The following is a 72,089-nucleotide window of genomic DNA, read 5'->3' on the forward strand; positions in this document are numbered from 1 at the left end:
TAAGACACCACAAACTTTTTGTTTGTATGACAATTTAGCTAGTTTTTTTTTTTTTTTTTGGAATAAATGCACCTTGGGTTGCTACAAATCATTGGTTAATTTCTAGAGTTTTGAAAAAGTTTTCTGATAATTTTTGTCAGGTTTTTTCTTTGTTTTATGGGGGGTAGTTAAATCTGTGGAGGTTCTAATTCTGACGTTTTCACTGCCGCCACCTCAACCATGTCTTATATTGCAGTGGGGTGACAATCTTGGGTGTATGCTTTGCCTTTCTTTTTTTCATATAGGCTGTGTCATCATGTGGATGCCATAGAAAGATGGACTCAAGCCTCTTTTAAGTTCCTCATCACAAACTGAGTTTTTTGTTGGGTATCATCCCCTCTACTTTTATAATTTATAAGTCTAGGGAGCTTATAGCAACTTAGAGATTGGTCAATGAATTTTCGCCTTTGTTTTACACAAGAGAAAACTGGCACCCCTTTTGCAAAGTGAAGTGAATTGCTCAGTTCCTTCCTATAGTTGGTAGTGGAAGTGGGAGGAGAATTGAGCTCTAGTAGAAACACTCAGTCCAAATACTTCTCTGCAAATTTCCAGATTCTCATCACTCAGCTTTCTGTACACATTTTCCCTTTTTGTTTGGGTATGTATGCCAGTCCCTGTGACTTCAGAAATGATGAGGTATTATAAGGCCCATGCACAGCCCCACAATTATTCTCACAAACTCAGTTTTAATGTTGGTATGATTTGGGTATTATAAAAATTCATAGTCCTCAAGAAGCAGCCAGCAGTTTACCTATGGTAACAGACACATTTTTGTCTAGCTTTCCCCATTTATTATTTGCATCAAGCTTGGTCTGATGGCCTCAAGAACAGCTTCTGCATAGTCAAAGAGAAAACAATGGTTTGAAAATGAAAGTTTAGTGTTAAAATGTAGCCATATGAATGTTCTTTGGAAGCACTTGTTTTTAAGGACCTCAGGGACATTCTCTGGTTAGTGTTCGTATTAGTTTGCCAAAGCTGCATGGAAAAGTACTACAGATTGGGTGGCTTAAACAACAGAAATTTATTTTATTATAATTTTGGAGGGTAAAATCCAAGATCAAAGTGTCAGCAGGTTTTTTTTTTTTTTTTTTTTTTGAGGGCTTCCTCTTTGGCTTGTAGATGCTGTCTTCTCAATGTATCTTTATATGGTCTTCCCTCTGTAACTGTCTGTCTCCTAATAGGCTCTTCTTATGAGGACACCAGTCACATGGGATTAGGGCCCACCTCAATGACTGCGTTTTACTTAACTACCCTGTTAAAGACTCTCTCTTTCCAAATATACTTACATTCTGCAGTACTGGGGGTTAGGACTTCAACATATACATTTTGGGGGCACACACTTCAGCTCATAACAGCGTTAGAATGGGAAATGTTTATGAATCAATATTTACAAAATGGATAGGAGGCTAGCAAAGCAAACACATAATCTCCCTGCTCAGACTCATCACACATCCTACCTGTGAGAGCCAATTGTTAAATGGTCAAGAAGTTTCCAAGATTTATACCATGAAAACCAGCAATAGCTACATTGCTAATTTCAATCACCACCCTCACACTGAAAGCTGGGTTTCTTCTCTCTCTCTCTCTTTTTTTTTTTGAGACAAGAGTCTTGCTCTGTCACCCAGGCTGGAGTGCAGCGAAGCGATCTTGGTGGCTCACTGCAACCTCCGCCTCCTGGGTTCAAGTGATTCTTCTGCCTCAGTCTCAAGAGCAGCTGGGATTACAGGCCCCCACCACCACGCCTGGCTAATTTTTGTATTTTTAGTAGAGATGGAGTTTCACCATGTTGGCCAGGCTGGTCTTGAACTCCTGACCTCAAGTAATCTGCCTGTCTTGGCTTCCCAAAGTGCTGGGATTACAGGCATGAACCACCGTGCCCAGCCAGAAAGCTAGTTTTCAAGGACATACTGCTCTATGCCATATCCATTTTTTACAGTGAAGGTCACCTTGAGAAATAAATCAGCTTTTTCTAAAGGGATGCTTTTCCTAGGATTGCTGTAAGTTGGGGATATGGTTTGGATATTTGCCCCCTCCAAATTTCGTGTTGAAATGTCATTAGGGAATTGCAAATTAAAACAATAATGAGATATCACTATGCACTTAATAGAATGGCCAAAATCTAAAAAAACCTCACAATACTAAAAGCTGGTGAGGAAGGAGAACAGCAGGACCTCTCGTTCATTGCTGGTGGAAATACAAAAGAGCACAGTCACTTTGGAAAACAGTTTAGCAGGTTCTTACAAAACTAAACATAGTATTACCATATGGTACAGGAATCAAGCTCCTCAGTGTATATCCAAATGAATTAAACTTATGTTTCCCCCCACCCAAAACCCTGCACAAATGCTTATAGCAGCAGTATTCATAATTGTCAAAAACCAGAAGCAGCCCTGCGTGATGGCGAGCACCTGTAATCCCAGCACTTCTGGAGGCTGAGGCAGGTGGATCACCTGAGGTCAGGAGTTTGAGACGAACCTGGCCAATGTGGTGAAACCCCATCTCTACTAAAAATACAAAAATTAGCTGGACGAGGTAGCGGGCGCCTGTAACCCCAGCTACCCGGGAGGCTGAGGCAGGAGAATCACTTGAACCTGCGAGGCGGAGGCTGCAGTGAGCTGAGATCACACCACTGCACTCCAGCCTGGGCGACAACAGCGAAACTCTGTCTCAAACAAACAAACAACGACAACAACAACAACAACAACAAAAACCCCAGAAGCAATCAAGATGTTCCGCAGTAAGGAATGGCTCAACAAACATTGGTACATCCATACAATGGATTATTATTCAGTGACAAAAATAAACGAGCTGTCAAATCACAAAAAGGTATGAAGGGCTCTAAAACGCATATTGCTAAGTGAAAGAAGCCAGTCTGAGAAGGACATATATTTTATTATTTCATGATGTGTTATTCTGGAAAAGGCAAAACTATAGAGACAGTAAAAAATATCATTGATTACCAGGGGTTAGGGAAGAAAGAAAGAAGGATGAAGAGGTGAAGCACAGGGAAGGTTTAGTCAGTGAAATTATTCTCTATAACACTATAATGGTGGATACCTGTAATTTGTCGAAACCTATGGAAATATACAGCCTTATGGTACACTACGGACTTTAGTTAATTGTAAAGTGTTAATATTGCTTCATTAACTTTAACAAATGTACCGCACTAATGCAAGGTGTTAACAATAGGGGAACCCTGTGGGGGAGGGGAGTATATGAGAACTTCGTACTAACTGCTTGAATGTTCTGCAAATCCGAAGATGTTCTAAAAATAAAGCCTATTAATTAAAAAAACCCCAAAATGTAAAATAACAATAATGCGTATCTGACTTCAATTTGCCTATAACATGCTTAGAAATTCAATTCGTTAATTTCAGTTTTGAAATAATCAGATTGTCCAAAAGAGGGTGCCAAAGATTTACAAAGGTATTTTCTTCGGTTCTGTAAAAAGAAGCTAAATAATAAAATAGAATTAATGTAATTAAAAGCCAAGAGAACCTAATATAAGTCAATGTGTCTGACTCTTATCTACGTCTTGCCAATGACTCCTATCCTCCTTCCCTGGGACTCAGGTTAGATGCCTTTTGCTTCTTGGTGCTGCTGCTTTGCTGTGTTTGAGAGTGTAATTCACCCTCATGATGCACAGCAGGTGACCCTGACTCCAAAGAGACCTGCAGGGAGCTGAACTAACTGAAATACACCTGCACCTTATTTTAAGTAACGATAGACAGAGGCTTGTATAAGTTGGATTTGAATGGGAGTTTGCAAATTGATGTATATATTTTGCAAATTTATACTATTTTCAGTGATATACACTTAGAGACACTTGAGTTATTACTATTGGGTCTTCTATTGAAAGTAGCTTTTAGCACTGTAGTCTTCAACTGCCCTGTCCCTAGGACCCTAAATCAAAGAGTTTATAATCTGTGACTAAGTATAAATGCATTGACACAATTCATTTTTTAAGATATCTTTTGGTGGGCAGGGCCTGGTGGCTTATGCCTGTAATCCCAGCAGTTTGGGAGGCTGAGGCGGGAGGATTGCTTGAGCCTAGGAGTTAGAGACCAGCACAGGCAACATAGCAACACTCTGCCTCTACAAAAAATAAAGAATTAGCCTGACATGGCAGCGTGCACCTGTAGTCCTGACTACTCGGGAGGCTGAGGCGGGAGGATTGCTTGAGCCCAAGAGGTCCAGGCTACAGTGAGCCAAGATCATGCCACTGCAGTCCAGCCTGGGTGACAGAGCCAGACCCTATCTGAAATATTATAGATGAATAATTTCATCAAGGAATCTCCTTAAGATAATTATATCACAACAAAACTAAGTTCTTTTTTTGTTATATTGCCTTTTTACATTTTCAGAACATCTTTATTTTCTGTGGATTGTAAAAGAAATATACACTAATAAAATAATCAGATTAAAAAATTATTTTAGGTTTGAGGTACATACGCAGGTTTGTTATATAGGTAAACTCATGTCACAGGGGTTTGCTGTACAGATTATTTTGTCACCCAGGCACTAAGCCTAGTACCCAATAGTTATTTTTGCTTCTCTTCTCCCTCCTCCCACCCTCTACCCTCAGGTAGGCCCCAGTGTCTGTTGTTCCTTTCTTTGTGTCCATGAATTCTCATCATTCAGCTCCCACTTATAAGTAAAAACATGCAGTACTTGGTTTTCTGTACTTGCATTAATTTGCCAAGGATAATGGCCTTCAGCTCCATCTATTTTCCCACAAAAACGTGATCTCATTCTTTTTTATGGCTGCATAGTATTCCGTGGTGTATATGTACCACATAAAATAATCAAATTAAAAAACTCCAAAGTGAAAGCTTACTTAATCTTACTTGAAGATTACTTACTTACTGTCAATGATTTGTTATGTAACTTTCTCTTTGGTGTGTATATTAAAAAACAATTTTATTTTATTGTGGTAAGAACACTTAACATGGTATCTACCCTCTTAACAAATTTTGAAATATGCAATACAGTATTGTTTACTAAAGGTACCATTTTGTACAGCAAATCTCTAGAACTTATTCATATTGCTCAACAGGGAGGGGCTTGTGTAACCTTCTGAATGTTTACATATGTGTTTAGAATGTAAATGGCTTTACATTAACCATATTCTCCAGTGATATACTTTCCACATCTAATGATGAATGTCTGTCTTATATAACATCATTCTTTCTTGGCAATGGATGCCTATGATTCCCTTTTATGGATGTATTACACTTTGTTTAGTCAATACTCTATTACACAATTTATTTAGTTCTTTGTTTTTGTTTTCGCTATTAACAGTATTGATTTAACAAAAAGCCTTACAAACCCATATTTATGGATTTGTGCTATTATCTCTGTTTAACTAATTCCTGAATTGAAATTCTAAGTTTAAATATAAACATATTTATGTATATATTTTAATTTTTAATTTTTTGTGGATATATAGTGGGTATATATATTTATGGGATACGTGAGATGTTTTGATACAGGCATGCAATACATAATAATCACATCATAGAGAATGGGGTATCCATCCCTTCAAATATTTATGCTTTGTGTTACAAGCAATCCAATTATACTCTTTTAGTTATTAAAAAATGTACAATTAAGTTATTATAGACTATGGTCACCCTATTGTTCTATCAAGTAGTAGGTCTTATTCATTCAATTTTTTTTGTACTCATTAACCATTCCCACCTCTTCCCCATTCTTTCCTCTTCCCTTCCCAGCCTCTGGTAACCATCCTTCTACTCTCTATGTTCATGAGTTCAATTGTTTTGATTTTTAGATCCCACAAATAAGTAAGAACATGTGCTGTTTGTTTTTCTGTGCCTGGTTTATTTCACTTAACATAATGATCTTCATATATTTTGATAGGCATTACCATCCACTATCTGATAAGTTTTACAGATTCAGTCCTGTAATTTAATGATGGGGATATGTTCTGGGAAATGTGTCCTTAGATGATTTTGTTGTTGTGTGAACATCAAAGAGTGTATATAGTATTTATACAAACCTAGATGGTGTAGCCTATTACACACCTAGGTTATGTGGTATAGCCTATTGCTCCTAGGCTACAAACCTATACAGCATGCTACTTACTGAATAATGTCGGAAGTTATAACGCAAATCACTAGGCCACAGGAATTTTTCAGCTCCATTTTAATCTTATGGGACCACTGCGGTATATGCGGTCTGTTTTTGACTGAAATGCTGTTATGTGGCACATGACTGTATAAAAACCCACTCACATGAGTGTTCCTCTGGGGTTTTCTTAAAGTGGAGAACAACTGCATCTAAGAATGAATCATTTTAGATCAGGGCTGTCTAAGATTGAAATGTCCCAGGATCAGGCAGCATCCAGAATAGCATTTACCTTTTCTGGTATATGCTGCAAAATAATTGCCACAAGTATCATTGACAATTTGCATTCTTGGTATATCTATGTAAAGGAGATGTCCTTCGACTGACAGCTGGCAATACTTCTTGCAGATCTCAGAGCTAACTGCATGTTGAGGTTCAGCATCCACTCTGGTGATTTGGTGATTTGAGTTTTCAGATCTTGAGCTGTGTAATTTCAGGAGGCTTTCTTCTCTGTCGGAAGGAAGACTGGAGTGATGCAATTATCCTATTGGAGTACATTTCCTTTCAATTCTGTTCTCAAAATATATTTTTTTCCAGAAGAAAAAATTAGCATCATTTTTATTGGGCAGGGGAGGGATAGGAAGGGGATTTGGATAAAAAGAGTAGAACCATTCATCTGCTTGTATTCCTTTTCAGAAGACGTGGTTAAAGTAGTTTTTCCTAGTCATTTTTACATCTTTTTTATGGGAAGGAATTGTATTACAGTACACATTTTATTTTGCCAAGTGAGCTGTTATAGCGCATACAAACATACACACACACTACCCACATTCCTTCAAGAAGCAGCTATCAACATCATTTAAATAACAAAATAGTAATAATATTATTATTAAGTCCATCGTTTATTAGCTGTTTGACCTTGGTCAGGTTTATCATATCACTCTGTTCATCTATAAAATAGAGTAACTGTGAATATCAAGTGAGATATGTATAGTGCATAGTACATGGTAAATAGTATCTGTTAGTATATTCTTATTTTTTGTCATTAAATTTTCCTTTAAGGAAAGATATGGGACTTGTGATATCATAAGCAATATTTATTTGGTCATCTCTGCTCCAGTTCCTGGAACAGAGCTTCTAAAACTTTTGTAATTTCCTGAGTAGATGGGGTGCCAGGATGATCTTTTTTTCAATACTTGGTCTCCAACCGTTGTTCCTAACAGAAATCCTAAATCTCTTGGTATTTCCTGGGCAATAGCAGCATCTTTTGTTCTAATGAACCAACTTTTGGTGGGCTCCTGAATGGAGAGAGAGAGCTCTCTCCCTCTCTCTTTGTGCTTGTGTGTGTGTTTGTGTGTGTGTGTGTGTTTGTGTGTCTACATTTGGGATAATAAGTACCTAAACTGCCCACATATTGTCCTTGGTTGATATGTTTTCTAAGTCTCTTTGAATCTATAGATTTTACCTTTTTCATTTTTTATTTTAATCGTCATCAGAAACACAAGATACAGAAGTTTGAAACTTTCAGCCTCATCCCAACTTCTCTTGGGGAAAGAAGATTGGGTTAACAATGGATCATGATTACATGATTAAGCCTCCATAATAATCTCTAAAGTACTGAGCTCTTGGTGCTTCTGGGTTGCTGAACACATCCAGGTATTGGGAGGATGGTGCACCCCAACTCCATGGGGACAGAAGCTCCTGCACTTGAGACCCTTCCAGACCTTTCCCTATAACCCTCTTCATCTGTATCCTTGATCGTATCCTGTATAATAAACCAGTAAACCTAAGTGTTTCCCTGAATTCTGTGAGCCATCAGCAAACTATGAAACCTGAGGAAGGAGCCATGTGAACCCCCAATTTGTAGCCAAGCTGAACAGGAGTGTGGGTAATCGGGGACCCACTACTTGCAAGTGGCATTCGAAGTGGAAGGCAGTCTTGTGGGACCGAGCCCTTGTCCTGTGGGGGGTGCACTAACCCCAGGTAGTTAGCGTCATGATTGAATTGTAGGACACCCACTTTGGTGTCCAAAGAGCTGGAGAATTGGTTGGTGTGGGGAGAAATCCCTTCATGCTGAATATAGTAGAGAAAACGGTCTGCTTTTCTCATACACTTCTGCTTGTATTCATCTTTCTATCTTCGCTTGGGTTCTCCCAGAAGCAAACTCTGAGCCAAAGAGTTGGGAAGCACAAGGGACACGGGTGAAATAACACAGGGAAGGGCTGATACAAGGAATACAGGAATGATGCAAGGCAGCCAGATAGAGGGGGAGCTTTTAGGCCAGTGCCCGCAGTTGGCTGCTGGGGCGTTACCCCATGGGGAAGCTCTGCAAAGCAGTGCAAAGCACAGATCTCGGAATTTACTAGTGGATGGGTTATGAAGCTGTGGGATGTGGGCAACAACTCCTGGCAGTCATTTGTAAGGATTATTCCTTGGGCGGTGATTTCCTCAGCTCTCCCAGCCTGTCATGCACTTGTGCAGACAGAGAGGCCCACGGGTACCGTGTTGTAGGTTCAGGCCGCGGGAAGCCAGCAGGAACATCTCGAAAGGTGAGGCGCTAATAATACTGCTACAGCCGTGGACTCTTGAACACCTAGCCTGTAAGACCACTTAGGAACTACCAGGGAAAGCCAGAAGTCTCTTATCTTTTTCCCTTTTTTCACAGGTGGAGCAAGTGAATTAATTAGGTTGTTCAAAAGGCTGCATTTTCTATATATCATGTTCAGTTCTAAACAGAATCTACTCAGCCTTTTGGAATAAAAAATAGTCTGTGGTTCTGGATCACAAGCATGTATTTTAGTTTTTGTTTATTTAAATTTTTTTTATTATGGAAAATTTCAAACATATGTAAAGATAGAGTGAATAGCTTAATGATTAATCACATATTCACCACTTGGATTCATGTTGTTTCATAAATAAACCCATCTATGTCCCACACCACTCCCTACTGGATGAATTTTATGTAAAATATATCATTTCATCCATGAATATTTCAGTGTACATCTACATAATACAAAAATAATTTCACTATTCTGATTAAATTATTAACAATAATCAATATAATTAAATACCTAGTTCGTGTATAAATTTTCATGTCTTTTTTTTCCTCCTCCTTCTTTCTGTCTCCCTCTGTGCCTGTCGGGGGAGTGTGTGTGTGTGTGTGTGTGTGTGTGTGTGTGTGCGCATCTACATTTGGGATAATAAGTACCTAAACTTATTGTCCTTGGTGGATATGTTTTCTAAGTCTCTTTGAATCTATAGATTTTACCTTTTTCATTTTTTTGTTTTAATTTATTTATTGAAAAACCAGACTAGTTGCCCTGTAGAATTTACACTACTTTGAGTTTTACTAATTGCATTTTTTTACTAATTGCATTACAGGAGTGAGCCACTGCCACTGGCCGATCATCTAGTTTTGTGTATTTCCTGCTCTAGACCTGTAATCAGCCATTTTTTCCAAAATGCTTTAATTTTTAAATAAAAAGTTGATGTTTGCTTACATTTAGAGAGCAAAATCTGCGTGCTTAAGGTGTTCAGTACTGCTTGGTTGATCTTTGTTTCTATGCTTTTTTTAAGTGGCCAACTCTTTAATTGATTCGACAACAAACATTAACAACCATTTCACTGATGACCTTGCTGTAGTGACATATCATGAGTCATATATTATCTTCATTGATAGTGCTTTATGTTTATTTAGCAAGAAATTAATAAGAGCTTACATAAATGTGATTCAGTAAGATCATTTTAGCCAGAGGAAAGAGCATGAACAAAACCATAACCTGGAAAATGCAAGAAGTCCAATTTGGGGCCGGGCGCGGTGGCTCAAGCCTGTAATCCCAGCACTTTGGGAGGCCGAGGCAGGCGGATCACGAGGTCAGGAGATCGAGACCATCCTGGCTAACATAGTGAAACCCCGTCTCTACTAAAAATACAAAAAAATTAGCCGGACATGGTGGCAGGCGCCTGTAGTCCCAGCTACTCGGGAGGCTGAGGCAGGAGAATGGCATGAACCCGGGAGGCGGAGCTTGCAGTGAGCCGAGATCGCACCACTGCACTCCAGCCTGGGCGACAGAGAGAGACTCCGTCTCAAAAAAAAAAAAAAAAAGAAGTCCAATTTGGACAGAATTGTTTGTACAGGTAGGAAAGTGGTGGGTACTGAAGTCTAGAAAAAGTATGTTGGGACCAGGTTCAGAGCTGGGGAGAAGTGCCAATGGCTGCCAAGTAGCTGAGCATAGAGCATTTTATCTTTTTTTCTTTTTCTTTTCTTTTCTTTCTTTTTTTTTTTTGAGGCAGGGTCTCACTTTGTCACCCATGCTGGAGTGCAGTGGTGTGAACACAGCTCACTGCAGCCTCAACCTACCAGGCTCAAGCAATCCTCCCACTTCAGTCCCCCAGGTAGCTGGGACTACAGATGCACACCACCATGCCTGGCTAATTTTTGTATTTTTTTTGTAGAGAAAGAGTTTTTATAAAGACCAGCCCAGGCTGGTCTTGAACTCCTGAGCTCAAGCGATCTGTCCACCTTGGCCTCCCAAAGTGCTGGGATTACAGGCATGAGCCACCGTGCCTAGCCCTGAGCATCGTATCAGGGCAAGGCACGGTGGCTCATGCCTGTAATCACAGACCTGTTGACGGATCACGAAGAATATGATGGGCAGCAGATGATATGATATGCCAGCATTGGAATCACACAGACCTGGGCTTTAATCCTAGCTTTGCCAATTATTGGACAAGCAATAGCTTAATTTTATTTAGGTGATGATAAACCACACAAATATTCCACTAAAGCAAAGGCAGGATGTATGATCATCTATTACCACCTTATATCATTTAACCCAGACTTCAAATTGTCCATGGTCACTCTGCTACCACTTTAGCGATGGGAAGTACAAGGAGGAAAAATCAGAGTGAAAAGAGAGAGCAGTCTCTTCAATTATAAATAAAATATGTCTGCAAATTGTAAAACATTGGACCATGTGGACATATTGCTAGAGCTGTCTCAAATAAGAGACCTTGAAAGTTAAGTCTTATTGGTTTCACGGTCACTCAGCTTTGAGGATGAGGAAAGGAGAAGAACAAGGACTTCTGCCTTGAGTCAGTTTTCTTTAGTGAGGGCAGCAGAAACTCTGGAAGCATTTGAAAAGATAGTACCTCTCAGGCTTTCTGGCCCCCTCACTGACTCTCAGTTTTACACCCACACACACACCCACACTCACTCACTCCTATGGATTTTCTTAGCTCTAAACCAGTAAGGAGAAAATCTTAATGAATGGTATTCTGTACACCAATGCACACAGAGAAGGTCCACTTTAAACCTAATCTTGATAAAATTGTGGTTTATCACTTCTCTTAACTCTTTATGGAGTTACTGAGCTAAGATGTACTCATCTTTGTGCTGAGTGATTTGGGGTTCACAGACACAGTGACCAGACAGATCATCAGGACTTTAAAGTAAGAACCTAGAGACCTGTAAGACAACTCTCTCCTTTCACAGATGAAGATACTAATACCCCCAAGAAATTTATAATCTTATATGAGAGGATTAAAAAAACTTGAAATAACTAAATAGTCATCTACAATGTCACAGGGTGAAGTTCTCCATTTTATATGGGTTATATGTGCTCTAGGAGTCCAACGAGGCATCCATTGCAGTAGCCATCAATGGAGAGAGATAAGAGCCTTGACGTTTACTGAGGGTATAAAGTGTGTAAGGGGTTTTATCCGTGTGATCTTGGGTCTAATATTTGCCCAGGGATTAAAGAATAAGAGAGAAGTATCTGACAGAACTTGGGAAGTTCAAGAAAATGCTCAAATGTGAAAAACTATGGCTCGTCTGGAAGATGGTGGTGGAGAATTGGGATGCACATTTGGATAGAAAAGAAACGAATGTATGAGAATGAGACAGTCATGAGTATGAACCAGGATCTCCAGCAAAGGTTAGCAATCACTGGCTTGGCAGTTGAAATTTGTATTTTAGAAAGAATAGCTCAGCAATTACTGCAGTCACTGATAATTTCATAGCCGCCCTTGTCCTCAAGAGAGCTTAAACCTTCAAGATCACAAAAACAGATCAATTTAACTATTAATATACATTAAACTAATGCATTAATTGCACAAAATGACTTTACATACAAATTTTAAATGGTTTTACTATAATTAGTGGGCAGAAAGGTCCACTGAGCACCTATTGTCACTCTAATTTAAATCTTCACATAAAATTCTGTTAAGATGGTTCAAAAACGTAACCGTGGCTTGCCGTCAGTTACGTGCATTAATACTGTCATGCGCCTTTTAAGAACAAATATTGCCATGTCTTAAGAATTATTAGTGATCCCTTTAGACTGTCAGCACTCTGGTAGCAGACACTAGCATGCTGACTTATTATGCCATTTCTCTCTCAAAAGACAAAAAACAAAAAACAAAACAAAAAAACCCCGAACCTTCAAAACCAAACTCTCTCTCTGCTTCTCTCTCTCGCTCGCACACACACACACACACACACACATGTTTTCATTGTATATAATGATCTGTTGTAGCACACTGTTCATATATGTTTTCCTCATACTCTAAGGGCTATCCCTGTGCTCGCAGCCAATGTGAGCTAGCCCATATTTTTCTCTGTTCTATGTTCTGGGACCGTGAGTGGTGCAATGCTCTTGGCTTATGAGTGCTCTACTGCTCTGTACAGAGGATGTGATTTTCTAGCTGATGTTGTTAAGAGCTATTTACTACACAGTGACCTTTCTTTCTGCAATTTATTTTGTGTTCTAGTGAATATTTTTGACCCATAAAAGCTGGCAAAACTGTGCAAATGATAGACGTAAACTTGCCCCAAAGGAACAAAGGATTCTATCATGCACATTTGGTAGAGTGTCATGACCGACAGAAATTAGGGACTAATGGAAATCCTTATGGAGGTCATAAACATCACTGCAGCCTAGAGGAATCAGGCCACAATTTGGACAGGGACCTGGAGAAATCGATGGCAAGAGGCATGACATGATTCCTGGGAACGTGGAGGGTCTTTGCTAATGGCCCACCCCAGGAATGCATCTTGGGGCGGGGGGACATACATAGCGTGGTGAAACTGGGGCTAGGGCTGGAGCTGGGGCTGACTTTGGAAGAAGTACCGAGGCTATGGGGACAGGCTTGGCACAGCCCAGTGCACATTCTAACCTCTCCTACTCAATCTTTACAAAGAAGGAAATATTTCCCTCCAGGAGTCCTGTAATGAGAGTGTTTATAGACTAGAATTGAGTGACAACAGTCCCCCCCAACCCCAATAAGAAGAGCTGAGAGAGATGATTTTACAGTATTTCCTCTCATCAAAGTAACGCAGGCTTGTCTCTCGCTTCCTGACACAGAAAATTGCATTTTGTCACCCATTTGTCAGTTCTTACAGATTTTAAGATAATTAAAGAACATTATAGCAGGTGACAGCTGTTGCCGAATGCCGTGTTGCTAGTTCTTCTGCTTGTTGGATGCCCATGAATCTCGAATGATGATAGCTTGGTGCTCCAGGTTTAATTAGCTGGTTGTTTGGAATCTGTCTAGGCTCTCAGGTGTGGGGTGAGCAGGCTTGCAGTTTGTCGAATCTGAGCTGTGCTCATCACTGGCTGTTGGAACTGGGTTTGATCAGCTCATGGAAGAGCCAGCTGGGGGTGCCCTGAGTGTTATCAGACAAGGGCACCAAAGGAATGAGGAATGCAGGGTTTTGGTGATGGCTACTAAGAGAATCCCACGCTGATTGGTTTCCTGATGTTCTTGCATCAAATCAGGCTTTTGCTTTTAAATTTATTTTCTGATTACATCTCCTTCGAGGCAATCTCTTTTATTATACAGCACAGCAATCATACTCCATCGGGATTTATTTCCAAGTTTGTTTGTCAAAAACTCCCTCACATGCAGAGGGAGATCTAAGTGGTCTCAACTCTGGCTTTTAAGTTTGCCCTTACCCCCAAATCATACATGTTTTCAAGCTAATCTGAAAACACAAAAGTGGTTTCAGGAATAATTTTAAAAATTGTCCTTAACTTACACAAAAAGTTCATTTCTAACAATATACCGTGAATCATTACAAGTGATACAGTAGAGGTACATCCGTTTCTATTTTAGAACTGCAGGGAAAGTCTTGTGCTTATAGAAACCACTTACAGTCCCTCAGATCACATGCATTCTTTCAGCCTTTGCTTTCACACCATTCTGCCTTGAAATTTTTCTTACTTTTGTACACCAGGCAAATTCACGCTCATTTCAGATTTTTAAAAAAATTTATTTATTTTTGTGGGTATATAGTAGGTGTGCATATTTATGGGGTACATGAGATGTTTTGATACAAGCAAGCAGTGTGAAATAAGGTATTGGCACACAGGCCACCTTTTTGAAACCTTCTTAGATTCCACCTCGTGGATCTAGGCCCTTTTCTGTTCGCTTCTGCTTCCTGTGCTCTTTGCATGCAAGTTTCTCTATTCAGAATCAAAGCCATCGATATAGTATATGGTCTACATTCATGTGACTTGATTATTTCATTGTCTTCAACACAACTTTTCTTTCTTTTCCTTTTTTAAAATGATTTATTTATTTTTTTGAGATGGAATCTTGCCCTGCCGCCCAGGCTGGAGGGTAGTGGCATGATCTCAGCTCACTGCAACCTCTGTCTCCCAGGTTCAAATGATTCTGCAGCCTCAGCCTCCTGAGTAGCTGGGACTACAGGCACGTGCTGTTTTTATTTTTTGTGGGTACATAGTAGGTGTATATATTTATGGGGTACATGAGGCATTTTGATATAGGGATACAATGTGTAATAATCACATCAAGGTAAATGGGGTATCCATCACCTCAAGCATTTATCATTTCTTTGTGTTACAAACATTTCGATTACACTCTTTTTGTTATTTCAAAATGTACAATAAATTGTTGTTGAATGTAGTCACCCTGTTGCGTTATCAAATACCAGATCTTATTCATTCTGCATTTTTGTACCCATTAACCATCCCCACTTCCCCCCGTCCCCCACTACCCTTCCCAGCCTCTAGTAACCATCATTTTCCTCTCTATCTCTATGAGTTTAATTGTTTTAATTTTTAGTTTCCAAAAGTGAGTGAGAACATGCGAAGTTTGTCTTTCTGTGCCTGGCTTATTTCACTTAACATAGTGCCCTCCAGTTCCATCCATGTTGTTGCAAATGACAGGACCTCATTCTTTTTTTTATGGCAGAATAGTACTCCATTGCATGTATGTGCCACATATTCTTTATCCATTCATCTGTTGATGGACACTTAGGTTGCTTCCAGGTCTTAGCTGTTGTGAATAACGCTGCCATAAACACGAGAGTGCAGATATCCTTTGACATGCTGATTTCATTTCCTTTGGATAAATAACCAGTAGTAGGATTGCTGGATCATATGGTAGTTCTATTTTAAGTTTTTTTCAGGAACCTCTAAATTGTTCTCCATAGTAGTTGTACTAATTTACATTCCTACCAACAGTGTACAAGGGTTCCCTTTTCTCCCCACCTCACCAGCATTCATTATTGCCTGTCTTTTGGATAAAAGCCATTTTAACTGGGGTGAGATAATATCTTACTGTATTTTGATTTGCATTTCTCTCCTGATCAATGATGTTGAACACTTTTTCATATGCCTGTTTGCCATTCATATGTCTTCTTTTGTGAAATGTCTATTTGGATCCTTGCCCATTTTTAAATGGGATTATTAGATTTTTTTCCCCTATAGAGTTGTTTGATATTCTGGTTACTAATCCTTTGTCAGATGAATAGTTTGCAAATATTTTCTCCCTCATTGTCTTCAACACCACTTTACTATTTCATGAGACTCTTTTTGAGGAAGATACAAGTTGTAAATAATTTTATTTTTTATTCCAAGGATTTAGAGAGAGTCCTATCAACTTAATAGAGTGCATCAGTGAACAGTTTACAAAGGACTCTTTGAACCCTTTGCTTCAAAAATCTTGCACTACTGTGTTCACCAATCCTAAAGTACAATCCTTACTCAGTTCTAATCAGGCCTCTATATTGAAAGACTTGCTTTAAAACAGAATTAAAAGTCTTGTTGAAGATCTTGGCTGGGCGTGGTGGCTCACACCTGTAATCCCAGCACTTTGGGAGGCCGAGGAGGGTGGATCATCTGAGGTCAGGAGTTTGAGACCAGCCTGACCAACATGGTGACACCCTGTCTCTACTAAATGAATATTAAAAAAATAGCTGGGTCTGGTGGTGCATGCCTGTAATCGCAGCTACTTGAGAGGCTGAGGCAGGAGAATTGCTTGAACCCAGGAGTCAGACGTTGCAGTGAGCCGAGATCACGCCACTGCACCCCAGCCTGGACAACAAGAGCTAAACTCCATCTCGAAAAAAAAAAAAAAATCTTGACTTTGCTCTATCCTATCTGGGATATTACTAAGGCTCTGTTGACCTACTGTCCTCCCTTACCATGGCAAGCAGTAACTCAGCTTTGTTTTATCAACGCATGCTTTGGTGATACTTGGGGGGAACCAGCATCTGACACCGTGACAGCCCATTTTACTTTGTCTTATACTTGATTGTGTCTTTCTTCCCTGTTTACCATGAACTCTTGAGGATAAGAATTATGCCTTTACTCTCCTGCCTATCCTGGGGTCTTATGTGTAACACAGAGCCTAAGAAATAAATATGCATCTCTTGGAAAATGGAATTAGTGAGATGGAGAGGAAGCTAATGTCTTGATACATAGAGAAAGCATACTGCTTGACCAGATTCAAACTTGTTCAATGCTTTTCCGAGTCCTTTTCAGCCTGAGTTTTAACAATCTTTATGTTTAGCCCCAATCCATCCATCTAACTGTATTTCCAACACATTCTCCCCTCCTATAAACCAATCTTCCTTATTGGTCCATACACTTATGCACCTACAGGTATCCACGTATTCTGTTTCATGTGCCAGGAATGCCTGATGCTAAACTTTGTACAAAATTTAAGGTCAAATTAATTCTAAATTCTCTAGGTAGTCTTCAATTTCTCCACTACATTCGATTCTCTTTTTACCTTTAACTTTTATAGTACTGTTGTAGCCAGAACCTCATTTTTTTTTTTTGGCACTGTTCTCCCATAACTGATTTTTTTTTTTTTTGAAATGGAGTCTCGCTCTGTTGCCCAGGCTGGAGTGCAGTGGTGCGATCTCGGCTCATTGCAAGCTTGGCCTCCCGGGTTCACGCCATTCTCCTGCCTCAGCCTCCAGAGGAGCTGGGACTACAGGTGCCCGCCACCACGCCTGGCTAATTTTTTTTTGTATTTTTAGTAGAGACGGGGTTTCACTGTGTTAGCCAGGATGGTCTCGATCTTCTGACCTCGTGATCCGCCCACCTCGGCTTCCCAAAGTGTTGGGATTACAGGCGTGAGCCACCGTGCCCGGCCTCCATAACTGATATTTATTCAGTTAATTTTGATATTGAATTCAGGTGCAAGATCCTTGAAGGGGTGGTTTGCCCCTCCACACCTGTGGGCGTTTCTCGTTAGGTGGAACGAGAGACTTGGAAAAGAAAGAGACACAGAGACAAAGTATAGAGAAAGAAAAGTGGGCCCAGGGGACCGAGTTCAGCATACGGAGGATCCACGCCAGCACGGGCCTCTGGGTTCTCTTAGTATTTATTGATCATTATCGGGTGTGGCAGGATAATAGGATAATAGTGGAGAGAAGGTCAGAAGGTAAACACTTGAACAAATGTCTCTGCATCATAAACAAGGTAAAGAAAAAAGTACTGTGCTTTTGATGTGCATATACATAAACATCTCAATGCCTTAAGGAGCAGTATTGCTGCCAGCATGTCTCACCTCCAGCCCTAAGGCGGTTTTCCCCTATCTCAGTAGATGGAATATACAATCAGCTTTACAGCTTTACACTGAGGCATTCCATTGCCCAGGGACGAGCAGCAGACAGAAGCCTTCCTCTTATCTCAACTGCAAAGAGGCATTCCTTACTCTTTTACTAATCGTCCTCAGTACAGACCCTTTATGGGTGATGGGCTGGGGGATGGTCAGGTCTTTCCCTTCCCACAAGGCCATATTTCAGACTATCAAATGGGGAGAAACCTTGGACAATACCTGGCTTTCCTAGGCAGAGGTCCCTGCGGCCTTCCGCAGTGTTTTGTGTCTCTGGGTACTTGAGATTAGGGAGTGGTTTGAGATTAGGGAGTGGTTTGAGATTAGGGAGTGGTGATGACTCTTAACAAGCATGCTGCCTTCAAGCATTTGTTTAACAAGCCACACCCTTCACAGCCCTTAATCCATTTAACCCTGAGTTGACACAGCACATGTTTCAGGGAGCACAGAGTTGGGGGTAGGGTTACAGATTAACAGCATCTCAAGGCAGAAGATTTTTCTTAGTACAGAACAAAATGGAGTCTCCTATGTCTACCTCTTTCTACACAGACACATTAACAATCTGATCTCTCTTTATTTTCCCCACAATCCTCTACTCATCCATTCAGTAATTTACTCAACTAATGTTTATAGAAACCCACTATGGCAATCTACTTGATAAGACAAGGGATGCAGCAATGATTAAGACAGCGTGATCTTGTACATTTTTAGTTTTTTTTTTTTTTTTTTTTTTTAGTATCCACAAGTTCCTTAGCACATGGCCAAGTAAAACATCAATGCTCAGCCAACTCTTTTGGTTATTTGGTTCTTCCTCCAGACCTTCTTCACATTCATCAAAGCTTTCATGTAACCACAGGGAGGCTGGCTTGATAGGTTATGTCCAGTTTTATTGAATATTCTATCAACCTTGCTAAAAAGAAATTTACTCTAGAGAAACTTAACATCAGTTACCGTAGTTGCTGACAAATTTTGATATCTGGAGTAAGAAATGGTAAACAAAAAGTGAGATTAAATTTACCTAAAATACATAAGATGGTGTAGGACTTTGAATGTTGGCTGGTGAGGGGTGGAGAGAGAAGCGGGCAAGTGCAGGGGGTAGTTAGTAGAACAAGCAAAGGCCAAGTTGGCTTCCAATAAAGTGGCTAAGTGACCACAACATTGTCCATAAGGAAATGGCTGAAGAAAGCAGTTTCCTAGCCAACTATGTCATTGCATGGGGCTGCTTTGTGGGGATCTTTAGGTGGTGAAAATATTCATCATCAATGGATGGTTCAGAGTTCCCAAGGTTATGTCTTCTTTGAAATTGTGTCTGATGTTACAGGTGCACATACTGGCCTCTGGGAGAGGGGGACATCAAGCGCGGGAGGAGGAGCTGGCTAGGTTCATTGTTGGAAATCTATCCACATGACAGCAAGTTCTAGGAGGACCCTAGACCCTGTAGAGAAGACAGAATATCATCAGAAAAAGAAAGAATAGTTGCATTTTTTTTTATTATACTTTAAGTTTAGGGTACATGTGCTAATATGCAGAATCTACAAAGAACTCAAACAAATTTACAAGAAAAAAAACCCCATCAACAAGTTGCATTCTTTAGAAGGAGTCAATGTGAAGGGAAAATGCTCAGTAAGCATGCCATACCCAACAATTTCTTGGATTGGGGAAGCAAGACTATTGGCAACCACGCAGACATGGTGCTGGTGCATTTATTACCACATATATAGATAGGTTTGGCAGAATCAGCTCCACCTTTTAGTGGGGTAGAGGTAGAGTTGCAGGTCAAAGGCTTATTCATACCCAGAGGAACGCTGAAAGTAATAGGTGAAACTGGGACCAGCAGGCATTGACATTGTAACAGTTTAGTCCTTTTTCATTTTTTCTCTTTTGACATGACTAGAATAGTTTACATTATTTTGTCTTTCTTCTTCTCATGTGGAAGGTAGAGAAATTGCTTAGCTGTGAAATGACTCATGCAGAAACAAAGATCAAATATGAAGGGAAAGCAAGGAAAATAAATATAAATGTATTGGATAGCCAACTCCTGAATATTCAAGGCAAAAAAACAAAACGAAACAAAAATCCACAAAAAACCCACAGGCATTATTTTGAAAATGAAATAGTGTGCTGATGGAAGATCAGGTGGTTTCACCAGAATTTGGATTAGTCTTCATGTGAGTGAACCCTTCTTCCAACTTACAAATAGAGAATTTAAGGAAAGATAATACACAATGAAGATCAATATGCAGTCATTAAAGCAGAAATTATTGGAATAGTGCAAATTGGAGCATTCAGAAGAAAAACTGTACTACAATTCCTCTTTCATTGTATATGAACCTATTAAAACAATTTGCAACTTTCATTTACCAGAATAACACTCCCTTCCATAAACAGGTATTGGCACCAACTCAATCACATTCGCTATATTCTGAGTAGCATTAATTTATTTTTTTCTTATATCACTGATTGCCACAGTATATTCACTTTGATTTTAAAAACCCAGAGCACAACTTAATTTTAATAATGTAATTTAAAAGAACTATTTATTGAGTCCTATACTAAATTGTATTTTTTCCCATAGAGAATTGCCATATAAAGTTGAATTTTCAAACTTTGCTTCCCATTACTTCCAGCTGTTTTTTTTTCCCCCATTAGGACTTTTCCATTCTTTTATCTGAAAGAAACAATCCCTTCTCAGTTTTCTTATTAAAAATATTTTACTTATAACTAATCAGAGCACAGTCATCCTAAAAGCAGATTTATTCAGAAGACAGATAATAATCCAGTTGCTGAGAAACTAAATGGATATATTAGTTCTTAATTCTGATACACTCTGCTTTAACACACATTGGCCATGTCTGAAATTTTTTTCTGAGGGTCATTTATATTGTCCATATCTGCACTTTCTGTTTTCTCTTACGGGAGTCAGGCTCTGATGAGGTAAAATATAAGGCATTCCCGGAGAGATTATGCTCTGGTTACAAAGCAGAAGACTGGTCATTTCAAATCCTCCCTTCTACTTTTGGCAGATGGCTGTGGGATTGCAAAACTAGTAAGAGCTGTTTGTGACTCAGTTTTTCCGACTCTTAAAAGGGGAATAACATATCAAAATCCATCTTGCACTTACAGAAATTTGTGGAGAATATGTGAAATAATTTGATAATTTCTATAAAAATGGTTTCTATGTTTTGTTGAAACTATTCTATTCTAAAATTTCATACTATTCCCTGACAATAAAATGGTGATATTAAAGTGGACTTGATTACCAAGCTTATTTTTATAAGATAAAAAAAACACATATCTTACATTTACTATAGGTTTGAAAACAAAACTTTGTTCAAATGAGTAATTTTCTGTGGAAAGCATGAAAAAGAGGCTTTTCAAATGACTACTAAAATAATTATTACCTTTTTGAACTTATAACCACAGCATGACCATAGTATAAAATGAAAAAAAATGGCAAAAGCAATAATCATTAATAACCCTTCCAATAATCAATCTAACAAAAATGTTACTGATGGAAAAAATTGGCTTAGAAAGTACATGCTTAGTATTTAGCAGTCTCAGTATTACTGCCATTATTATAACAATAGAGCATGCATTAACTTGTAAATCAAGCATAGTGTATACTTGGGGGAGGGGACATACTGTGAGTGATGCAAAATGATTCTCCTAACAGTCTTAGGTTGTAACAATGAGCAGGCATTCTATAGAAGCTCAAAGCAGGAGATGCATCCTAGCTTTCAGTTGTTGGAGGATGACGTGGGCTCTTTTGAGTTGGCCAATGCTCTGGTATTTTCGAGTGTACAAGAAGAGCATGCATGACTACTGGGTGAGTTTTAGAATGGCTTCATCCATTTGAAATGGGAATGCATTAGGTGATCTGAAAAAAAAAATGTCTTCTGGTGTTGACATTCTATGATTCTAGTCTTTTTGGAAAGAAATTCATAGATTTGATCCTTGTACCTCAGGACCGTATACTCTATTGCAGACACAGAGGTACATATGTGGAGGGTTGTTCACCCGTAGAACTGGATACATTTTCATCAACGCCTTGGTGATTATGTTGTTTTTAATAATATCAGAAAGACTTGTTTTTATCATGATCTATTGCCACAGGACTGTGTGTACTGTAAATGTGACTGCTGTTTTTACTCTGAGTATAACTCAGGGAGGGAAGACGTAGCAGCTTTGCCTCTGGTGGTGAGTGGCAGGAAAGGAGAGCCAGGGCATTGCCATGGCACAAATAGTAGCCATGCAATCCCTGATCACTCTTTCCTAGTCCTGATTAAACTGAATGCTGATGGGCTGATTAAGGTCCCTTCTAAACTTCTAGGACATCTGCTACCACCAAATGTTAGTGGCTCATAAGCATTATGCAGTAATCGAAAGTAGAGAACTGAAACTCTTCTTAATTTTGTAACTGAAGAGCAAGTACATTTTATCTTTTAGTTTTGTACCTCCAACCTCTAAAAATCATTAAATGCTTCCTTGGAAGGGGTGTTTTTTCACTTACCACCATTATTAGAATAAAAAGTGTGGAGTAATTTATCAATAGATCAGGGTCAAGAAATTTTTAAAGTTCTACTCCTTACCTTCTGAAGCCGCTAGCACTGCAGGTGAGCACAGTGGAAGGAGAGTGATTTTAAAGGAAGGCAGATGTTGTTCAAACTCTGTGCCTGCCACTTGCTAAATGAGGGACCTTAATAGAGTTAATTAGCCTTCCGAGTCTCAGTTTCATCACCTATAAAATAAGGATACTAAAACAATTTATAGTGGTTGTTGTACTGGACAAATAGGCAGCAGGAAACAAATGGTGGAGAATGTCACATTTGTTGTGGGGATTTGACTATAGACAATGGAGGGATCTTATTAAAGAGTTTATGCACAGTTACTGCATCTGTGTTGGCTGCTGCAGCTTGCAGTCAGCTTGGTCAGGAAGAAAGATGGAAGAAGATGGATGAGAAGAAAGATGGACAAGAAGTAGGAGAGAGTGAGTACAGATTAGAACCTGCAAGGAAGGGCTGGAGTTCTCAAGGATGAAATGGAACTCAGGTGAGGCTCATAGCCTCCAGGCCTCCCACTTCGATGAGGCGTAAGATCCAGCAGTATCTGGAGGAGCTAAAGCCTGAGTGTTTCTTCACTCCAAGGTGAGTCAGCAGATTAGAATGAGCATGAGCTGCAGGAGTGCTGGCAACAGTGCCCACAGCCCTGCTCCAGCCTTCCGAATAGCAAGAGAATATGGCATCCATTTCACTTCCACCTTCCACGTCTCATGTTAAATGTCTCTGGTGGCCCAGGTGAATCTAGAACTGTCCAGGGAAAGGGGATTCTGGTTAACAGTCCCAGTGAGCTAAGTTAACACAGAACAAAGCCACCATAGGGTAAAGTACCTATTGATATTAAGAATTCCTTCTACCCTTCCTTTCTCTTAATCATCCAGCCTGTTCTCACACCTTGCATGCAGTTGCCATTCTAATTCCTCCTGGTATTCAAGCATACGTAGTGAAATTCTCTCTTCCTCAACATATCTCTATATCAGCAGTTCTTGACCAAGGTGACTTTCCCCCCCAGGGGACAGTTGGCAGTGTCTGGAGACATTTGGGGTTGTCATGACAAGGGAGAGAACACTACTGTCATCTAGTGGGTAAAGGTCAGGGATGCTAAATGTCCTGTGATGCACAGAACAGCCTATAACAAAGAATTATCCAGCTCAAAATGTCAATGATCCTAAGACTGAGAAACCCTGTTGTGTCGTCACTTGCTCATTTATCTCCATGGTTTCTGGGGAAGAATCATTCGCTTCTTTCCTAAAGTCAGCTCCTTCACCTGTGCTTTTGTTCACTTCACTTCCAACCCTTGAAGAAGCCCATTCACTCACTTCTCTCTCCATTTACCTCACAGACCAAACAGATTAAAACAATCACATTTGCTTTCCCTTTAGATCTTTCAAAGTTCCATGCACTTGCTAGCTCTTTCTTTAATTACAAACTCTAATCGAAGGATCCATTGATTACTCGTTTCCTCCATACCCCTGGAGTCTGGTGCCTCAGCAAAAACTTCACAGCAAAAATTTTAGATTAGTGAGAAGCTTATTCTGAAAAAAAACTTGTGGATTTTTAAAAGGTAAAATTAATGGACTTCCCAGTCAAATTAATTTTATTTCTTATATACACGGTCTTCAAATTCTCTCCTCTCCCCTTCAGGAAGTCATCATGTCAAATTTTTATCCCTAATATTGTAACAAAACTTCTCCTTTTTAATATTTCCAGTGACTTCCAGGTTACTTGATCGCTTGGTCATTTCTCACTCCTCTTCGTATTCACCTGCTCATCAGTATTTGGCATCTTTTTTTTAACTTCTTAATTTTTTTTATTTCAGTAGATTTTGGGGAACAGGTAGTGTTTGGTTATATGAATAAGTTCTTCAGGGGTGATTTCTGAGATTTTGGTGCACCCATCACCTGAACAGTGTACACTGTACCCAAGGTGTAGTCTTTTAACCCTGGCCACCCCCCACCCTTTTCCCTGATTCTCCAAAGTCCAATGTATCATTCTTATGTCTTTGTGTTCTCATAGCTTAAGTCCCACATATGAGTGAGAACATATGATGTTTGGTTTTCCATTCCTGAGTTACTTTACTTAAAATAGTAGTCTCCAATTCCATCTAGGTTGCTGCGAATGCCATTATTTCATTCCTTTTTATGACTAAGTAGTATTTCATGGTATATGTATACCACAATTTCTTTATCCACTCATTGACTGATGGGCATTTGGGCTGGTTCCATAGTTTTGCAATTGCAAATTGTGCTGCTATAAATATGTGTGTACAAGTATCTTTTTTGTATAATGACTTCTTTTCCTCTAGGTAGATACTAAGTAGTGGGATTGCTGGATTAAGCAGTAGATCTACTTTTAGTTCTTTAAGGAATCTCCACACTGTTTTCCATAGTGATTGTACTAGTTTACATTTCCACCAACAGTGTAAAAGTGTTCCTTTTTCACCACACCCATGCCAACATCTATTTTTTTTTTATTATGGCCATTCTTGCAGGAATGAGGTGGTATTGCATGGTTGTTTTGATTTGCATTTCTCTGACAATTAGTGATGTTGAGCATTTTTCCATATGCTTTTTGGCCATTTGTATATCTTCTTTTGAGAATTGTGTATTCATGTCCTTAGCCCACTTTTTGATGGGGTTTTTTTTTTTTTTTCCCGCTGATTTGTTTGAGTTCTTGTAGATTCTGGATATTAGTTCTTTGTCAGATGTATAAATTGTGAAGATTTTCTCCCACTCTGTGGGTTGTCCGTTAACTCTGCTGATTGTTTCTTTTGCTGTGCAGACACTTTTCAGTTTAATTAAGTCCCATCTATTTATCTTTGTTTTTGTTGCATTTGCTTTTGGGTTCTTGGTCATCAAGTCTTTGCCTAAGCCAATGTCTAGAAGGGTTTTTCTGATGTTATCTTCTAGAGTCTTTATGGTTTCAAGTCTTAGACTTAAGTCCCAGCACTATTTGTTGAATAGGGTGTCCTTTCCCCACTTTATGTGAAAGATAGAGCCATCTTGGGTTGATTTTTATATAATGTGATGAGGATCCAGTTTTATTCTTCTGTATGTGGCTTGCCAATTATTCCAGCACCATTTGTTGAATAGGGTGTCCTTTCCCCACTTTATGTTTTTGTTTACTTTGTCGAAGATCATTTGGCTGTAAGTATTTGGGTTTATTTCTGGGTTCTCTATTGTGTTCCATTGATCTATGTGTCAATTTTTTTTACCAGTACCATGCTGTTTTGGTGACTATGGCTTTATAGTATAGTTTGAAGTTGGGTAATGTGATGCTTCCAGATTTGTTCTTTTTGCTTAGTCTTGCTTTGCCTATGCGGGTTCTTTTTTTTGGTTCCATATAAATTTTAGGATTTTTTTTTCTAGTTCTGTGAAGAATGATGATGGTATTTTGATGGGAATTGCATTGAATTTGTAGATTGCTTTTGGTATTATGGTCATTTTCACAGTATTGATTCTACCCATCCATGACTATGAGATGTGTTTCCATTTGTTTGTGTCATCTATGATTTCTTTCAGCAGTGTTTTGTAGTTTTCCTTGTAGAGGTCTTTTGCATCCTTGATTAGGTATATTCCTTAGTATTTCTTTCTTCTTTTTTTTTTTTTGGCAGCTATTGTGAAAGGGGTTGAGTTCTTGATTTGGTTCTCAGCTTGATCACTGTTGGTGTATAGCAGAGCTACTGATTTGTGGACATTAATTTTGTATCCTGAAACTCATGAATTTATTTACCAGTTCTGGGAGCTTTTTGGATGAGTCTTTAGGGTTTTCTAGGTATACAATCATATCATTAGCAAACAGCAAGAGTTTGACTTCCTTTTTACCAATTTGGATGCCCTTTATTTTTTTCTCTTGTCTGATTGTTCTGGCTAGGACTTCCAGTACTATGTTGAATAGAAGTGGTGAATGTGGGCATCCTTGTCTCATTCCAGTTCTCAGAGGGAATGCTTTCAACTTTTTCCCATTCAGTATAATGTTGGCTGTGAATTTTCCGTAGATGACTTTTATAACCTTAAAGTATGTCCCTTCTATGCTGATTTTGCTGAGGGTTTTAATCATAAAAGGATACTGGATTTTGTCAAATTCTTTTTCTGCATCTATTGAGTTGATCATGTGATTTTTGTTTTTAATTCTGTTTATGTGGTGTATGACATTTATTGGCTTACATATGTTAAACCATCCCTGCATCCCTGATATGAAACCCATTTGATCATGATGGATTATCTTTTTGGCATGCTGTTGGATTCGGTTAGCTAGTATTTTGTAAGGATTTTTGCATTTATGTTCATCAGGGATACTGGTCTGTAGCTTTGTTTTTTTGTTATGTCTTTCCCTGTTTTGGTATTAGGGTGATACTGGCTTCATGGAATGATTTAGGGAGGATTCCATCTTTCTCTGTCTTGTGGAATAGTGTCAGTAGGATTGGTACTAATTCTTCTTTGAATGTCTGATAGAATTCAGCTGTGAATCTATCTGGTCCTGGACATTTTTTATTGGCAACTTTAAAATTACCATTTCAATCTTGCTGCTTGTTATTGGTCTGTTCAGAGATACTATATTTTTCTGGTTTAATCTAGGAGGGTTGTATATTTCCAGGAATTCATCCATCTCCCCTAGGTTTTCTAGTTTATGTGTGTAAAGGTGTTCATAGTAGCCTTGAATAATCTTTTGTATTTCTGTGGTATCAGTTGTAATATCTCCCAATTGAGCTTATTTGAAGCTTCTCCCTTCTTTTCTTGATTAATCTTGCTAATGATCTATCAATATTTTTTATCTTTTCAAAGAACCAGCTTTTCATTTCATTCATTTTTTGTATTTTTTTGTTTTAATTTAATTTTGTTTTGCTCTGATCTTCGTTATTTCTTTTCTTCTGCTGGGATTGGGCTTGGATTGTTCTTGTTTCTGCAGTTCTTTGAGGTGTGACCTTAGATTGTCTATTTGTGCTCTTTCAGACTTTTCGATGGAGGTATTTAATGCTATGAACTTTCCTCTTAGCAACACTTTTGCTGTATCCCAGAGGTTTTGATAGGTTTTGTCACTATTATTGTTCAGTTCAAAGAATTTTTAAATTTCCACCTTGATTTCATTGTTGACCCAAAGTTCATTCAGGAACAGGTTATTTAATTTCCATGTATTTGCATGGTTTTGAGGGTTCCTTTTGGAGTTGATTTCCAATTTTATTTTACTGTGGTCTGAGAGAGTACTTGATATAATTTCAATTTTCTTAAATTTACTGAGACTTGTTTTTGGCCTATCATATATTCTATCTTGAAGAATGTTCCATGTGCTGATGAACAGAATGTATATTCTGCGGTTGTTGGGTAGAACATTCTGTAAATATCTGTTAAATCCATTTGTTGTAGGGCATAGTTTCTTTGTTGTTTCTTTGTTGACTTTCTGTCTTGATGACCTGTGTAGTGTTGTCAGTGGAGTATTAAAGTCCCCCACTATTATTATGTTGCCATTGATCGCATTTCTTAGGTCTGGTAGTAATTGCTTTATAAATTTGGGAGCTCCAGTGTTATGTGCATATATATTTAGAATTGTGATATTTTTCCTGTTGGACTAGTCCTTTTATCATTATATAATGTCCCTCTTTGTCTTTTTAAACTACTGTTGCTTTAAAGTTTGATTTTTCTAATATAAGAATAGCTACTCCTGCTTTCTTTTGGTGTCTATTTGCATGGAGTATCCTTTTCCATCCCTTTACCTTAAGTTTATGTGAGTCCTTATGAGTTAGGTGTCTCCTGAAGACAGCAGAAACTTGGTTGGTGAATTTTTATCTATTCTACCATTCTGTATATTTTAAGTGGAGCATTTAGGCCATTTACATTCAATGTTAGTGTTCTATTCATCATGCTATTTGTTGCCTAAATATCTTGTTGTTTTTATTGTGTTATTGTTATATAGATACTGTGATATTTATGCTCTAAGGAGGTCCTATTTTGGTGTATTTTGAGGATTTGTTTCAAGATTTAGAGCCACTTTTAACAGTTCTTGTAGTGCTGGCTTGGTAGTGGCAAATTTGTTCAGCATTTGTTTGTCTGGATAAGACTATATCTTTCCTTCATTTATGAAGATTAGTTTTGCTGGATACAAAATTCTTGGCTGATAATTGGTTTGTTTAAGGAAGCGAAAATAGGACCCCAGTCCTTTCTAGCTTGTAGGGTTTCTGCTGAGAAATCTGCTGTTAATCTGACAGGTTTTCCTTTATAGGTTACCTCTTGCTTTTGCCTCACAGCTCTTCAGATCCTTTCCTTTGTCTTGACTTTAGATAACCTGATGACTATGTGTCTAGGCAATAATCTTTTTGTGATGAATTTCCCAGGTGTTCTTTGAGCCTCTTGTATTTGGATGTCTAGGTCTCTAGCAAGGTCAGGAAAGTTTTCCTCGATTATTCCCTCAAATATGTTTTCCACACTTTTAGATTTCTCTTCTTCCTTGGGAACACCAATTATTCTTAGGTTTGGATGTTTAACATAGCCCCAAGCTTCTTGGAGGCTTTGTTCATTTTTTAAAATTCTTTTTTTCTTTGTCGTCGATAGATTGGGTTAATTCAAAAGTCTTGTCTTTAAGCTCTGAAGTTCTTTCTTCTGCTTGTTTGATCCTATTGCTGAGACTTTCCAGTGTGTTTGGCATTTCTCTAAGTGTGTCCTTGATTTCCAGAAGTTGTGATTGTTTTTTATTTATGCATACATTTCACTGAAGAACTTTCCTTTCATATCCTGTATTACAGTTTTGACTTTTTAAAGTTGGACTTCACCTTTCTTTGGTACCTCCTTGATTAGCTTAGTAATCGACCTTCTGAATTCTTTTTCTGACAATTCAGAGATTTCGTCTTGGTTTGAATCCATTGCTGGTGAGTTGGTATAATCTTTTGGGGGAGTTAAAGGACACTTTTTATTTATTATTATTTATCTTGGAAACTGTGACTTTATTTTTATTTATCTTTTATTTTAGGTTCGGGGTACATGTACAGGTGGTTTTTTATATAGCTAAACCTGGGTCCTGCAGTTTTGTTGTGCAGACTATTTCATCACCCTGGTGTTAAGCCTAGTACCTATTAGTTAATTTTCCTGATCCTCTTCCTCCAGCCAACCTCCACCCTCTGATAGGCCCCAGTGTGTGTTGTTCCCCTCGATGTTTCCATGTGTTCTCATCTTTTAGCTCCCACTTATAAGTGAGAACATGCTGTATTTGGGTTTCTGTCTCTGTGTTAATGTGCTAAGGATAATAGCCTCCAGTGCCATCCATGTTCCTGCAAAGGACATGATCTTGTTCTTTTTCATGGCTGTGTAGTATTCCATGGTGTATATGTACCACATTTTCTTTATCTAGTCTACCATTTCTGGGCATTTAGGTTGATTCCATGTCTTTCCTATTGTGAATAGTGCTGTGATGAACGTATGTATGCATGTGTCTTTATAACAGAATAATTTATATTGCTTTGGGTATATACCCAGTAATGAGGTTGCTGGGTTAAATGGTATTTCTGTTTTTATGGCTTTGAGGAATCACCACACTGTTTTCCACAATGGTTGAACTAATTTACATTCCCTCCAACAGTGCATAAGCCTTTCTTTTTCTTTGCAACCTCGCTAGCATCTGTATTATTTTTTGACTTTTTAGTAATAGCCACTCTGACTGGTGTGAGGTGGTATCCCATTGTGGTTTTGACAAACTCTCCACTTAAAAAAATAGAAATACCAATCTTTTCATGATAAAAAATGAACTCCTGTGTTTTTTTTTTTTTTAACCTGTAAACCTATCTCAGGAAATGTCAGCTCTTTCCTTTCAATTATTCCAACCCCAAACCTTGAGCTAGTCCTCAACCCTTCTCTCTCCCAAACTATGTACAATCAATCATAAAATATTATCAGTTTTATCTTCAGTGGAGAGAAGGTTTTCTGGCCTTACCCAGGGCCTTCTTTCCAGAGCACACATTATTAGCAGTGATCTGCTAATTTTAACATCTTTTGCGGTTGGATAGCTGAGAATTTCTCAAATCATCTAGTCCTGTCTCTTTTTGCTTAATGATTCTTTCTTCATTTCTCTCTTTCCTCTAGCATTTTAGTGTAAGCAGCAAGAAGAAACCAGCCTGCATCTTTAATACTTCACCTAGAAATCTCCTCAGTTAAATACCCAAGTTTACCACTTATAAGTTCTGCTTTCCACACAATGGTAGGTCACAATTCAATGACGCTCCCTGTCACTATATAATAAAGATCACTTTTCTTCTAATTTCTAATAACACTTTTCTCATATTCTTCTGAGCCCTCTGAGCAGCACCTTTACTGTTCATATTTCTACTAATCTTCTGTTTCTGGCAATATATGCATTCTCCAAGACAGTGGTCCCCAACCTTTTTGACACCAGGGACCAGTTTTATAGGAGACATTTTTTTTCCATGTAATAGGGGTGGCGGATGGTTTTGGGATGAAAGTGTTCTGCCTCAGATCACCAGGCATTAGTTAGATCCTCATAAGGAGCACACAACCTAGATCCCTTGCAGGAACAGTTCACAATATGGTTTGTGCTTCTGTGAGAATCTAATGCTGACGCTGATGTGACAGGAGGCAGAGCTCAGGCAGTAATGCTGGCTCACCCACTACTTACTTCCTGCTATGTGCCCCGATTCCTAACAGGCCACCGGCTGATACCAATCTGCAGCCTGGAGGTTGGGGACCCCTGCTCTAAGATGATAGAGGATTTCTCTACTGTGCTTCTCACTTCTTTCTGAGTTTTCACCAGTTGTGCCTTTAATATTTCTACTATTTTTCTACTAATATTGCTACTAATTAGTAGAAATATTCTACATTTCTACTAACAGTCTCTTTAAAGCAACCTATCTATCATGTGCCTCAAAAATGCTTCCAGGCTCTGTCCATCACCAAATTCCAAAGCCACTTTCACATTTTTTAGGTATTTGATACAGCAGCACACTGCTTCCTGGTACCAAAATCTGCATTTGTTTCTGGTGGCTGCTGTAACAAGTGACCACAAACCTGGTGACTGAAAACATTAGAAATTTATTCTGTTACATTTCTGGAGCCCAGAGTCTGAAATCAGTATCCTGAGTCAAAATCAAGGTGTCAGCAATGCTGCACTCATCCTGGAGTTCCTAGGGGACCTAGGAATAATTTCCTTGTCTCTTCCAGCTTCTAGTGTATACTGGTATTCCTTGGCTTCTGGTTGCATCCCTCCAGTCCTTAAGGCCAGAATCTCCAAATATCTCTCTACTTCATCTTTACATCACCTCTTCTCTGTGTAAAATCTCCCTCTGCTTTCCTGTAATAAGGATACACGTGATTGCATTTAGAGCTCACCTGGATAATCCAGGATCATTTCCCCATCTCAAGATCCTTAACTTGGTCACACAGGCAAAGACCCCTTTTTAGCCACCTAAGACAACATTCATAGATTTCCGGAGTTAATGCCTGGATATATTTTGAAGGGGCATTATTTAGCCTACTACAACTTAAACGCCTCTTCAAGACCTGACCTGTGCCTCTGGATGCAACAATCATAGCATAACCAGGAAACAGAAACTACCTATGTATTTAAAACCCTGAGACCTCACTCCGTTTATCTCCTTGATTGTCCTATCTTCTGCACAGGCACCACACAAAGCTGTCACAACTTGTCTTCTAGATGCCACACTCGTGATTTTCTATTAATCTCAAATGCATTATTTGGGAAACTCCAATCATTTTGTGAGTGAGCACAGCATTGCGGAGTCGGGGTTGTGTCAGCAGCATATAACTGGCATTTTAAATGCACTGAAGCAAAAGTCAGGAAACTGGGTTTAAGTCTTGCATGTTACTTTGAAGAACTTGAGACCTACGGCCAGTGACTTGGCCTTTCTCACTCTTAGTTAATTCATCTGCAAAATGAATATTAATGCTTATGGAGATTAAAGTGAAGTGACATATGAGAAAGGCTTTGCTAACTTAAAGTTTTAGTGAAATAACAAATAAGACGAAAATAATATGAATCTTGACCAAGATGGTCTTAATGAGAGAGATTTATTTCTTTTTCTAGGGCCCTGACCTCGCTTTTCCTAGAGCATTTAATTTAGAAAACTTGCAATCAATTCTTTATCTACCTCTTTGAGATGTAAATCTTCTCCCAGCCTCTTGCCAGTTTTACAATCAAGGATTGTCTTCCTTAAGGACCTGGGAGCCATTCCTCTGAAATGTGATGATCAAGGAAGATAGTACCCTTACCTTCCGGTCTCTGTGGGGTAGGGGGAGGGTAGGAGCCTAACTTCAGTGAGAGTCTTGCTCCAGGTTGTAAAACTACCTCTTGTCACGAAGGTAAGAGAAAGTTTACTTTTTCTCTGGGTAAGAGGCAGATGGCCTTATGATATCCCCCATCTCAGCTTTTAAAAACTCTCCATGTATTTTTTCAGTGTAGTTGAGTTAATATTGGTCTCTCTTTACCATTACAGTAGCCTTAAATAAAATCTTCCTTACTTATTTAACTTTGTCTGATGCAATTTTGCTTTGACAATGGTTTCACATAGTAACCACCACACTTTAATCCTTTGTGTCAAGACTCTCCAATATGAATGTAAAAGTGATATTACTTTCAGAGAAAATTATTGAATACTTTTTCATTTTCAGTCCTCCAAATTTATGTCATGTTTATGCTTTGAAGAGCATGAGAGAACTTGACTCTTGATCCCCTCTTGCTGGATATGTCCTTTTTCATCATCTCATTTTTATAACTCCCCTGTGTAATACCCTAGTTATGCTTATTTTTCCTTATTTACAGCTGTTAAATGATAATTTTCAAAAAAAAAAGGGAAAATCATGACTCCCATACAGATATAAGATAGTTGTTAAAGCTTTTATTTAACTCGTTGATTAATGAGGGAACTAAGTAGATGTTTAATAGATTCAAAAGAGAATCCTAGCTTCTCCACAGAAGGGAGGAAAGTCAATTGACTCTTAGCAGAATTTCTACAGGCAATAATTATTTTGCATCACTGTCAATTATCTACAGCTTACAGAGATGTAAAATAGCTTCCATAGAATCATAATTCTGCTTATGTGTAGACAATGTATAGTTTTCCTTTGAAGGGCAAATTTTCCGTTATAGAGCATTAATTCATTTTTTTTTTTTTTACAATATGACACAGAGTTGCAAGACGAAAGTGCTGGAGAACTATTGAAATTCCTCGGAGTTAGGATTTGGGTAACTGTTTTATTTATATATTTTTTTAAAAAATGAAAACAAGGTTAAAGTACTTTAATAGAAGGCAGCCAATGAACCTGAGGAAGGATTTAATGAAAGTACTGTTATGTTAAAGGACAATGAGGTTCAGAATCTCAGGATGGAAATAACTTCATTTTTAGTGCTACTGATGTGTAGGGAGGGAGGAAATGTCAATTTGATCGGAGTGCACAAGATTTTTTAATATTTGAAATGGAGTTGGCCTGTTGGATATAGCCCATGAGCCCTTTGGACCTCTGAAGAATGGTTCTTTTAACAGCTACCTAGGACCTAGATAACGGAGCCAGGCAGCTCTGGGATGAAGCTGCAAGAGATTGGGCAGGAGGCAGGCTCAAAAGGGACATTCATGGGTATGGGATGAAAGGGTGTTACACTGTCTAGTGGTTCATTCTGACCTTAAAAGTCCTCAATGCCAAGTTTCATCAGTGCTGAGTGATCTTTGCTCTCAGTTTAGTGTGCAACATCATGTGGCATAAAGTAGTTATTGTTAAGTGTCCTCACATTCTAGGGACAATAGGAACAACATGCAAATTAACCATGGGTAGTATTCTTGGCCATATACAATTATGGGTATTTAAAATTTTTAGATACTAATTAAGCCCGAAGTTCTTTGTGAATAGTGCCAATTTACCTCCAAATAACATGTTACAGAGATAGAATAATTCACCATAAGTGACTGCACCAGCAACAGTGGCTGGCACATGTATAGATGCTATTCAATAAATGTGCTTGGTATTGACTGATTGCAAAAGCATCCAAGAAGAGTTTCCATTTTTCTCTGATAAAACACACTTGATGTTCAGTTGTTGAAAAAGAAGTGGCTGACTTCAAACAGTGGTGATGTGGCCTGGTGCTACTGTCATGCACACTAACTCAACCTTACTTTTTCTTAGAGTTTCTATTATGTTACATAATCTTTATGTCCTCTGTTCATCTTTGGGGAACCAAACTATAGGATTCAGGATCACAGTGGCAGTGTAAATGCAAATAAATGTGCACATTTAATGAAAATACTCTAGCTTGGGAAACTTTCTTGTACTCTGTGGTTGGAGAGTTATCTAGAATGTCATCGTCTCCAGACATGTTTGTAATCATAGGTATAATGCGTCTTGATTTCCAAGTAATAGGCCTATTGAACTGAACAATATGGGAACAGAACACACTGACCTCTCTGATGACAGAAACTATTAACTACTGTCCTTATAAATCACGGGGCCTCCAGGGTGGTGCTTTCAGAGGTGACACGGCACCACTTGCAGCTCTTCCTCCTCCCCCTCTTCCTCCTTCTTTTGAGGGCAAGTAGCTGAATAGGAGAAAACACAATATAAAATACTAAAAAACCCCAGCTAATACAATGTGAAATATTGAAAGATAATATTTTTTTGAAGATTCAAGTGATTATCTATCTGAATTTGAACCAAAGAGAATAAATAAATCCTTTAGAAAATAGGAACAAATTAGGACACTTTTTTTTTAGCCTTTCAAAGTCACTTCAGGAAAGATTTCAAAGGTTTTTTTGTAACTTTTGCTTTTAATTACAGAAATAATAAATGTCTATTTTAATAGAAAATAAAAGTAAATGTAAAAGAAAATTAAAGTTTTCACCTAGAGAAGAACAATGAGCATAATTTGATATATAATCTTGCACTGTTTTCATGAGACATTTACATATTTATAATTATAAATATTTATATGTGATGTGTAATAATTTTGTACTTTTTTCTGTTGAACCATTTAAAAATATTTTCATAGCCTTTTTTCATTTAGTATATTGATGTCTTATGATGTCATGAAAAAAATCTTCTGATATTATTGTTTTAGAAGTACAGTTTACTTCTAAATAAATTATACATGCACATGTGGAATATATGTAAATACAGAATAGATATATATTTAATAGGAATACACACGTGTGTGTGTATATATATATATTTTGCTGCTGCTTTTTATATTATAGCTCTTCTTCTATTATTACATTTAGTTTTATGTAGATATATTCTATTAGGAATAAATATTACACAGATAGAATGAAGAGACTTTATAATTCTTCAATATATAGAATTCGTTTTTACTTATTCAAATATGTAATCCTTTTCTACATAATCATATGAATGTTTACTTTCACAGAGCATGCATACTACTTTATTCTCAAGCAACCAGAAGTCCTTGAATGTTTTCTGAATAATCTATTGACCTATTGTCATCTCAGAATAAACCAGTAATATTTCTCCCATATATTCCATTATTTTCAATTTTTGTTAATCATAATCTAGCCCATTTGGAACTTATCATTTATCTGTTATTTAAGAATTACATTGATTGCATTATTTTTCTCAATCTTTTATGTGCTTGATATGGATCTCAGATAATGTATCTCTCAGTAGTTTCTGCTAGAACGTATAAGAGGACAACAGCAAGGGAGTTGATATATTTATTTCAGGACCTTTAGGAAAGGCAGAAAACACAGCAATCTTAACTCTGGTTACTAAACCCAACTCCATTCTTCCTGACAGAAAGCCCCTGTACACAGAAAGAAATGTGTCTGATGACTCGTAGCTGAGCAGAAATGAGACTTGTGTATAACAACTATTTGAGGGAGCTCTTAATTAGCCTTTCCTGTTAACAAGTGGTAAGATGAGGCCGGGCACCTGGCACATCCCAGAAATTTGGGAGGCCAAGGTGGGGGGATTGCTTGGGCCCAGGAGTTCGAGGCCAGCCTAGGCAACATAGTGAAACCCCCATCTCTACAAAAAAATGGGAAAAATTAGCCGGCATGGTGGCACATGCCTATAGCCCCAGCTTCTCAGGAAGCTGAGGTGGGAGGATCACTTGAGCCTGGGAGGTTGAGGCTGCAGTGAGCTGTGACCATGCCGCTGCACTCCAGCCTAGGCAACAGAGCGAGACCTTGTCTCAAGAAAATATAACAAATAAAGAAAAAAAATGATAAGATGAGACATCTAGCTGTTGAGAAGTCTCTAGACCATTTTAATATCTTCATTCCTATATCCAATGACCCATTCTAAATACAAGCTTGCCTTCTATACAGATGAGTTAAAAAAGAAATAGAGATGCTTACAGCTTTTACTTCAAATAGGTTATCATAAAATCCTATAGGATCCAGTTTCCTGAAAATCTGTAAGGAACAACATTTAAATTCATGGAGTTCATCTCTTTACTCCATACTTCTGAGCTTGAGGAGCCATTAGTCTTGTTTTGGAAATTAAAGAATATTTCCCTGTTTCAAAGCTGTTGTAGAAACTGCTTTCCTATATTCTACATCTTCTGCAAATCCAGACTGAGATTCAGATAAGATTCAGATAGCATGTTCAGGGTCTCTCTGCTTTTTATATTAAAACTCTAGAAGTTTCTGTTTTCTTCTTGAAAGCAGCACTCTTGAATGGCAGACCTCATGTTGGCAAATGATGGATGCCTTCAAAGACTTACTTGACACATTTGATGGGGAAATCATATAAGCCCTTTGGTGGAGAAAGAGAGAAAGTCATTCTAGCAGGAGAATGACAGCCATTTTTATCAAGGGGTTTTATGTTTGATCTCTGCATGTATCTGCTTGTATCTAAAGAAGAGAAAGTGTGTGAAAAGAAAGGTAGAAAAGCAAAGGTCCCAGGATTGCAGATAGACTTCCTTAATTATTAGTAAACTAATTTTTACTGACAATCAGAATAACGCTGGAATAAAGAAGTTAACCCTCAGGTAAGACACATACCTCTTTCTGGGATAACCTTTGTGTGCATCTGAGCCATAGATTAACTCTGTGGTGTCCACAGTTGAAGAATGAAGCTCTTTTCCCCTTAGAGTTAGTAATATTGAGGGTATATTTAAAAACAGATTTTGACCTGACATGTTTTATATTCTAAGGGCACTATAATCTAGGACAGACACCTAAATCCTATATCTAGGCACTGTTATGGGTGGGTTTTTCCTTGAAATTGTTAATTGACTTGAGCATCAAAACATCTCATGCTGAAGATTACAGAGAGAATTTTTATTACCCTGGTATAAAAAGATTAACTGCCATTGATTGCTTTCCTTTTCGAATGTCATGAGAGAAACATAGATATTTATGCAGAGAAAGGTATAATCAGCAGTGGGTGGAGGCAGACACAACCATTCCCGATTAACTTCATGGACATTAATCAGCAGAGAACATCTGAGGGAGTGTGAAGACAAATGCTTGAAATGGAATTGCATACACATAAGTGAATATACAAATTATGCCATTGTGTCTGATCACTTTTATGTGACTCTAATTAGGATGCCAGCCACACTAAAATCCTTTCCTGTGTACTTTGTGTCTGATGTCTTTCAAGCAGCATTGTGATTTGGCTTATCCATATTTTTGGATATAGTTGCATTCTCATTTATGTATGAATTTCCATCGTATGAATTTAACATATACTACAAATTACTTATTTTACTGTTGATGGGATTTCAGGTAATCTATTAGTTTTTGGCTCTTACAAATATTTATGCCTTGAATATTCTAGACAGTGGATGGCAATCTGTGGTTTAGGGCCTGTTACCATACAGCCGGCGACCCAAGATTTTTTAAAATTTTTATTTTAAAGAATTTTTGAGAACATAAATAAGATCGTATGACAGAGGCTATAGGTAAACTTCAAAATCTAACAGATTTAATATCTAATTCCTTACAAAAAGTTTGCTTATTATGTTTTAGATCATGACTTTCCTAAAGTCCTTTTACTTATTTATACTGCTTGGGATTCAAAGAGCTTCTTGAAACTGTGGGTTGACTTCTTTCACAAGTATTGTAAATTCTCAGCTACTACCTTTAAAATATTGCCATGCCCCATTCTTTATCACTTCAGGTTTTGGTAATCTAATTATACATGTTTATACTTTTTGACTATGGCCCATATGTATCTTACATTATTTCCTTCATTTTTCCACTGAGTGCTTTAGTTGAATACTTTGTTTTGACCTATCTTCCAGTACAGGCATAGGGATTGTGAAGATAAATGCTTGAAATGGAATTGTGCACACATCAGTGAATATACAAATTATACCATCATGTCTGATCACTTTTATGTGACTCTAATTACGATGCCACCCACACTAAAATCCTTTCCTGTGTACTCTGTGTCTGATGTCTTTCAGACATCCTTTCAGATGTCAGAGATATCAGAATTATTGTGGGTTTGGTTTCAGAGCACCACAATAAAGTAAATATTGCAATAATATAAGTCACATGAATTTTTTGGTTTCCCAGTGCATATAAAAGCTATGTTTACACTATACTGTATTCTATTAAGCTTGCAATAGCATTATCTCTAAAAAATGTAAACATCTGAACTAAAAAAAAACTTTATTGTGAAAAAATGCCAATGGTCACCTAACCCTTCAGCAAGTTGTAATGTTTTTGATAGTAGAAAGGCTTTCCTCAATATTGATGGGTGCTGACTGATCGGAGTGGTTGTTGCTGAAGGTTGAAGTGGCTCTAGAGATTTCTTAAAATAAGACAACAATGAAGTTTGCCGTATCCATGGATTCTTCCTTTCATGAAAGAGTTCTCTGTAGCATGAGATGCTGTTGGATAGCTTTTTGCCCACTGCACAATTTCTTCCAAAATTAGAGTCGGTCTTCTCAAACCCCGTTGCGCTGCTGTATGTAATATTCTAAATCCTTTGCTGTCATTTCAACAATGTGCACAGCATCTTCACCTGGAGTAGATTCCATCTCAAGAAGTCACTTTCTTGGCTCACTCATAAGAAACAACTCCTTTTCCAATTCAGTCACATCTTCAGACTCCAATTCTAATTCCAGTTTTTTTTTGTTATTTCCACCACATTTTGCAGTTCCTTCCTCCACTGAAGTCTTGAACCCCTCAAAATCTTTCATGAGGATTGGAATCAACTTCTTCCAAACTCCTGTTAATGTTGATATTTTGACCTCTTCCCATGAATCACAAACATTCTTAATGACATGTAGAATGATGACTCCTTTCCAGAAGGTTTTCAATTTACTTTGTCCAGATCCATCAGAATAATCACTAGTGATGGCAGCTATAGCCTTACAAAATGTGTTGCTTAAATAATAAGACTTGAAAGTAAAAATTACTCGTTAATCCATGGGCTACAGAATGGATGTTGTGTTGGCAGGCACGAAAACAACATTAATCTTCTTCTACATCTCCATCAGAGTTCTTGGGTGACTGAGTGCATTGCTAATGAGCAGTAACATTTGGACAGGAATCCTTTTTCCTGAGCAGTAGATCTTAGTAGTGGGCTTAAAATATTCAGTAAACCATGCAATAAACAGATGTGCTGTCATCTATGCTTTGTTGTTCCATTTAGAAGGAACAGCAGAGTATATTTAACACAATTATTAAGGGCCCTAGGATTTTCAGAATGGTAAATGAGCATTGGCTTTAACTTAAAGTCACCAGGTGCATTAGTCTCTAACAAGAGTCAGCCTGTGCTGTGAAGCTTTGAAACTGGGCGTTGACTTCTCCTTTCTAGCTATGAAGTCCTAGATGGTATCTTCTTCCAATATAAGGCTGTTTTATTTATGTTAAAAATCTGTTTAGTGTAGCTACCTTCATCAATGATCTTAGCTAGATCTTCTGATAACTTGCTGCAGGTTCTGCATCAGCACTTGCTGCTTCACCATGCACTTCCATGTTATGGAGACGGTGTTTTTCTAAGGAAAGAACCTCATGAACAACCTCTGCTAACTTCAAACTTTTCTGCTGCAGCTTCCTCCCATCTCTCAGCCTTCACAGAATTGAGAGTTAGGGCCTTGCTCTGAATCAGGCTTTGGCTTAGAGAATTGCTGTGGCTGGTTTCATCTTCTCTCCAGACCATGGGAACTTTCTCCACGACAGCAATAAGGCTATTTTGCTTTCTTATCCTTTGTGTATTCACTGGAGTAACATTTTTAATTTCCTTCAAGAGCTTTTCCTTTGCATTTACACCTTGGCTGTTTGGTACAAGAGGTCTGGCTTTCAGTCCGTGTTGGCTTTTGACATGCCTTCGTCACTAAGCTTAATGACTTCTCATTTTTGATTTGAAGGGAGAGATGTGTGTCTCTTCCTTTCACTTGAACACTTAGAGGCCATTGTCAGGTTATTAATTGGCCTAATTTCAATATTGTTGTGTCTCAGGAGTAGGGAGGTCCAAGGAGAGGGAGAAAAATGGGGGAATGGTTGGTCAGTGGAGCAGTCAGAATACACACCTAATATTTATCAGTGAAGTTTGCTGTCTTATATGGATGCAGTTCGAAGTGCCCTAAACCAGTTACCATAGTAACATCAAAGATCACTGATCACAGATCACCATAACCGATATAATAATAACGAAAATGTTTGAAATATTGGGGAATTACCAAAATGTGACTCAGAGATGTGAGGTGGGCATGTTGTAGAAAAATTGTGCCGATAATGCAGGGTTGTTACAAACCTTCAATTTGTAAAAACTGCAGTATCTGTGAAGTGCAATAAAGTGACATGCATTAAAATGACATATGCCTTTTATAATCTTACATCACTTTAATTTGTTAAATACAAACTTTTAAAACATCTATTGTGATCTTAATTTCAGATTTTTTTTAGTTTTAAAACATGCCAGTGATTACTTTTATAGATTTTAGCTTCTTATTTTTAAACACATTTCTTCCATCTTTTTTCTGTTACTTTGAATATACTATGAATAGTTATTTTAAAGTTATTGTTTAAAAAATCCAATACCTGGATGATATTTGAGTCTTTTTTTTTTTTTTTGGTTTTGATCATTTTGTCCCTCTTGTCATTCCTGCTAATTATTATTATTATTATTTTTGAGACGGAGTTTCACTCTTTGTTGCCCAGGCTGGAGTGCAGTGGTGCGATCTCGGCTGACTGCAACCTCCGCCTCCTGAGTTCAAGTGATTCTCCTGTCTCAGCCTCCTGAGTAGCTGGGATTATAGGCGCCCACCACCACGCCCAGCTAATTTTTGTTTTTTTAGTAGAGATGGGGCTTCACTATGTTGGCCAGGCTGGTCTCGAACTCCTGACCTTGGGTGATCCACCTGCCTTGGCCTCCCAAAGTGCTGGGATTACAGGCGTGAGCCACCACACCCCGCCATCCTGTTAATTTTTTAAATTAAACTTTTAATTTTGAGATAATTATAGACTTACATGCAATTGTAAGAAATAATACAGAGGGGTCTCATGTACTGTTTATGCATTTTTCCCCAGAGGTAACACCTTGAAAACCTATAGCACAATATCACAACCCTGATAAGGATTTTGATACAGGTGAACTACAGAACATTTCCATCACCACAATTGCCCCTCATGTTGCCTTTTTATAGCTACATCTGCTTCCATCTCATCCTCACCCTCTTTTTAACCTCTGGGAAGCACTAATCTCTTCTCCATTTCTACACTTTGTCATTTTAAGAGTTTTATGTAAATGCAATCATACACTATGCAACCCTTTGGAATTGGCTTATTTTCACTCAGCATAATTCTTTGGAGATTAATCCTGGTTGTGGCATCTATCAATGTTCTTTCCTTCTAATTGCTGAGTAGTATTGCTTGGTATATATGTACCACAGTTATTTTAAGCATTTACCTATTGAAGGACACCCGGATTGTTTCTAATTTTTGGCTATTACTAATTAGGCTGCTATAAACATTCATGTACTGGTTTCTCAGTGGACATAAGTTTTTTTTCTTTTTTAGAAGGAGCCTTGCTCTTTTGCCCAGGCTGGAGTGCAGTGGTGTGACCCTGGCTCACTGCAACCTCCACCTCCAGGGTTTAAGCGATTCTCCTGCCTCAGCCTCCCCAGTAACTGGGATTACAGGCATTTGCCACCATGCCCAGCTAATTTTTTATATTTTTAGGTAGAGACAAGGCTTTGCCATGTTGGCCAGGCTGGTCTTGAACTCCTGACCTCAAGTGATCCACCTGCCTCAGCCTCCCAAAGTCCTGAGGCCGAGTGCTCATATAGGCATGAGCCATCATGCCTGGCCATGAGTGGACATAAATTTTTATTTCTCTGGAATAAATGCCCTCAAAACCAAGACTGGTCATAAAGTAGTTGTATGTTTAGTTCTTTAAAGAAACTGCCAAGCTGGGGAAGGCTGGACATGGTGGCTTATGCCTGTAATTCCAGCACTTTGGGAGGCCCAGGTGGTCAGATCGCTGGAGCCCAGAAGTTTGAGACTAGCCTGTGCAACATAGTGAAACACTGTCTCTACAAAAAATAATAATAAAAAAATTAGCCAGGAGTACTGGCACTCACCCTGTGCTCCCAGCTACTTGGGAGGCTGAAGTGGGAGGATCTCCTGAGCCAGGGAGGTTGAGGCTGTAGTGAGCTGGGACCCTACCACTGCACTGCAGCTGGCACTCCTGCCACTCCATTCCACTCCAGTGACAGAGTGAGACCCTGTCAAAAAACCCAAAAAGAAACAACAACAACAAAAAAACCAACAACAACACACACACACACACACACACACACAAATCTGCCAAGCTGTTTTTCAGAGTGGCTGTATCATTTTACATTTCCACCAGCAATGTATGAGTGACCCAATTTCTCTACATTCTCACAACATTTAGTGTTGTCACTATTTTTTTTTTTAGCCATTCAGATAACTGCATAGTGATTTCACATTGTGGTTTTAATTTGCATTTGCCTAATGCCTAATGTTGAACATCTTTTCATTTGCGTATTTTCCATCTGTATAGCCTCTTTGGTGAACATCTCTTCATGTCTTTTACCTATTATCTAAATGAATAATGAGTTGTTTGCTTCTTTTTTTTTTTTTCCTATTGAGTTTTGAATGTTCTTTATATGCTTTCAATACTAGTCATTTGTGGAACGGGTGGTTTTGCAAATATTTCTACCCAGTGTGTAGCTTGTGTTTTTATCCTTTTAATAGGATCTTTTTTAGAGGAAAAATATTTTTGATGGAGTCCAGTTTATAAATTTTTCCTTTTCTGGATTGTGCTTTTGGTGTCAAGCCTTAGAACTCTTTACCTAGATTTTTTTTCATGCTTTTTTTTTTTTTTTCCTAAAAGTTTTATAGTTTTACATTTCAGCCTTGATCCATTTTGAGACTTTGTGTGTGTAAGATTTGGACTTAGATTGATACTCATTTCTTTTGCCCATGGATGTGAAATTGCTCTGGCATCATTTGTTCAGAAAGACTGTCTTTCCTTCATTGAGTTGATTTTGTACCTTTGTCATTACTTAAGCGTATTTGTTTGGGTGTATTTTTTGGGTTCGCTCTCCTGTTTTATGACCCATGTGTCTCTGTCTGTCAATACCACACAATCTTGATTACTGTAGCCATATAATAAGTGTTAGAATCATTCACTCTTTTACTCAAGAAGCTAAAAAATGTGTTAAAATCAGGTAGGATGATTGTTGTCACTTTATTCTTCTTTTCAGTAATTGTTTTAGGTCTTTCAGTTCTTTTTATTTTCTATACAAATTTTAGAATAAACTACCTATATATACAAAAAGTCTTGCTGGGATTTTAATAGAAGTTGCACTAAACCTTTTGGATAGAATTGATATATTTACTATGTTGAGTCTTTCAATCTACAAATATGGTGTGTCTCTTCCTTTATTGAAGTCTTCTTTAACTTTTCTTCATCAATAGTTTGCAGTTTTCTCTGTACAAGTCCTATATATGTTTTATTAAGTTGAAAACTAAGTATTTCATTTTTGGGAACAATTCTAAATGGTATTTTATTTTCAATTTTGTGTCTACTTATTCATTGCTAGTATACAGAATATAATTATTTTTGTATATTTATCTTGTATCTTGAAATCATGCTGAACTCACTTATTAGTTCTTTTTTTTAACTTTCATTTTAGGTTTGGGGATACATATGCAGGTTTGTTACATAGGTAAACACATGTCACAGGAGACTGTTGTACATATCATTTCATCACCCAGGCATTAAGCCCAGTATCCAATAGTTATCCCTTCTGCTCTTCCCTCGGCTCCCACTCTCCCCACTAAGTAGATCTCAATGTCTGTTGTTTCCTTCTTTGTGTTTATAAGTTCTTATTGTTTAGCTCCCACTTTCAGCAAGTGTTTTTTTTTAATAGGTTCCTTGGGATTTAAAAATGTAAACAATTATGCCATCTATAAATAGAAACAGTTTTATTTGTTCCTTTCCAATCTTACGGCTTTTTCTTTTCTTGCATTATTGCACTGGCTAGGACTTCCAGCACTATGTTGAAGAAGAAAGGTGAGAGTGAACATCTTTGCCTTGTTCCCAATCTTACTAGGAAAGCAATCACCACTAATTAAAATGTTGTCTGTACTTTTTAAAGATGCTCTTCATTAGGTTGAAGAAGTTCTCTGCTGCTCATACTTTTTTTTTTTTTTTCTGAGAGTACTTTTTATCATTAATAGGTTTGACTTTTGTCAAATGCTTTTTGTACATCAATTGATATGCTCATGTGATTTTTAAATTTAGCTTGTTAATATGGTGGATTACATTGATGGATTTTCAAATATTAAACCAATTTTGTATCCCTGAAACAGACTTCACTTGGTTATGGGGCATAATTCTTTTCATATATTGCTTAATTCTGCTTAATAATATTTTGTTAATAATTTTTAAATCTGTATTTGTGAGATATATTGGTGTGTAGGTTTCTTTTTTGTACTGTTAGCTATTCTTCTATTTTCTTGAATAGACTGTGTAGAATTGGTTTTAATTTTTCTTTTCTTTTTTTGTTTGAGCTGGAGTCTCACTCTTGTCACCCAGGCTGGAATGCAGTGGCGCAATCTCGGCTCACTGCAACCTCTGCCTCCTAGGTTCAATCAATTCTCCTGCCTCAGCCTCCGTAGTAGCTGGGACTACAGGCTCCTGCCACCACGCCCAGCTAATTTTTGTATTTTGAGTAGAGACGGGGTTTCACCATGTTGGCCAGGATGGTCTTGATCTCTTGATTTTGCAATCTGCCTGCCTCGGCCTCCCAAAGTGCTGGGATTACGAGTGTGAGCCACTGCGCCCGGCCTTGTATTTTCATTTTCATTTAATTCAGTGTATTCTTGATTTCCCATGACACTTCCCCTTTGACTGACTCATGGGTTATTTAGAAATGTGCTGTTTCATTTCTTAGTGTATGGAGATTTTCCTGTTGTCCTTCTATTTATATCCAGTTTAATTCTATTTTGGTCAGAGAACACACTCTGTATATTTCAATTCTTTTAAATTTGTTGAGTTTTTGGCCCAGGATACAGTCTAATTTGGTTTATGTCCAATGGCATTTGAAAATAATGTATACTCTGTTATTGTTGGTTGGAGTATTTTATAAATGTCAGTTAGATTATTTGGGTTGATGATGTTGTGTTCTTCTATCCTTGCAGATTTTCTGTCTTATTCTATCAATTGTTGAGAGGGTGGTGTTGAAGTCTCCAACTACAGTTGTACCTTTGTTTGCCTTATGCCTCCTTTTACTTCTATTGGTTTTGCTTTACATATTTTCAGCTGTCGTTTAGTGTGTACACATTTGGGATTATGTCTTAATGGTTAATTTGCCCTTTAAGCATTATATACAAATCTTCTCTGTCTCTGGAAATTTTCTTTGCTTTAAAATCTACTTTATCTGACATTAATATAATCATTTCTGTTTTCATTTGATTAATGTTTGTGTAGTACATCTTTTTCCATTCTCTAACTTTCAACTTGCCTATATCATATTTTAAGTGACTTTCTGTAGATAGCATATAGTTAAATCATGTTTTACATCCATTTTGCAATCTATGTCTTTTAATCGGTGTCTTTAGACATTTACCTTTTTTTTTTTTTAATTTTTTTAATTTTTTTATTTTTGACAGAGTCTTGCTCTGTTGCCCAGGCTGGATTGCAATGGCGCAATCTCGGCTCACTGCAAGCTCTGCCTCCCAGATTCACGCCATTCTCCTGCCTCAGCCTCTCGAGTAGCTGGGACTACATGAGCCTGCCACCACACCCAGCTAATTTTCTTTTTGTATTTTTAGTAGAGGTGGGGTTTCACCGTGTTAGCCAGGATGGTCTCTATCTCCTGACCTTGTGATCCACCCGCCTCGGCCTCCCAAAGTGATAGGATTACAGGCATGAGCCACTGCGCCTGGCCTCAGGAAACACTTTTTAAGGGATTTTTGTAGAACCTTGATTTTAAAAAAATGTAACTAGAGTGACCAACTCATCCTGGTTTGCCCAAGTCTTTCCCAGTTTTAACACTGAAAGTCCTGTGTTCCAGGAAGCCCTACAGTCCTAGGCAACCATGACAATTACAGATCATTTACTTTTAATGTAGTTACTATTAGGGCTTAGGTCTGAAATTTTACTTTATATTTTTGTTTGTTCTTTCTGGCTTTTCTTTCTCTGTTTCTTCTTACTGCCTTGATATGAGTTACCTGAACATTTTTTTTTTTTTCAGAATTTCATTGGGTTTTATCTATAGTGCTTAGGAGTAAATCTCTTTGTAACTTCCGTTAGTGATTGCTGTAGGTATTATATTACATATACATAACTTATCACAGTCTACTGGTGTCATCATTTCACAAGTTTGAGTGAAGCATAGAAACTGTACTTTCCTTTAAGTACCTTGCTCTCTGCTATTTATAATTGTCTTCAAGATTTTCTCTACGGGGCACATTAAGAGCCATATGAAGCAATGTTATACATTTTTTGTTTCCACCATCAAACATAATTTATAAAATGTATTAAGGAAAGCCTATTGCATTTACCCATATTTTTGCTTACTATGCTCCTGCTCCTCTTTCTTTATGATACTTTTATAATACTTCAAGTTTTTTTTTTTTTTTTTTTTTTTTTTTATCAGTGTCTCCTCTTTTTTTAGGAACTTCCATTAGGGCCATTCTTTTAGGGCAGGTCTCCCAATGACAAATTCTCTGCTTTTCTTCATCTGAGAATATTCTGATTTCCTCTTCACTCCTGAAAGACATTTTCAGTGAATATAAGTTCTGGGTTAATTTCTCATCAGAAATCATGGAATCTAGAAGAAAGTGGCACCAAAAAATAGGGGAAAATGTCTTGAGAAAGAAACTGTATTCAACAGATAACCCTATGAATTATGCACCTATAGGTAAAGTGGTAAACGTAGAGGTTAAATATGTGAATTATGTTTTAAGACAGCTTCAGATTTCTCTGTGTACCTTAGACTTATAGAAGAGAATAATTTAGATCTGCAGGTTTCAGGGGAGAGAAAAAAGGGAGAGGGAAATAAGAGAGGTAGCAGGAGCTCATTCAAAAGCATGTGGCTTGTTTAAACAGAAATGAAGTTTCTTAAAAAATGTTTTCTACATTAACATTTTCTACATTACCTTAACCTTAATCAGCTTCTGGTTTTTCATATTTCATCTTGGAAGGCTGCCTCATTTCCTCTCAACAAAATTTTCTAAAGAGATCCAAGAATAGTACCAGTTTTCAACACAGAAGTATAAAACTACTTTCTGCTTGAGTGAAAGATTTTTAAGACTTGAAAACTCGATTTGCTGCCTGTTGGTTTGGAAATGGTGGCCAAACTACAAACAAATTACCCTGCTCTGGCGATGTTCCAGAAGTAATTCTGGATTATAAGGTTTATTTTGGGAGCACAGATATTATTCCTAGGGAATAATACTAGGAACATACTAGTGAAAGGATTTTGCCATATTTCCAAGTATAGATATACCTCTAAACTTAAGTGAGTAACTTGGAAACATGTAAGAATATTTAGGTAACCTGAGATTAAACACAGGATAGAAAAATTGCCTTTGCTTGCTAAGGAAATTAGGTAAGGCCATCTTAAATCTTTGTTAAAAAGACGTTCTTAGGCAGGGCGCCATGGCGCATGTCTGTAATCCCAGCACTTTGGGAGGGTGAGGCAGGTGTGTCATGAGGTCAGGAGATCGAGATCATCCTGGCCAACATAGTGAAACACCATCTCTACTAAAAATATGCAAATTAGCTGGGCATGGTGGCATGGTGGCATGTGCCTGTAATCCCAGCTACTCAGAAGGCTGAGGCATGAGAATTGCTTGAACCCAGGAGGCAGAGGTTCCAGTGAGCCGAGATCGTACCGCTGCATTCCAGCCTGGTAACAGAGGGAGACTCTGTCTCAAAAAAAAAAAAAAAAAGATGTTCTTGTGGGTGAAGCCAGAGAAAAAGCCTATTCACAAAAAGGCCATGGCCACACAATACTATTTTGCTTCCTTTGTCCAATGGGTATTTGAAATTATGTTGAATTTTCTCTTATCCAACATAAGCAATTATAATAAAATATACAGAGAGGAGCATTGAGTCCAACCATCATCAAGTCTGACAATCTTTTACCTAATAGCAAGTAAACTATTGTTTGTACTTGATATTTTGTGAGTTTGAGTTTAAAAAAGGAATCTCAAAATTCCTTTCGTTGAAGAAATATATACAAATCCACTCCCTCCAGTTCCTCTCACTCTAGGAAACAAAATCTAGAAGCATATTGTGCTGTAAAAATCCAGAATTTCCAAAATGTTTGTTACAAGTGGTTTGTAAATATCCAAGAAGAAAGGGATATGTTTTTAGTGTGGCCTCGATGGAGAATTTCATGAGGGAAATAGGCAGTTGGTTTAATTTTATTGTATTCAATTTTAAATGGTGTTTTCAAATCTAATACTAAAAAATTAAAAGTGTTACTTTAAATTTGGTGGCCTCAAATGGTGGTGCTATTGGGTAGAGAACAGATCTAACAAAGAAACATACTAATTAATTACCATTGTAATGATCATAAGATTAATAATGTTGACTTTGTGCACTAGAGTTAAAAATGTTAGCTTATTAGTAAAAAAGTAAAATGTTATGGAAACATGTTTGGCAACATAATATGGTCTGAGTTGGAAGATTATTTTCTTATATTAGAAATTGATAAACTAGTTTTGAACTAGAACTTGCTGTGATAATGAAAAAAAAACCGTATTACAGTGGATCTTGAGCAATTCAAATGAGAATAGTAAGACCAGGGAACTCAATTTTTTTCTACTTTTAATTAATATAAATTTAAATTTAAATAGTCTCGTATGGCTGCTGGATTAGACAACACAGCTATAGACTGTGAAAATAAGGACAGTAGAGAAAGCCTGTGATAATTAAATGTTTAGAGTCCTGATTATTTACAAATTGTCATTATAAGTGCCAGAGTGCATTAATGAGAGCACAAATAAGGCTGACAAATCATGACCTTCTTTTTTCTTTTAAAAACGTCTTAGCATCGAATCTGTAAGATCATAATTATCAAATCTCAGACCATCAAACGAGAAACACACGCTATTCAAACATTTTTAACCCTAAACACTCATAGAAATTGTTTCAATGCCTCTCCCAATGTCCCCATTCCATTTCTGATTTTACTCTGTTTGGATCATGCTAATGCCAGGATCTTTATCTTGTCCTGAACTCCCAGTATCTAACAGAAAGTCTACCACACGGTGGGTGCAATTAGTATATACTGAATAGTTGCAAGTATGCTAATTGTTAGTGCATTTGCCTAGTCTATGGTTCTTGAATGCAGGCAGCTCAATATCTGTCTCCAGCATCATGCACAGTGAATGGTATAGGGCAGGCAGCAGTAAATGCTAGTGAATGGACTGCTGGACTTTGCATCTGATTGTTCCTCTAATCCTTATCAAGAAAAGCTAAATGGAAATACATGCTTTCCCTTTTGTATAAGCCAGAAAAGTTCAGCGTGAATCCTTCCCCTCTGTTGACTTCCTGCTTATAACTCTGCATGTTAAATGCCGAGTTTATTGTCAAGAGCTATGAGTCTTCTACACTTGGAAGAGAAGTGAATTTTCTGGAATGAATACACAAAACGTCTAAGGAAATGCATACACTTAAAAATGTTTTAGCCAGGCGCGGTGACTCACACCTGTAATCCCAGCACTTTGGGAGGCTGAGGCAGGTCGATCATGAGATCAGGAGTTCGAGACCAGCCTGGTCAATACGGTGAAACCCTGTCTCTACTAAAAATACAAAAATTAGCCGGGCATGGTGGCATGCGCCTGTAGTCCCAGCTACTCGGCAGGCTGAGGCAGAAGAATCACTTGAACCCGGGAGGCGGAGGTTGAGGTGAGCCAAGATCGCGCCACTGCACTCCAGCCTGGGTGACAGAGAGAGACTCCATCTCAAAAAAAAAAAAAAAAAAAAAGTTTTGTGGCTGGGCACAGTGGCTCACACCTGGCCTGTACTCCCAGCACTTTGGGAGGTCAAGATGGGTGTATTGCTTGAGGTCAGGAGTTCAAGACCAGCCCCAGCTCTACTAAAAATACAAAAAATAGGTGTGGTGGCATACACGTGTAATCCCAGCTACTCGGGAGGCTGAGGCAGGAGAATCGCTTGAACCCAGGAGGTGGAGGTTGCAGCGAGCTGAGATTGTACCACTGTACTCTAGCCTGGGAGGCAGAGTGAGTGAGATTTCATCTCAAAAAAAAAAAATTTTGTGACTTGCAAGTCATCTCCACTTAGAAGCAAAAGCAGTCTCTTCTTTCTTATGTTGACCGTGTCTGCAGCAACAAAGATGCCAACATCTGCTTAACCATCTTTTTCTTAGTACTTGGTATACCCCCTCATTAGAGAGGGTTTTTTTTTTTTTTTAAGAAAATTATTTTTTGAGGTGGTGGGACACAGCAGCAGAACTCTTAGAAAGAAGTCAAAGAGGTTGCTGGCTTCAGCCTTGGGGAAATGAGCAGCACGGATGGCCCAGGTCATTGAGATGTGCAAATGGAGTTTTGTATCAGGGCTGTAGTTGTCTTAATGATGTGTGCCCACAAAATCCCCTTAGGCCTTCTTGAGACCCTTGGGGGAACATTTTCCATTGCAATCTCTGAAATAATGTGACAACCTCTTGTAAAAGCAAGGGAGGACAGTGACTGTCGAGATGCTGTTCAAATTTCCTTGGAGGTTGCACTCATTTTTATTAAATTGAACTTTGGTCAGTTTTTTTCATAGTAAGAAATTAATTGAAGAATTTGGAGGACGTGGTTTCTTCTGTGTGCAATCCAGAGTGGTTTAGATTAAAGAGAGTATCTGTGGTTGGTTATTGACTAAGAATCTAAGGTGTTCTCATCGTGTGTTTTATGTATTTTGGTGGACACAGGAAGCACAGGCACATCTCACATACCCCATAAATATATGTGATAGAGGCAGGAGGCAGAGAAATTCTAGGCAGACAGAAATTCTAGGCAGACACGGTGGGTCACCAATAAATCCCCACCTTCAAGCTGAAAAGCCTGAAACCTATGGCCCAAAGTGAGAACTTCTATCTCTGTTTGCCCACTCTCTCCTGATTGGTTCTTTCTGAATAACGTCTTTTTACCAATTCAATATTGCCTTTTCCAAAACTACCTGCAGCACACCCTGCCCCTCATCCTGTGTCTGTAAAGACCCCAGACTCAGTTGGTAGAAGAGAGAAGTGGCTTGATTGGAGAGCGGTGACTTCACTTCAGAGGGACAGCTAGACGTCAGGAGAGATGGCTTAATTTTGGAGAAAAGCCCCAGAGATGGCCGGGCTTCAGATTATCTGCCTATCCTCTCCTCTCTCCAGCTCCCCTCTCCACTGAGAGTCGCTTCCATTGCTAAATAAAATACTCTGCCTCCACCATCCTTGAAGTGTATGTGTGACCTAATTTCTTCTTGGACGCTGGACAAGAACTTGGGACCCACCGCATGCAGGTACCCAAAAAAGGCTGCCACACTGGCCCTTTGCCCTTGCTGGCGGAGGGCAGCCACCCCATGTGATGAGGCAAGGGGCCCACCGAGCTGATGACATGCTATTGTCCACAGGATGGCAGAGCTAAGAGAGCATTGTAACATGCCCTCTGGGGCATCAGGGGTTGCAGACCTCCTGATCTGGGTGCCACCGCAGGGCCCGCACAGATCCTGCTCCTGCTGGTACCCAAAGCAGCCAGCCAGATCCCGCACTCGCTTGCTTACTGCAAGAGGTTGAGTGTGGCGGGTTGAATAAATGGGGCACCCCTGTTGCAAGCCTGACAAAGGAGTTGAGAAAAACTCCTGCATCATCTGCACCTACTAGGTCCCCACAAACATTAAGAAAACATCCCTCCAGGCCTGGCGTGGTGGCTCACACCTGTAATCCCAGCACTTTGGGAGGCCTAGGTGGGCGGATCATGAGGTCAAGAGATCGAGACCATCCTGGTCAACATGGTGAAACCCCAAAAACACAAAAATTAGCCAGCTGTGGTGGCCAAGCACCTGTAATCCCAGCTACTTGGGAAGCTGAGGCAGGAGAATCGCTCGAACCTGGGAGGTGGAGGTTGCAGTGAGCTGAGATCCTGCCACTGCACTTCAGCCTGGGCAACAGAGCGAGACTCTGTCTCAAAAAACAATCAAACAAACAAACAACAACAACAACAAACAAACAAAAAAACCATCCCTCTGAACCACAGACAGTTCTTGGATCACTTGCTCAGGGAGGAGCTAGCCGCTGTACCATAAAGACACTCAAGCAGTCTGATAGAGTCATCCGTGAGATGAGGAACCACAACCAGCACCACAGCTTGCCATCCACATTAGTGAGTGAGCTACCTTGGAACCGATTCTCCAGCTCCATTTAAAACTTCATAGTACTGTAGTCCAGGCAAACGTGTCAACTGCAAACCCACGAGAGACCCAGGGTCAGAAGCACCTGTTCAAATTGTCCTTAACTCCTTACCTAATGAGACTGTAGGCTTTCCACTTGAAGTAACTGGTACTTCAAAACTTGTTCTCTTGCTGTAAAAATTAGGAAACTAGAAAAACAAGTGAAACTGCCACCTAAGTGAAGGACTGCAATCCAGAGAAAAGGAAAATAAATGATGTGAGCTCTAGAACTGCTATGGTTCTAATCACCTGGAGATCCTTTGTGGACAGTGACACAGGAAAGGACAACTCAAGCAGATATAACATTCTCACTGAGTTGGGAAGACAAGAGACTAGAGTTAGGGGAGGATGACGTGGGTAGAATTGGAGTACTGGAAAAGCGAGAATCATGCAGAAAATAGCTCCGGAAATTAGAACAGGCATCCTTTTGAGTCTGTTGCTAAATACTGAACTTCGCATATATAGGATGAAACTCCATGGGTAGCATAAAGAACAACTGGGAGAGGCAAGCTCAGCAACTTCCAATACTTATGCAGGCGGAGAGACAAGTTCCATGCATTACTCTCTAGGAAAACTGAGAGGCCAGGCCTCAGCAGTAAGGTGAAACTAGTCCTAGAGTAATGGCTATTCTAATCCAGTCCTAGTAAAGCTTAAAAATAAGCTGATGTGTGCTGGCTGCAGTGGTGTGCACTTATCCCAGCTAACTGGGAGGCTGATGGGGGAGGATCCCTTGAGGCCAGCCTGGGCAACATAATGAGACTCTGTCTCTTAAATCTTTTAACAATAAAATAAAACCAACAGCAACAAAAATAACTGTTGGTGGCATGTGCCTGTAGTCCCAGCTACTTGGGAGACTGAGGCGAGAGGATTGCTTGAGCCCAGGAGTTCAGAGGCTGCAGTCAGCTATGATTGCATCACTGAACTCCAGCCTGACATAGTGAGACCCTGTCTCAAAAAAAAAAAAAAAAAGAAAGTTACTTAACTGTCTGCCAACACTCTTTTAAGAAGGACAAAATAAAAAATATGCAAAAAAGTAAATATATATAATATATATTTTATTATATACAACATAATGTTCAATATATATTATATATAGCATGTTGTTTACAATAAAATATATAGTTATGTATCACAAATATAATCAAATATATATTTTACATATGTACCTATTGTAGATCTGTATATGTAAAAATATGTATGCATAGATTATATAAATATAAAATTACCATTAACCAAGAGAAAATCAGGGAATATAAACATACTTAGAAAAGGCAAAGGTGATGGAATTAGCTCAAGGGCTTTAGAAAAGTCATTTAAAATCATTATGTTTAAAATCTTTAAATGTAATTAGGACAGAAATGGAAGATATGAAAATGAACCACGAACCAATAAGCATAAAAGTACAATATACAAAATGAAAATTCTATTGAGCCAGACTTAGAGCAGCCATTGAAAAAGGAAAGATCAGTCAACTTGAAGATGTACTAAAAGAAATTACATAAAATGAAGCACAGAAAGAAGTAAACACATTAAAAGAACAGAATCCCAGTGATTTGTGAGACAACATCAAACGATTGAACATACATTTAATTGGTGTCCTCAGAAACAGAGGCTCAGAAATAATTTCTGAATAAATAATGGCTGAAAAATTTCCAAAATTAATGAACACTATAAAACCAGCGATCTAAAAGTTTTAATGAACCCAAGCAGGATAATTATGAAAAAGAAAACAGAGTCACATTATAAACAAACAAGATAGGGAATCAATCTAAGTGTTCACTGCAGATGAATGGATAAAGAAAAAATGGTACATATATATATACCATTTATATACATATATATATCATGATATATATATATCACGAAATATTATTCAGCCATAAAAAGAAAGAAATCCTGTCATTTGCAACAACATGGATGGAGCTGAAGGTCATTAAGTTAAAGGATATAAGCCAGGCATAGAAAGACATGTTCTCACTTATATGTGGAAGCAAAAATGTTGATCACATGGAGGTAGAGAGTAGAATGATAGCAGAGCTTGAGAAGGGTACTGGAAGGGAAGAGGAAGGGAGGTTGGATTAATGTGTATAAACATACAGTTAAATAGAAAGAATAAGTTTTAGTGTTTGATAGCACAGTAGGGTGACTATAATTAGCAGTAGTTTATTATATATTTCAAAAGAGCTACAAGAGAAGATTTGAAACATGTTCAGTACAAAAAAATGATAAACATTTGAGGTGATGGGTATCCTAATTACCCTCATTTGATCATTACACTTGGACATATGTATAAAAATATCACATGTACTCCAAAAATATGTACAATTATATATCAATCTAAAAAAGAAAAGAAAAAAGTGAGATACAAAATATGTATATAATATTATAGAATTAGAACCATTTTAAAGGCATAGAAATAAGATAGGAAATAAACACAATCAGATTAATTAATCAAAAAGGAAGTTAAAAACACATTTCTGAAAAACAGTGATAAGAAAAAAAGTCTTAAAAAGCAATCAGAGATAAAAGACCCTTTACATATTGGGCAATAAAGATAAGAACAGTTTCAGATGTCTCATCAATAACTATGTAAGCCTGAGGACAATGGAATTACATCTTCTCACTGCTCTAAGAAGAGGAAGAGAAACAGTCTTGTAAACTTAGAATCTGAAATCCAACCCCAAGTATCATTCAAAAGTAAAGGCAAAATAAAGACTTTCAGACACACAAAATGGACTTTTTCAGACAGACAAAAGCTGTGCAGCAGACCTGTACTACAAGAGAGGTGAAAGGATGTTCTTCTAATGTAATATAAATGATAGCAGATGGAAAATTGGCTCCCACGTGGAGGAAAGAAAGGTGCTAAAAAAGGAGCGGAATTAATGCACAAAATGATAGTGATGGCTACTGCCAGTGATGGAAGCATGATCGGTTTTACTTGCACCAGTGCAGTGTTGTGACATAAACTTGCTTAATTGAATAAAGCACAAATTAAGCACTCATGAAAGCAAATAAAATACAACAACAACAACAACACCAAGAGTAAATGTACACTAAATTCAGACAGCACAGGGGATGTGGCAGAGGTGACTGGGGAGAGGACCAGTCTGGGAGGGGACGCGTTGCCAGTTCTGTCTGCCTCTGTGCTTAAGGCCTACTGAGAGTATTCGCTGAAAAAAATGGCAGAGCCTAGGAAGCTTCAGAAACAAACTGGATATCCGAGTTCTTACAAGATGATACTCCCCGCTAACGTCACATTTTCTGAGGATAATTCAGTTGTTGCTATGCTCTCTGTACAGGCTATGTGGTAGGAGGTACTTATATGCACCTTGATATTTTCCTTATTCATTTGGTTCTGTATCTCTTTTAAAAACATCTTGCTTCTGTAAACGGAGTCTGCCCAGCTCCTCCCGAGCTTGGTGTGCAGGCTGTGTCCTGCTGCTGTCTGTGAGATTTCCCCTGCCTTGGTTGGACAGGATAAGTCCGCGTTGTCCAAGAGCGCTTCCTAGTTGCTTAGCAACATGGTGCTCACGGACTCTCCACTGACTGGGGGAAGGGAGATGTCAAGGACACAAAAGTGCCAGGCCACAAAGACCCCGTTGTGATGTCAAAGGTCCTCTCTCACTTGAACAGCACCGCTTGTTAAGAGCAAATATATATATATATTTTAAAACCCTAGGGCATCTGGTATTCCAAGGTGGTCTCCTATCCCAGGACTAAACAGCCTTGACCCCTGCTTAGCTTCTGAAATCAGGTGCGTTCAGGGTGGTATGGCTGTAGACAACAGCAACTAATTTTTGAGGAAGGATTAATGTGAATTAGGAATCCTGGCTTAAGTATTTCTCTAGGAAGAGAAAAATTATCTTTACAAGAAGCCTGTAACTGTAACTACTCAATTAAAATATTTGATTATATTTCTATACATGATATTTTCCTTGGTGATTTCTACAGACCACAATACGTATTTAATAAATATCCTATACTATGGAGCCATAAGGAAGAATGAAATTATGTCGCTTGCAGCAGCACGGATGGAGCTGGAGGCCATCATCCCAAGTGAACTAACTCAGAAGCAGAAAATCAAATGTCACATGCTTTCACTTATAAGTGGGAGCTAAACAATGGGTTCTCATGGACATCAAGATGGACATAATAGACACTGGGGACTCCACAAGGAGGAAGCTGGGAGGATTTGAGGGTTGAAAAATTACCTATTGAGTACAATGTTCAATATTTGGGTGATGGATGCTCTAGAAGTCAGTCCCTACTGTTACACAATATATTCACGTAACAAACATGCACACATATCCCCTGAATCTAAAAAATCCATCGTCTGGCCACTTCCCCGCAAGCTATGTGGGGAACATGAGTCAGGCAAGTTGGCTGGGCATAGCTCGTTTTCTGAGGATGGGATTCATAATAAGGTTGTTAGTAGAAAGTGGAGGGGAAAGAGTGGAAAAAAAGGCACCGAGGAAGCTACAGTTTCCTGAATAAGTGAATCTAAGGTGCATATATTGCATATATGCAGTCAAGTGTTAAACTTTTAAAGCTCCCTAGACTGTGTAAACATGAAGGAAAGTCTCTTTATGGGGTGGCAACAATGTGGTGGTGTCTCATTTCGTGAGATAATAAGCCAGTTGGGCTGACACTCTCATGGTTTCAAGCAATCCTCCTTTCAGGAACCTCTCAGCTCTCCAGCTCAAAGATTTCTGATGATCAGAGAATGGCAGCTTCAGGGCTCTGGGTGGTAGCTGGTTGCCCAGCCACCGACTGAGGATGTCTAAAAGCAACCTTGTTACCTCCTCCTCAGTGCAGCAGCTCCTGCTTCCAGCCACGGATGTCACAGAAATCTTTGATCTTTCTCAGGCTCACTACACACCCTGCCTTTTGTTTTACAAGGTGCCTCATGGAAGGGACCTTTCCCATTCCCACTTACTTCCCAGAGACATCACACTTGGGCTGTTACACAGATGCACACACGGTGTTGTGTGTGTGTGTGTGTGCGTCCTCAGCTAGGCTCTTGCTGATAGGCTCTTATCTTTTTTTTTTTTTTTTAGATGGAGTTTCGCTTTTGTTGCCCAGGTTGGAGTGGAATGATGTGATCTTGGCTCACCGCAACCTTCACCTCCCGGGTTCAAGCGATTCCCCTGCCTCAGCCTCCCGAGTAGCTAGGATTATAGGCGCTTGCCACTACGCCTGGCTAATTTTTATATTTTTAGTAGAGACGGGGTTGCACCATGTTGGTCAGGCTGGTCTTGAACTCCTGACCTTGTGATCCACCCGCCTCGGCCTCCCAAAGTGCTGGGATAACAGGTGTGAGCCACTGTGCCCGGCAGATAGGCTATTATCATAAATGCCATTTACTTTCCTTACAAGGGCTTACAGTAAGTAGCCAAGTGCTAGGCACAGCAGACATACGATACCATTAATTAAACAAACTGCCATGGAAATAGGAAGGCTCCTTCAAAGCAACTTAGAATATTTAAGAAAAAATCTAAATGAGAGAGATAATCTCTGTTAATACAGGTTCTGGAAATGGAGCTCTTTGGCTAGTTTGTTCCACCCTGGATGTCCATATCTCACTTTATAACAGATAACATCCACTTTATATTTTTAAAAGGATGGATGAAGTTTTTCTTTTTTTTTTTGAGATGGAATCTCGCTCTGTCACCCAGGCTGGAGGGCAGTAGGCGATCTCAGCTCACTGCAAGTTCCGCCTCTCGGGTTCACGCCATTCTCCTGCCTCAGCCTCCGGAGTAGCTGGGACTACAGGCGCCTGCCACCACACCCGGCTAATTTTTTTTTTTTTTTAATTTTTAGTAGAGGCGGGGTTTCCCCGTGTTAGCCAGGATGGTCTCGATCTCCTGACCTCATGATCCACCCGTCTTGGCCTCCCAAAGTGCTGGGATTACAGGCGTGAGCCATCGCGCCCGGCCGGATGAAGTTTTTAACTCGAAATTTTATAACTACCTTAAAGTAATTTCTTTGGAGTTTCTGAACCCTTTTGCAACAATAATAATGGTAATACTTATCATGTGAAGATAATTTACTCTGAATCTGTGTATCCTTGAAATTGACTTGGATTAAAAAAATACATTTGTAGGCCAGGCGCGGTGGCTCACGCCTGTAATCCCAGCACTCTGGGAGGCTGAGGCGGGCGGATCATGAGGTCAGGAGATCAAGACCATCCTGGCTAACGCGGGGAAACCCCGTCTCTACTAAAAACACAAAAAATTAGCCGGGCGTGGTGGCGGGCGCCTGTAGTCCCAGCTACTTGGGAGGCTGAGGCAGGAGAATGGCGTGAACCCAGGAGGCGGAGCTTGCAGTGAGCTGAGATCCCACCACTGCACTCAAGCCTGGGCAACAGAGCAAGACTCCGTCTCAAAAAAAAAAAAAAAAAAAAAAAAAAAAAAAAAAAAAAATTTGTGCTATAGGTCTTTGCTCCTCTTTCCTATGCTTCACAAAATGCTTGTTAGCTAAGGAGACATTTCGGTTTACCAGGCCCTGCAGCTGTCTTTCTCCTTTAAAGACTCTCTTCTTGCTGAGCCTGTGTTGAGAGGCAGAAAGCACGGCTTGCTGATGGATTCAGAGGCAGGGTCTAGCCGACACTCTGTGGCTCTGCCACTCTCTTCTAGTGACTGCGCTAGCTGAAGGATGTTGCTTTTGTATTACATTATAATCACAGCTATGTGGAAGAAATTCATGGGTAGACAAATTTTCTGAGCCTTTGTAGAGAGTTATTTAAAACGATCACAGCCTTGAATTAGTTGATTCACTGGGATTAGTTGATTTACTCTGCACAATTTTTCGTAATAACTTTCAGTGGTGGGGTTCAGCTTTGAGAGATGGGCTTAGAGTTCTGGCCGAGTTCTAGCCTGGAATGTAGGGCTAAGATGTCAAGATATAGAAGAGTCAGAATCATTACTTTTTACTCTTTATTTCAGGTTTTGCATGTAAACCCCAGGTAAAGGGTTTTCTTTTTTTAATTTTAATTTTTGTGAGTATGTAGGACATGTATATATTTGTGTGGCACATGAGATGTCTTGATCCAGGCATGTAATGTGTAATAATCACATAATCGAAAATGGGGTATCCATCCCCTCAAGCATTTATAATTTGGATTATAAACAATCCAATTATGCTCTTTTGGTTATTTTAAAATGTGCAACTAAATTATTATTGAGTATAGTAGCTCTGTTGCACTATCAAATACTGGGTATTACTCATTCTTTCTAACTATTTTTTTTTCTACTAATTAACCATCCCTACCACCCCCTATCCCCACACTACCCTTCCCAGCTTCTGGTAACCATCTTTCTACTCTCTATGTTCATGAGTTCAATTGTTTCGATTTTTAGATCCCACAAATAACTGAGAGCATGTGATGTTTGTCTTTCTGTGCCTGGCTTATTTCATTTAGCATAGTGAGCTTCCAGTTCCATCCATATTGTTGCAAATGACAGAATCTTATTCTTTTTTATGGCTGAATAGTACTTTGTGTAAAGGGTTTTCTCGACGGCTTCTCTGCCCATCTCTTTTCCTTCAAAGAGGAAGATGAAGGACTTGAGTCACAAAGTCTTGTTTCCTTAACATTAAGGAAAATATAAAACACAAGGAAAGGAAATATTTTCTCAAAGGTAGAATACCCTGAAGAGTGAAGGAGTGCTGTTTTGACTTGATGTGTGCTGGAGACATTTTCTTCTACCCAACGTTCCTCAAATTTCTCCTTGTCACTTAACCATTAACCCTTTATCAGCTGGTGACTATGGTAGAATGGTAACTGTAGGTCTATTTCATAATCTTCTAAGCTAAGCAAAACATTGTAGAAACATAAGTGGTCATTTTAAAAAATGAAGATAAATCCTGTGTCTTCCATTAACATATTTTAGTGCTCAAACTTTAGTTAATAGGTTTTCCATAATGTTAACTCCAATGCTTCCTGCCAGAATGGAAAACAATTGTCAACGGTTATAGATTAGAGATGCACAGACTGGCGTATAGGTCCATGACTAGGATTCTTTATACATTTCGAGGCTGTAAAACCCTCCTTTTTCTTTTTCTTTTTTTTTGTTTTAAGTTCTTTTTTTTTCTATTATTATACTTTTAAGTTCTAGGGTACATGTGCACAACGTGCAGGTTTGTTACATATGTATACATGTGCCATGTTGGTGTGCTGCACCCATTAACTGGTCATTTAACATTAGGTATATCTCCTAATGCTATCCCTCCCCCCTCCCCCCACCCCACAACAGGCCCCGGTGTGTGATGTTCCCCTTCCTGTGTCCAGGTGTTCTCATTGTTCAATTCCCACCTATGAGTGAGAACATGTGGTGTTTGGTTTTTTGTCCTTGCGATAGTTTGCTGAGAATGATGGTTCCCAGCTTCATCCATGTCCCTACAAAGGACATGAACTCACCATTTTTTATGGCTGCATAGTATTCCATGGTGTATATGTGCCACATTTTCTTAATCCAGTCTATCATTGATGGACATTTGGGTTGGTTCCAAGTCTTTGCTATTGTGAATAGTGCCACAATAAACATAAGTGTGCATGTGTCTTTATAGCAGCATGATTTATGATCCTTTGGGTATATACCCAGTAATGGGATGGCTGGGTCAAATGGTATTTCTAGTTCTAGATCCTTGGAAAAACCCTCCTTTTTCAACCTTTATTGCCACTTTCAGAAACTCCCATTAGTCTTTCTTATAAATAAAATATTGTGCTTAACACCATGTCTTTCTTCAAGTTATCCACGTAACACACCAGTTGTTAGGTTTTGAATTAGAAGACTCTGAGCCATTCTTAGCTTGAGTTCCAAAGCTCCCCAGGCTTTTCCATTATACTTGTCTAAAGCCATTTCCCCTCTATGTTATAGTTGTACAGCTTTTTTCTTCTTAAAGGGATTACATCCACATCTGTTTCTATTAAACACCACTCTGCTTATCTTTTTTTCCCTCCAAGTTGTCAAGGGCGCCTCTTTCTTCTTAATTCTGTGTCCTAGCCTCATCTCTATGGAGATTTATCTAAGACCTGCCTGGAGGAAATATCTTATTAAAATGTAAATAGATTCTCAACATTTCAAACACATTCAATTCATCCTAATTTGGCTATTTATTTGTTGAGTTCATATTTCTATTTCTTAAAAAAATTTAAAAGACAGCAACTTTAAATGGAATTTTTCATGGTGGGGGAGACAAGGCATTTGGAAGTTTATGTATAATAGTTCGTATGGAACAACTATCTGTGCCGTAAAATTAAAAATTTATTTTGTATCCCTTTCTTTGCTTTTTAAGGAAAAGACATATCCAGATTGGCTTGGGGATAAGAATGTTTTAAGTTTTCATACGTGGTTGACTGAGCCCTTTGTCTTTTCTTATTGTGTTAAAGAACTCTGAGTCCTGTTTCGACAGATGCAAAATAGAAGTGTGTTTCCTCTTTCCACTCGACTCTTGTAATGCAGTGTCTTTTATTAATAGGAATAAAATTCAGGAAATGGGAAATTGAGACTTGGCTCAAATTACTTCAGAAATATGGCTATTGCAACTCCATTATTTTGTTCCTATGACAATTTTCAGGATAATCAGCACAAACTAAATCAAGTGATATGACTAAAACACTGTGAGTTTTAATTAATTGATCTCTACAAAAATAATTTGGGGACAAAAAGGCTATACAATGGAAAAATATTAGCATAGTGATGACTGCATCTAATGAAAGTTTTCTAGGAACTATTTTTATAGCCGTCTTTCTCTGCAATGCTCTCATCCCTTCTACTGAGCTCATGTCACACTTTATGTGAATCTTAAGTCGTCCATTGCTTGGCTTCCTCTGCTTTTGGAATCTGCAGAGAAGCTGGGCAGAGGCTCCAGAAGGGGCTGGTGGGAACCGAAAATGAGGATGAGGATGACAAGGCTGTTAAGCTGTCACTTAAGGTACAATGAGGGAGTCCTGCAGATTAGAAGTAAATTATAGTAGGAAGTAAAAATATAAAATAATGTACATGTATGTGTGTGTGCATACAATCTCACTCACCCGCTTCCACAAAACCAGCTGGTAAAGAAGTTGAGTATTCCTTAAAGAAAATGAGAAATAAAAACATCCCAGAAGTCAACACAGACATAATTTGTTCACTTATTTACTCATGCATTTCTTTCCATATTTGCTCCTTTCTCAGTACCCTGTGCTAAAAAAAAATTACAGGGGGTTAAAAAATGGCCAAATATCTTTGAAGAAAGTAGAATTAATTTGGGCCAATATTCACATATGTATAAGATTAAATTGTAATTTAAAAGGGGAAGGGTTTATTGCCTTTACACTGCTGCTGCTGTGCACCACTGGGTTAATGAAAAAAAGCCCACTTGTTTTTTTCTTTTTTTTAACTTTTATTTTAAGTTCGGGGTACATATGCAAGTTTGTTATATAGGTAAACTTGTGTCATGGGGGTTTGTTGTACAGATTATTTTGTCACCCATGTATTAAGCCTAGAACCCATTAGTTATTTTTCTTGATCCTCTCCCTCCTCCCACCTTCCACTCTCTGGTAGGCCCCACTGTGTGTTGTTCCCCTCTGTATGTCCACATGTTCTCATCATTTAGCTCCCACTTATAAGTAAGAACATGTGGTATTTGACTTTCTGTTTCTGCATGAGTTTGCTAAGGCTAATGGCCTCCAGCTCCATCCATGTTCCTGCAAAGGACATGATCTCGTTCTTTTTTAATGGTGTTTCATGGTGTATATGTGCCACATTTTGTTTATCCCATTGTTGGGAGTGTAAATTAGTTCAACCATTGTGGAAAACAGCATGGTGAGTCCTCAAAGCCCACTTGTTGCTAAAAGAGTTTTTCTTTGGGGATTCCTTTGGTTATACAATAAAAAAGCAAACACGTGGTGAAAGGCTGTGGGTAATGGCTCCTTTCAAGACCACATCTAGTGAAATTTCCTGAACTGATTCTCCTGGAGTCAGGCACTAGATACATAGGGCAAGGCAATAAATACAGCAGGAATTTGTATGTGAAATTCCTTCCAGCTTCCAGAGAAATGCAACAAATTTCAGTTCAGATTTGATATGTAAAATAAATGATTGAGAACAGTGAAAAGGAAATATAGCATTCAATGGACTTCACTAGCTAACAGAAAATTAACTTCTCAAGTCCTGTTTACCAGCGATGTCGGTTCATTTCTCCAAACTTGCTGCAGCTTTATATAGATTGTTTAAAAGGTTAGATGCCACGACCCTGCTGCAACAAAGAGATACACAAGGAGGTGAATGTCAGCAGTGCAGGAATGCACATAAATGGAAAATGTTTGAGCTTTTAAAGGTGAAAACACCAAAGCAGAGAATTAGAGTAAAATGTTTCCCCTAGTTCAACTGAGAAAGAGAGTTTGATGGGGTTTTTTCCTAGACCAAGGAAAGGAAGGATGTTTATGTGGACAGGATGGTTATAAGATGAATATAATGGTACCTCCAAACGAGCATCATTTTGAGCATCATATATTCTATTCACACCAGGGGCTCTGATTTATAATTACCCTAATTGAGCTCAGAATTGGGACAAATGGATGGATATTCATGTGGCATTTTCTTCTTAGGCACTGAATATATTGGGCACATACTACCATAGCAACGACAGGGTGCAAGTGAGGATTGCTTATTACAACTTACTTGCAATGGATGTGCATTTCTAGGTCACTGATTCTGGCACTGCAGTGTTCATGGCAAACAGTGCAGCCGGTGTATGAAGCGGAGTTTGTATGCAGGATGGTCAGCACAACTGGACGGATTTTAACTGGATCTGCTTGGATGACTAACTCTAAAGGAAGCCTGGATGTCTCTGGATAGCATCCTACCTAATGGGAAATGCACTTGAGTTTGCTGATATCTGAGCACATTAAATGAAAACATATACTGAGCTGCGAACACAGAAAAAAAAAAAGCATTACAAACAGCAAGAGAAGTAGTGACTAAGATGTCTCCTTTAGTCCTGAATTCTGTATCCTATTTTATTGTGGGGGAATCCATTAGCAGAAAAGATAAGATTGAAGATCGAGATCTTCCAAGTAATGTTAAGTACCTGTCTATCAGAGCATGTCATCTAAGAGATGGTGTTAGCCGTTTTACTCTGTTCTAGGAACACACTTATCTTTTTAAGTTGGTTACATTCAGCCATGATGGTATTCAGGTTGTTGACACATGATTTGTAAGAGGATTTAGTTTTCCTTAAACGGCAATATGAATTCTGAAATGAAAATCTAATCTCAAAACTAGTGCAGGTCAATTTGCAAAAACATCTTAAAACATGAGTGTGGAGAATCTTGAAATATTAGGAAGAATAATTTTCCCAGTTCAGGAGAAAGCAGTGTAGGAAGAGCAGGGTCATTAGTAGCTGATTTGCTGAGCCAAATGCAGGCCTTGTGACATGTTTAAGCTGATCCAGAGACTGATATTTGCTTAAGGGTGCAAGTGTCTATCTCTTTATTGAACTCTGAAAGCACTGCTGGAATATAAAATGGATATCTTATTCTTCAGTCTTGGAAGGAAAATTAGGTATTTTTGGGTATTATTGATTCCAGCCTCTATATTGAGTTTATAAAGAAAACAAGGACCTGAGGGGCTCCTGTCTGTTGTCCCAGGGTCACCCAGGGCAGGTTGGTTCTGAAGACATTTACAAACTAGGTATGTACACACACGCGTATACATGTGCATATGTTTGTGTGTGTGTATGTGAAGTGCTTTGGAGTGGAAAGAGCCCTGCAGCCATGGATTCCAATGCAGACTCACTGCTTTAACCCACACAGGCTGGGCAATTTTAGGCATGTCCCCTTGCTTTGGGTTATCATCTGGCCATGAGGAAACTGTGCTCAGTCTCTCCACTAACATTTCTGGGCTAATATCTTTTGAATGTGTTAAGAAGGCTGGTTGATACTAAATGTGTTTTCTTTCTGTGTGTGGATTTTCAAACATATAATGGAAGCCTACTATGTGCCAGGCACTCTCCTGGTTGCTGGGGATACCAGAGCAAAGAAAAGAGACAAAAGAAGGTGGCATTTGAGCAAAAATTTGGAGAAGGGAACAGAAGGAGGAAAGAATGTTCTAGATAAAGAGAAAAATCAATTGCAAAGGCCCTGAGGTGGGAGCCTGCCTGGCATGTTTGAGAAAAAGCAAGGAGGCCACTCTGGCTGGAGTCGAGTAAGTGAAGGTTGAGGAATAAATGGTGAAGTTAGAGATCAAAAGGATATAGAGGAATAAAAAAAAGGACATGGGATTTTTCTGTATGTCAATTGGGAATGAATCATCATACAGTGTTGAGCCTGGGAAGTGATAGGGCCGGACCTGTGTTTTGAAAGAAACACTGGCTGATATGTTGAGAATAGATTCCAGGAGGTGTCAAGGGAGGAAGTGGGGAGAAAAGTTAGGAGGCTGTGATGGTAATCCTGGAAAGAGATGCTTACACTGAAGCGTTAATGGAAGAGCCAGTAAAAAGGGCTGAGATTCTTGATACATTTTGAAAAATAGAGCTAATTGGGTTGTTGATGAATTGGACATGGGCTGTGACAGAAGGAGAGGAGACAAGCAGGAACCGAAGTTTAAAGCACTGAAACCAGAAGGATGGGATTTCCATTTACTAAAATTGGGAAGCCTGTTGGAAGAGCCGATGTAGGGGATTAGGTGTTTGTTGGTTTGTTTGTTCAGTGAGGGGCAGGCATTCCGTTTTGGACACAGAAAATTTGAGGTTCCTGTTTGCAGTCTAAATAGAGATGTCAAGTCCGGGCACCTTTAATCATAGCACTTTGGGAAGTCGAGGTGGACAGATTGCTTGAGCCCAGGAGTTTGAGACCAGCCTGGACAACATGACAAAAAACCCCCATTTGTTCAAAGAATTAGCTGAGTATGGTGGTGCAGACTGTAGTCCCAGCTACTCAGGAGGCTGAAGTGGGAGGATTGCTTGAGCCTGGGAGGTTGAGGCTGCAGTGAGCTGAGATCATGCCACTCTACTCCAGCCTAGGGTACAGAGTGAGACCCTGTTTCAAATAATAATAAAAAAAAAATGATGTCAAGCAGACAGAGTTTGGGGTGTAAGCTGGGAATTGTCAGCATGCATCCAGTATTTAAAACCATGAGTTCTCCAAGGAGTGAGTGTATACATAGGCAAAGAAGACATCATTGGACAGAGCTTGGTGGCCCTACAGTGTTCAGAGAAGTCTGGGAGACGGGGAAGAACCATAAGTGAAACTGAAGAGAGAGGTCAGTGAGGAAGGAGAAGAAACAGGACAGTGGGGTGATTGGGAAGCCAAGTGAAGAGTGTCAAATATTGCTGTTATGTCAATGTGGGAGAAAACTGATTGAGATGAGAATGAGGGGAAAGAGGTTTTCACACTTTCATCTTTCACTAGCTGGAGATGTTGCCACTTCTGACTTTGCAAACCCTAGAATCTTGGTCTCTATTGCTTTTTATTCCTGCTTGCAGATGGAAGTTCTTTTCTGAGCTGATCTCTCTTGAAGTACTTTGTCAAATCCATCCAATAATGACCAGCTCATGCCATTAACATTCTCTTTTCTAATTACTTCCCATAGAGCTACAATATAATTAGGTACATGAACTGTCTCAAAGGTTATCAGACATGATCTTTGACCAAATACTTTGCTCCTTCATAATGTGGCTTGCCGTCTTTCCAGCCTGTAATATAGTTTTCCTTACTACCCCTTCTTTAAGTTAATATTTAAGATTTAGGTTTTAAGATTTTGACTGATGACCCCTTGAGAACCAATGAAATGCTAGGCAGTCCCCAAATTGCAGTGGCCTAAAAGAGCAAGTGTTTATTTTGCACTCATGCAAGGTCCCCTGCAGATTTAGGAGGTTCTGGGGTGACTGTCCTTCAGGTCTTGGCTCAGCCTGGCACTTCCACAAGCTCCAAGGAAAGAGCAAATGGTTGGAGAGTTGACCACCAATGAAGTACTTCCAGTAGGAATTATACACCACTCCCAAAGCAAAACCAGATGGTTGATTCTAATTTCTAAGGCTTGGAGAAGAAGAGGAAAAAGAAGAAGGAGGAGAAGAAGAGGAAGACAAAGAAGAGGAAGAGGAAAAAGGTATCTGAGAACAGCTTAAAGCTGGCCTCAGAAATGGTTTGTATTTTATCTTTACAATCACAAATCAGTGTAAAGTCATATGAATTTACTTTTTATCTTCTAATTATAATAGCAAGATAATTTTCTTGAAGAAAATTTGTTCTTACTTCCGGGTAATTCTGAGATTCTAAAGACAGAATAGCTAGCATACTATGAACAGGTAAAGTTTTTAGTAAAACTTCAATAATACTCTTAGAGGGAGAAAGTGTACTAAGTTTTTATGGTTTGAACTCTTCCCTAAAGTAATTCATCCCAGTTGTTAGCAGAACCTAAAAGTAAAATGACATTGACCCCTCCCCAAGACCTCTGCTCTGTTTCTACTGAGTGTCTTTCCAAGGCCTCCCCTTTGCTGTTTCTACTTTATTTTTCACATGCTTGTATTGAAGCAGCACCTATTTTTAGCTGCCAACTACAAGTACTTTAGTTCCAACTGATGATATAATAAAGCAGTCATTGCACACTCAATGTAAACATATTTATACATAGTTGATCTAGTATTAACGAGAACAAGTTAATTTACCATTAGTGAAATGTTCAAATCTTAGTATTGGTCAAAGAAACTATCTCTTCACCCTGCCAGAAAGAGCATCTTTGTCTATTTGGGTTTTTGTAACAAAGTACAATAGACTGTGTGGCTTATAAACAACAGAAATTTGTTTCTCATCGTTCTAGAGGCTGGAAGTCTGAGATCAGGACGCCAGCGTGCTCAAGCTTTGGCGAAGGTCCTCTTCCAAGCTGCAGAGTGCTGGCTTCTTATTGTACCCTCACATGGCAGAAAGAGGATGAGAGAGTTCTTCACAGTCTCTTTTATATGGGCACTGATCTTGTTCAAGAGGGCTCCAACCTCATAATCTGATTACCTCCCACAGGCCTCACCTTCTAATATCATCACATTGGAGGCTGGCATTTCAACATAGGAATTTAGGGGAAGGGGATGGGCCCAAATATTCAATCCATTGCAAAAAGACACAGGCAGAATGACCAACCCTATTGAAATCTCTGTGTTCCTGTGGATTTGATTACTGCTTGTGTATTTGTAGTACAAATGAAGAAAAAGCAATACAAATAAAAGTGTTTTTGTTTTGGACAGGCCTACAATTCTATGAAGATAACGAATTTCTCATATATTAACTTGTCAGTTATGTGTAGTGATACACAGTTCACAAGTTGTTTCATAGATTCACTTTCATTTGCATCTCATACAGTAATTAGAGAATGTGTTCATTATTTCTATTTTACAAAGAACTAAATAGAAACTAAAAAAAAAATCCAGACTTGCTAACATTTACACAGTTAGCAACTGACAAAGCTGGAATTAAAACCTGCTATCTGGTTTTCTTTTGTGCCATTTCCACAAGCAATCCTCTAGATAATACAAAGTAAAGAATATTAATTTTTGTATCATGACCTGAAATTTATTTTATCTCATTAAACAAATAGTTGTACTGAAAAGAGCACATGAAGCTGTTCAAGTAGTGCCCTTGGTTACCTGTGTGTCTTCAGCTATTTAAAGTTCCTTTTGTGCACCTGCCCCTGGGGTATCTGATAACAATTCATTTGTGGTCTCTTTAAATATACTCCCAACACTAAAGAGGGGGGCTTCTTTTTATGAGTAGCTCTTTATGAATTAGCAAATTTTTTATTGTTCTCAATTAGTAGAAATGCTTTAGCATCTTGAATAGTGTTCTTGCTTCAGAATTTTGCTCATCTGACTTGTTACAGAGATTAGAGCATGTACTTCTCTCTCTTTTAAAATTAAAAACTTTTTTTTTCATTTTGATAGCTTTTGGGGTACAAGTGGTTTTTGGTTACATGGATGAATTGTGTAGTGAAGTCTGAAATTTTAGTGCACCTGTCACTCAAGTAGTGTACACTGCACCCAATGTGCAGTTTTTAATCCCTTGTTCCACCCCTGCCCCCACTTTTGAGTCTCCGGAGTCCATTATAGCATTCTTACGCCTTTGCATACCTATAATTTAGCTCCCACTTATAAGTGAGAAATACAGTATTTGGTTTTCCATTCCTGAGTTACTTCACTTAGACTAATGGCCTCCAGCTCCATCCAAGTTGCTGCAAAAGACATTATTCCATTCTTTTTATGGCTGAGTAGTATTCCATGGTGTATGTATACCACATTTTCTTTATCCACTCATTGGTCAATGGGCACTTATGTTGGTTCCATATCTTTGCAGTTGTAAATTGTGCTGCAATAAGCATACATGTGCAAGTGTCTTTTTGATATAATGACTTCTTTTCCTTTGGGTAGATACCCAGTAGTAGGATTGCTGAATGGAATGGTAGATCTACCTTTAGTTCTTTAAGAAATCTGCATACATATTTCCATAGAGGTTGTGCTAATTTACATTCCCACCAGGAGTGTTTAAACATTCCCTTTTCAACACATCCATGCCAGCATCTGTTGTTTTTTGACTTTTCAGTAGTGGCCATTCTTGCAGGAGTAAGGTGGTATCTTGTTGTGGCTTTAGTTTGTATTTGCCTGATGATTAGTGATGTTGAGCATTTTTTCATGTTTTTTGGCCATTTGTATTTCTTTTTTGGAGAAATGTCTGTTCATGTCATTTGCCCACTTGATGGGATTATTTGTCTCTTCTTGCTGATTTGTTTGAGTTCCTTGTAGATTCTGAATATTAGTCCTTTGTTGGATGCATAGTCTGCAAATATTTTCTCCCATTCTCTGGGTTGTGTGTTTACTCTGCTGATTATTTCTTTTACTGGCACACATGTACTTTTCTCTTAGCTTTTCAATTTGTTGATTATAATTGGAGTTTTGGAATGAATAATTTGATGAAACTGGATCCAAAGTTACTACTTTTCCACAATAGGATTGAATCAACAGTTTATTTTTGGGGGGGCATTTATTGAGTAAAATAGTGGTAAGAATCAGTTATCTAAAAAAAAGATAGTCCTTGAAATCAGAATTAATTTATTTTTTAAGTTTCCCATTAGGTAATTCTGTACTCTTAGGCAATTTATTTTACCTCTCTGTATTTAGATTTCTTTCTTAGATGCTTGGAGGGCATCACCACACAATTTTTAACGATGCATACATGATATATTCAATTTTGTTTTAAGTTTGATGGAAGGGGTATCACATAATCTTAATATAATTCTATGATTAATATCTTGTCTAGGGCAATGTTGGTGATCTGGTGAGTGATCTGGTGATCTGGTGAGTGAGCATTCTATATGGAATGAGAGCTAAGCCCAAAATACTTCTGGTATCAGTTTCTCTCTACTAGAGAACCTGCTGAAATAATAAAAATTTCCTGGAAAACATTCAATGAAAATTTGAGGTTAAAGATATCATTCATTATAAAATTGGACTCCAAAGTTTAAATAAAATCAAGTTTTAATTTTAAAACTGACTTAAAGGACATGTGCAAAATATATTGGACCAGAATTAGAAAGAGATCAATATGACTTTCACTGTCAAGAATAATGTGATGGCTCATAGCAGGCAAGTGTGATCACTGCAAAATAAAAATGCCTAATAAAATATTTACAAATTTTGAAGGTATCAGAATGCTGTGGAAGCA

The 72,089-nt window shown here is 38.5% G+C and overlaps 1 long non-coding RNA gene across 1 annotated transcript; it reads right to left on the bottom strand.

Annotated features, from left to right (window-relative positions):
• Positions 1-18,868: 18,868 nt before the first annotated feature.
• LOC129015493 (uncharacterized) lies at positions 18,869-56,948 on the bottom strand. The gene is made up of 4 exons (XR_008494602.2): positions 56,733-56,948; positions 47,518-47,725; positions 34,962-35,097; positions 18,869-19,435 (listed from the first exon to the last, which is right to left on the bottom strand). It is a non-coding gene; the product is annotated as an uncharacterized LOC129015493 (long non-coding RNA).
• Between the last annotated feature and the right edge of the window lie 15,141 nt (positions 56,949-72,089).

This window comes from Pongo pygmaeus, chromosome 18 (genome assembly GCF_028885625.2).
Source record: "Pongo pygmaeus isolate AG05252 chromosome 18, NHGRI_mPonPyg2-v2.0_pri, whole genome shotgun sequence".
NCBI lineage: Eukaryota > Metazoa > Chordata > Mammalia > Primates > Hominidae > Pongo > Pongo pygmaeus.